The sequence below is a fragment of the Quercus lobata genome, chromosome 9, assembly GCF_001633185.2.
Source record: "Quercus lobata isolate SW786 chromosome 9, ValleyOak3.0 Primary Assembly, whole genome shotgun sequence".
Taxonomy (NCBI): Eukaryota; Viridiplantae; Streptophyta; class Magnoliopsida; order Fagales; family Fagaceae; genus Quercus; species Quercus lobata.
This window is the reverse complement of record NC_044912.1, coordinates 40,185,454-40,256,504: the sequence shown is the minus strand read 5'-3', so window position 1 is coordinate 40,256,504 and position 71,051 is coordinate 40,185,454. Positions and strand designations below refer to the sequence as shown.

Here is a 71,051-nt window from a genome sequence, read left to right as displayed (position 1 = left end):
CAAAAGTTGAATTAAAAAAAAAATTATGCAAATTCACAATTTTAGCCCAATTTCGGCCCAAACCCGCCTAACCGACCAAACCGACCCGTTCAACTGTTGACCCGAATTGTCGGGTCTAACCCATTATTGGGTCGGTTTCGGGTCAAATTTTTTATAACCCGATCCAGTCGGGTCGAGTTCGAGTCAAGCCCAAACCCGAGCCGACCCGACCCGTGGACAGCCCTAATCACGATCAAGTTACACAAATTTAGCAACGTTCTAAGTTACATGAAAATGAAATCTAAAATGTGATAGAACTGTCGTTGCTAAGCCTAAACAGCGGGCTATATTATATAGATAGCGTACCTAGTCCAATGGGGACAAATGATTTGTAACAATGGGGAATACACCTTAACACAAGGGAAATTATTTGACTGTTTCAATATCATACAGCTACAGAACTATGTTATTGAATTAATTTGCATAAACTGACATCTACAATTCTATTTTGAGACTCCTCCTTTTGCAGGGTATAGAGGAACAATGGAAAATTTTAAACGGCTTGTGTTGAGCATAATCCATCTATAATTAAAAACAATGGGAATATAAAATGATAATTACATTCCTACACGACTACACCCACCTTCCTTCAGATTATAATTGGGAGAGGGTTGGGGGGATTTTCTAGAGTAAAAAGAGCATGGGGAAGGCATGTAGGTTGTGGGCTAAGGCTCATCAATATTCGCTAGCAGTTTCTTGAGATGTCTTCCTAACATCTATTAATATCCATTAGTTAATTTCTGAGATTTTTTCTTGAAATTTGCGATGCTGCAATGCGGACAAATGTACTCCAGCCCATCCTTTTTAGCACAGTCCTGCCAATCATCATAAAGACGTCAAGACATCAAATATACATTTTCAAATCTACTTATGCTGTGCATCTTCATGTAGATGGATCAAATAGGGAAAGCCAAATGGAAGGAAACCAAAAGCTAAGGTAAATTTGCAATTTATGACACCACTGAATTAAAAGAAATCTTACTAAGGGTTCATGTAAATTACCACAACATTCGCCCACATTTTGTATAAGAACTCAAATAAGGCAACTATTAGAAATTGAAAGAATATGGACAGACACCCAATGTGAGCATGTCCCTTTATTTGCCTCAGATTGTAATATCTAGGAGTTATGGAATAATGGCATTGGACCGTTACACTACCCCACTAAATCCACTATCCCACTCAATATTAATGGAGTGGTGTGTATATAAACACCAAGAATGGTACCGATTGAAGAGTGAATGAATTCTGCATTTTTCAAAGTGTTTACATAGTGTTGTGAGGCTCTTAGGTTGTGGGTTATGTTCACTCTAGTTGTGTGCAACACCGTTGAAGAAACGTTCTTGGTTTAAGGGTTACACAAACTGGAATTCAAAACGTGTTTGGATTGCTGGTCTACGTGGAGGCTTGTTCTAGACAACGTAGAACAATCTCAAAACTCCTGTGTAATCATCGGTTTAGGCCAAGAGATGTATGCCGAAAAACTGATTACTTATATTCTAGCCAAAGTGAGCCCACTCGCCACATATTCTGCAATTCACCCATCACCAGTTACACTACTGTTATATCATACAGAATCAAATTATTTAGTAAGGCATTCAGTTTTGTGTGCATGCATACAATAAACAGCAACATGAAGAGAGAGAGAGAGAGAGAGAGAGAGAGAGAGAGAGACCTATGACACAACAAGCAGCATTCTCCATCTACATCATCATGAGCCAGTTCATATTCTAGAAGATAAGTTTCATAATGCCTTTTTAGTGTATTAATTATCAGCAGAAATACAACTTGAGTCCTCCAAAAGTTTTCCAAAATCCTTGTAAGTTACAACAAGTTAATGAAATTTGAAGTATGAAAGAATAACATGATATGAAACCAATCCCAAGAAAAAATCGCAATTAAAAAAAAAAAAACTGCTAAAATTACTTTTAGCCTATCTAGCCCCCTCAAGTTAAGTCATAAAGCTCAATAGAAAATATTGAAAATAAATTTGTTTCAAGAATATTTTGAAAACAAATAGTAAAAAATCATCATTAGCAAACACCATCTCCTAGATACTTCAAATTTTCCCAATTAGATAAGTTTGAAATCACAAAAGGCATTTACTACGCAATGTGACTAATATTAATCTTGTAATTAAGGTCATGCAACATAAAAGCATCTCAAGAATAAAAGAGGAAAACAATGAAAGTTGAAAAACCATACAGTCATTCTATTGGTCAATGTGTGATTACGCATCTTTGAGAAAACTTATCCTTTCCAATTGATGCCATTCCCAACATGAAAGCCTCCTCGTGAAACCATCTGAGGGACCAACTTTTTAAAAGCTAATTCTTGGCATATTTTCAATAACCTTTAATAAGGTAAAGACCTTACTTCTCTATACAAGTTGAAAAGGTTAAGGTGCTTAGCATTGAGAATGGCATTAGGGAACTCAGCTAACCCACCTTGAGGAATGAGACGAGTATGTCCACGGAGGAGGGTCAGAAACTGCATTACATCCCTAAAAAATTCCTCCTTCCAGGATAAGAAAGTTGACATATAAGTATTTCAACTCCTTGCACATAAATTGCATCAAGTATATTGAGAGATCCAACAAGGTAGAACATTCATTTGCATAAACAGCTAATTCATCTACAAGATCTTACTACCAAAATCTATTTAAACTAGTAGGTTTTGGCTCTCAAAAACATTGTGCAAAAATATAAAACCGAAGCTGATTGGAATTACACAAGGAACTGGCAGTGAAACTATTGATTAAATCATCAGCTAAGAATCATATGGCTTTGTTTTTGCAATTACGAGCACAATCTGATCATATAGCATATAGCATGCTTGTTATAAATTTAATTGCTAATACTATGATGGCAGTCCCAAGAACTCAGACATGTTTGCCAGCCAATTAGTTTTACAAGTCACAATAGAGATAACACACACACACTCTTTGTCTATGTCCAAACATAAATTCACAAGAACCCAGATAAGAATTCACAAAATTCAATCCCAAAAAAAAAAAAAAAAAAAAAACTATCAGAGGGTAGCACTAACAATACCCAACAATAGTATTAGCAAAAGAACTGAAAAGAAAAAGAAAAATATTACTTACGCAACAAAGGTTTGGGTTTAGGGGTTTAGGGGTATTGATTTGTGAGAAAGAGAATCTGAGATCTTGGAATGGGCCCTTAAAGTGTAGCCCAGGAACCGTTATAGTGGGCCCAGACCTAGGACCAAGAACCAAGGACTTAGGCTTAACATGTGTGGAACCAAAATAGTACTTTAGAAAGTGTAGAAAGAAAGAAATTGTAACGTTTTCTAACTTGGATGGACTTTTAATAGTGTTTGGCTGGCCATTATCTTTTCTAAAAGTAGAGGAAGGAAAAAAAAAAAAAAAAAAAAGGATTTGTAACAATGTGGCCAATATAATCGAAATCTTAAAATCCTTCTCCTTCCTCCTTGTTTGTTCATTCTTCGTTTTGGGGGTTTCTTTCAACCTTGAACATCGAAGTTCGAGGAGGCCAATCCACAACCTAAACATAATCGAATTCGAAGTCTAATAATAAGGTATCGTATTTTTTTTTTAATTTTTAATTTTTAAGAATATGAACCTAATGCTATATTTGAACAAGAATGTTATATTTCACATCAATTATTTTTCATATAAATCTTAGAAGCATAATGTTGAAATTTCATTTTACATAAATAATGGTTTTATATATATGTGTGTGAAAATGTGACTTTTTGTTGATATCATAATATTTTTTCATATAAGCTTTTAAGGCCTCATAATTTTATATATTATTATTCTATTATATATTTACTAGCCTCTGAGAGCGTGTGATGAGTATTATGCATTTACAAGTGAAATAATTTTTCATCACAATCTTAAATTTTTTTGTGATTGAAAAATATAGTAATTTCAAATTATAATTGATGCAAATTATTAATTATGGAACAATTATAACCGATAACAAAACAATTATTACGTTAAGGGAATACATATAACAAAGTCAACAGCAGTATAGATAATCACGTAACACGTTAGTTTTCAAACATAATAATTTGTAATTTTCGTTTCTTCCTCACCTCTCAGTTTTATTTATGTTATTTTTCTCCCTTTCCCCCAACTGCGAGAAAACCCTCACATCCTCACAGGGTCTGGGCAAAGGTGTAAGGCTATAATCTTTATATATATATATATATATATATATATAAAATCGAAGCCTCTACTGGCACCACAATTTTCCATGTCAGCACAACACAATATTTTTTTTAAAAAAATTAAATTAAAAACACTATTTTACTCTCCAAAACCCGATACTTATCTTCTTTTTTTCTTTTTCTTTTTTTTTTGGATAAAATCTGATATTTTAAGCTGAGTTTAATCTAAAGATTATTATTATTTTTTTTAAAATCTGCAATAAAAGTATAAGTATCTGCTTTATTGCAATAAACCCAAAAACAAAGTTAACTAATTTTTTAAAAACCCTACAACCAAACTTCTTGAACCCTACGTTATAGAATATAATTTTTTTATTTTAAAATCTTTTGATTATGTGTTAATTTATTTTTTGCTATTATATATTAGATAACAACAAAAAATTAAATATATATTACCATATCCACAAAGATGATTATTAAAAAAAAAAAAAAAACTGCAATAAAAGGATAAGTATCGGCTTTATTGCAATAAACCCAAAAAAAAAAGTTAATTAATTTTTTAAAAACCTTACAACCAAACTTCTTGAACTCTACGTTATAGAATATAATTTTTTTATTTCAAAATCTTTTGATTATGCGTCAATTTATTTTTTGCTATTATATATTAGATAAAAACAAAAAAATTATATATATATATATAGATATATCACCATATATATATATATATATATATATATCACCATATGCCACACTCATACATACCATTATGTCCTGGTGCTATTCAAACTCATAAATTTATTTGGGACTCTAATTCTATCATTTAATTTTTTTAAATAATATAATTTTCTATCAGATATATAAATATATATACACGTATTTGTATTGTTTCAATAATTTATATGCTCTGAATCATTTGATTCTTTAATTTTATTTGTTGGCATTTTGAAAGTTTTAATATCTACATTTTTGCCTATTTTTCTCTCCAAAACCCGATACTTATCTTCTTTTTTTCTTTTTCTTTTTTTGGATAAAATCTGATATTTTAAGCTGAGTTTAATCTAAAGATTATTATTTTTTTTTTTTAAATCTGCAATAAAAGGATAAGTATCTGCTTTATTGCAATAAACCCAAAAACAAAGTTAACTAATTTTTTTAAAACCCTACAACCAAACTTCTTGAACCCTACGTTATAGGATATAATTTTTTTATTTCAAAATCTTTTGATTATGCGTTAATTTATTTTTTGCTATTATATATTAGATAACAACAAAAAATTAAATATATATCAAAATATCTTTTTCTTTTTTTGGATAAAATCTGATATTTTAAGCTGAGTTTAATCTAAAGATTTTTTTTTTTTTTAAAATCTGCAATAAAAGGATAAGTATCTGCTTTATTGCAATAAACCCAAAAACAAAGTTAACTAATTTTTTAAAAACCCTACAACCAAACTTCTTGAACCCTACGTTATAGAATATAATTTTTTTATTTCAAAATCTTTTGATTATGTGTTAATTTATTTTTTGCTATTATATATTAGATAACAACAAAAAATTAAATATATATCACCATATGCCACAAAGATGATTATTAAAAAAAAAAAAAAAATCTGCAATAAAAGGATAAATATCGACTTATTGCAATAAACGCCAAAAAAAAAAAAGTTCATTAATTTTTTAAAAACCCTACAACCAAACTTATTGAACTCTACGTTATAGAATATAATTTTTTTTTTATTTCAAAATCTTTTGATTATGCGTCAATTTATTTTTTGCTATTATATATTAGATAACAACAAAAAATTATATATATATTTATATATATATATATATATATATCACCATATGCCACACTCATACATATCGTTAGGTCCTGGTGCTATTCAAACTCATAAATTTATTTGGGACTCTAATTCTATCATTTAATTTTTTTTAAATAATATAATTTTCTATCAGATATATATATATATATAAACGTATTTGTATTGTTTCAATAATTTATATGCTCTGAATCATTTGATTCTTTAATTTTATTTGTTGGCATTTTGAAAGTTTTGATATCTACATTTTTGCGTTAGTTATTGCAATATCTGAACATGTTTAGCAGATTTCAACGGTTATACCATAAATTATATATTCTTTTAAAGATAACCTATTTTTCTCTTGTATTTCTTTATTGTGTAGTCATAAACATATATATATATATATATATATTATTTCAAAATTTTCTAGGCAGTGAATCTTCTTATTCTTTAATATTTTTTGGCATTTCGAAAATTTTAATATCTGAAACCAATTGGTAGATTTCTCACAAAATATTGCACGTTCAAACAATGACTTCTTTATCAAATTGTAATAAAAATTGAAGTGAAACATGAGAAATTCATGAAATAGTATAGTTTCATAATTAATTTTAAATTTTATATAATTATTTTAGTCTATCACACAAACAAGTAGGTTCCCGTGCATAACACGGGTTTGCGACTAGTATAATATTAAATCTGCCGTAGCTGGCCTTAACCAAATCATTCAGGTACTTCCTCTTTCTTTATTAAACTATCTGTTTGATTTCGATTTTTCTGTCTCCATTCGTTCCTTCGTATTTTCTAATTTCTCATTCTTATTCGGATCTTCTATTCTTTCTATATATGTTCGTTCAGCATTAGATCTTAGATCTGAATTTATTTGATCCTTCTTGATTATATATATTTCTATTTGTGTTTTGCTTTTGCAGTGAGAATTAGAAAACGGATATTCATCGAATTCCAAGTCTAATAATAAGGTTTCGTATTTTTAATTTCCTTGAAATTAAGGAAATTATGAAAAGGCAATATATGTATATTTGTCATATATTTATTCAATAATTATGAGAGGAAATTATGATGTAGGAATCTAATAACATAGATTTGCCATAAGATATAAAGAAGCTCAAAAGAAGAAAAATATATATCTTCCAATTACATTTGAGTAGATATAATATCAAGGATGAGCTTGAAAATTTGTGACAAAGATTTATGTATGAACTCGAAGGAAGAATTTCAAGTGTCAAGAAAAAAATACAAAACCCACTTAACTGCACAATTAAAACCTTTCATCTAAAATTAAGAATAATTATTAACATATCAGCTAAATAATGCAGGGGTACAAACATGACTATATGGGGCACTGCACTGTGCAATTTTCCCAAAACCCTCAACGCACTGCACTGCACTGCACTGCGCTGCACTTTCTTAGAACAGACTGCTCAATCAGTAAGTCAGACACAACATAAGACAACAGTGTAAATTGGTCACTAAAGAGAAGCTGGAAGCTGATGCGTTGTGGTGAAAGAAACCAATGAAAGAAGAAAAAACAAAACATAGAAATGCCTCCTCACCTTCAGCCCCCAATTCCCAAACCCCAAAACCAAAACCAAAACCAAAAAAACAAGTTCTACTTCTTCTACGGCCACCGTAAACCCTCCCAACACCGCCCCACCGTCCGCGGCGGCCTCTTCTCCAACCGCCAATCCATCTCCCTCCACAAACCCTCTCCTCCCCACAATCCTCAACCCTTCAATCTCCACCACTGGGACCCACAACATTCCCCCACCACCACCACCACTGAAACCCGCAACACCAACACTGGGTCTGGGTCTGGGACCACCCACACCTCTCTCATCCGCCTCTCCCCTATCGCCCGATACATCACCGACTCATTCCGCAAGAACCAAAACCACTGGGGCCCTTCCATCGTCTCCGACCTCAACAAACTCCGCCGCGTCACTCCGGACCTCGTCTCCGAAGTCCTCAAATCCCAACCCGACCCGAATCTCGCCTCCAAGTTCTTCCACTGGGCCTCCAAGCAAAAAGGCTTCCACCACACTTTCGCTTCCTACAATGCCTTCGCCTATTGCCTTAACCGCTCTAACCGTTTCCGCTCTGCCGATCAACTGCCCGAACTCATGATCTCCCAAAACAAACCCCCCACTGAAAAGCAGTTCGAAATCCTTATCCGATTCCACTCCGACGCCAATCGGCCCCTTCGGGTTTTCTACGTGTATCAGAAGATGAAGAAATTCAATGTCAAGCCTAGGGTTTTTTTGTACAATAGGATTATTGATGCTTTGATGAAGAATGGGTATGTGGATTTGGCGCTTTCAGTTTATGATGATTTTAGGAATGATGGTTTGGTTGAAGAGAGTGTTACTTTTATGGTTTTGATTAAAGGGTTGTGTAAAGTTGGGAGAATTGATGAAATGTTGAAGGTTTTGAGTAAAATGAGGGAGAATTTGTGTGCGCCGGACGTGTTTGCGTACACGGCAATGGTGAGGGTGTTGGTTGAAGCAGGGAATTTGGATGGATGTTTGAGGGTTTGGGAGGAAATGAGGAGGGATAAGGTGGAGCCGGACGCAATGGCGTATACGACTTTGGTTACCGCGTTGTGTAAAGGTGGGAGGGTGGAGAAAGGGTATGAGTTGTTTAGGGAGATGAAGGAGAAAAGGTGTTTGATTGATAGGGCGATATATGGATCGTTGGTTGAGGCATTTGTGGCAGATGGGAAAGTGGGGTTTGCTTGTGGTTTGTTGAAGGATTTGGTGGATTCTGGGTATAGAGCTGATTTGGGGATTTATAATTCGATTATTGAAGGATTGTGCGGTGTGAAGAGAGTCGATAAGGCTTATAAGGTTTTTCAGGTCACGGTTCAGGAGGGTCTTGAGCCGGAGTTTGTGACTGTGAATCCAATTTTGGTTTTGTATGCAGAGATGAGAAGGATGGATGAGTTTTGTAAATTGTTAACCCAAATGGAGAAATTGGGATTTTGTGTCATTGATAATCTTTCGAAGTTCTTTGCTTTTGTGGTTGGGAAGGAGGAGAGGACAATGATGGCTGTGGAAGTGTTTGAGAACTTAAAAAAGAGAGGTTATTGTAGTGTTTCCATATACAATATTCTTATGGGGGCACTTCACAAGAAGGGGGAGTTCGAAAAGGTGATATCACTCTTTGATGAAGTGAAGGAATCAAATTTTGAACCTGACTCATTGACTTATAGTATTGCAATTGAATGTTTTGTAGAGATTGGTGATATTGAAAAAGCATGTCTGTGTAACAATAAAATCATGGAGATGTCTTTGGTTCCTTCTGTTGCTGCTTATTGTGCTCTTGCTAAAGGGCTCTGCAAGACCGGAGACATTGATGCTGCTATGATGCTTGTTCGCGATTGCTTAGCCAATGTTACGAGTGGCCCTATGGAGTTTAAGTATACACTTTCTGTTGTTCATGCCTGTAAATCTGGTGGTGCTGAGAAGGTGATTGAGGTACTTAATGAAATGATGCAACAGGGTTGTCCTCCTGATGAGATTATATACTCTGCTATCATCTCTGGCATGTGTAAGTATGGGACAATTGAGGAGGCAAGGAAGGTTTTTTCGAATTTGAGAGACCGCAAACTTTTAACAGAAGCTAATATGATTGTCTACGATGAAATGCTAATTGAGCATATGAAGAAGAAGACCGCAGACTTGGTGGTGTCTGGATTGAAGTTTTTTGGTCTAGAGTCCAAGTTGAAAGCAAAGGGTACTTCAAGTTTTTTGGTCTAGAGTCCAAGTTGAAAGCAAAGGGTACTTCTCACCCACCCTTCTTCTCTGTAAGTTCCAATACTTTTTCTCTTTAATTTCCTGTAATCTTTACCATTCTGCTATGTTTAAAAAAAAAAAAAAAAAAAATGATTTCTGTGAAAAATAATGAATATTGCTCAAGAAGTTCATCTGTATTTTTTATTCACTCAGCTATTCTATTTTCCAAACCAAAGAGAAGCCAAAGGGTGCATTTGTATTTGCTTCAATAATAGAAGCGTGGGCATTTTCTGGCTTTTGAAGGAGAATTATAACACTTTTAGTTAAGGGATTTTTTTTTTTTTTTTTTTTTTTTTTGGTTTTGGGGGGGGGGGGGGTGTGGAGATGAGAGATGAGAAGGAAAGAGAATGATGTGTTGGTTCAAGTTTGGAAATGGGTACCGGAATTTATAAAGTACTACTTCACATTTGATGAAATAATTGCTATAATCATATATTTGCTTGTTGCTTCTTTAAAGTCTATTTCAGTTATAAGTGGAGGCCCTTTATCTTTCATCATGTCGAATTATTTTGTATACAGCTCTACAGAGAAGAATTTATTGAGTTGCATTTTAGATTGGTCTAGATTATATTAAATGTTGAGCAGAGGAAAAAAAATGTCAAAAAGGAATTGTACCAAATCGTTGAATTGAAAGCAATTAAGAACTCCATTCACAATCTTATGCGAACATATCTGAGGAATATATTGATAACTCTTAGTTCTCAAAAATAATGATTGGAGATTTTATTATAGTGTACAAATGAAATGTACATTCTGCAGAAGCTTCTTTGAATAAAATTTCATCAAAATTCATATATGCCTATCCATTTGAGTCTACAAGAAAAGTAGTCTGTACTGTTTGATATGTAATTTTGGCATCATTTCTCCATGAATCTGTTCAGTTGTGGATTGAATTTTTTTAATACTGAATTATTCACTTTGGATAAGCAGACCTCTAGAAGTGCAAGTGAAGTGCTGGGGAGTATTATGACAGGCAAGTATGTGTTATATTTACTAAAATATAATTACCTTTGCAACCTTTGAACCAATACGCCTTTTTTTTTTCTTTTTTTGCCTCCTTTTCATTTCCACGAAGAATGGCACACTCAAATTTTTCCATAAACCCAGGAAACTCCAATTTTTAGTGCCACAAGGAGCACATACATAACTCAAGACAACCACAGAAAGAAGAATATTATTACCATTTATTGTCACCCAGCAGGTCAGGACAACAGAAATTGACAAAGGCCCACAACTCCTAATTCAAGGAAAAAAAAATTCAGACACAAGCACAGAGAAAAATAAACAAAGATTACATACTAAAATTCAAATCCAATCTACAAACATAATATTGAATTAGTGAAGTATAACTTTAGAAAGAACAAATGATCACATAACGAATTCCATGCAAGATACCTTCAGATTGTTTTGTAATGGTTTGCCACTGATGATAATACCATGAGCACTTGGTATCTCATGAAAAATTTAGGCTGTGTACTAGGATTCTTTACAAAATGCCCCTGGTAGTAAATAGGGTGAACAAATAATAATGAAGTAGTCATAAAATACAAGAATTTTGTTCGGCCACGTAAAACAAATTATTATGTGCAAAGGAAATATGAGAACAGTTTCATGGAGAATTATAGGATTGGCAATGGAACTGGGCCAAGACATGTCCCTTCGCCATTCCTGCACGGTGAGAGAAATATTCTTCCAGAACCAGTATGTAACATAGACACATAGTAAACATTGCCATAAGAGAAGCACTAACGTTCTAGGCTATGGGCTCATTGTTGGGTTATACTTTCTTTGGGCTAGTAATTTAGGTGATGGTATTGTTAAAATAAATGGTCCACATTTTAGTTAATAGGTCCACAAATTAGGCTCACCCATGTGTTAAATCACATGCTCTTGCTTCATAATAAGTAATTAAAGTTATGTAAAATCTCACAAAAGGCGAAGGAACTTAAGGTCTTATTTACTACTTTTTTTCTTTCTTTCTTTCTTTTTTCTATAATTATGGTTGTTTTATATACAAATTTAACATTTTGCAATTTCCTTATTATAGGTAACTGGAGGCAATGAGGAGAAGCATAATATGTGGGATAAACTTAAGTTGTTTTTGTTCATATTGCTATATTTGCTTTGGCTAAAAGCACATGCAAATTGTGTAAATTCGTGGCAATCTGTCCAAGATATTTTTTCTTTTGTAAATTATATTATAGTAGTAAAAGTTGGAAATTGGTCATTATTATTGTTTATCTCCTTTATATATTAAGAAGATTTAGAAAGTTAGTTATGACTTCATAAAATGTCAAATATGCCCCTAGTCTAATTAGATAATCTTTATTCCTAAAAAAAAAGGGGTTAAAATTGTAATTCAATAAAATTTAAAGTTAAAAATACTTAATATTCTCAAAAGAAAAAACAGTGGGTTAATCTCACATTGAAAAATGAGTGTGAGTTAAAGAGGTTTAAAGCCTGTATTGTGTATCCAAGAGTTAGACCCTTTTGAATATACACCACTGTAAGTTTCTTTAAAAAACCTTCTCTCCCTCTCTCCGCGTGTGTGTTAAAAATACTTACTATTCTAAAAAAATAAATAAATAAAATTTAAAAACAAACAACTATCAAATAAACTTTTTTCCTAAAAATTAGTACACACTCTCTATTTAAATATATCTCACACATGTTTGGTACATTTTTCCTTAAATATGTAGCACACACTAAAACCTAGCAGTTTGCTCATTTTCAAAATCCTAAATTTTAGCTTCTTAAAAATCTTTTCCTGTGTAATCTCACTAATAATAGACAAATTCAAATTTAAAAATTATGACATTAAACTCAAAACAAATAAAAGGAGCATCATCACACGCACTCTGCTGCGTGTGATGAGGCTAGTATTTTGAATGAGGATATTAAATTTGGACAAATTACAACTTATCTACTTATAGTTTGATCAAAATTTAAGTTGCCCACTTATGATTTGAAATTTAACACTTTACTCATTTGGGGTTAGCTTAGAGTTTTGTAACTTACATCTGTTAAAAATAGGGCTAAATATGTAATTTTACTCCACTTTTTATATATCTCTTTTCCAAAAACATAAACATACAAGATGAAATAAGATAAAAAATAGTCTCAAAACACTTGCATCATGAGTTTCTATAGGTAGGTAATTTAAATTTCGGTCAAATCTCAAGTGGGTAAAGTGTCAAATTTCAAACTATAGAATCATAGATAGACAACTTAAATTTCGATCAAACCACAAGTGGGTAAGTTCTAATTTGCCCATTAAATTTTGATAAATGTGAAAGAGCACATCCAATTTTTTTTTTAAATGAAGAATACTTATTTCAATGGTTACAAACCATTGAAACTTACCTCAAGATACCTTCTCTCAAAGAAAAAAAAAAAACCTCAAGATACCTTTTATCAATGGTTGAGTGCCTGTGGATAAAAATAATAAACATATTTAAAAGTGTAACACTTTTTTCAACAATTGTATAGGCTATAAAAAAATATTCTCGACATAATTTTTGATAACAGTTCTCTACTGTCATTTCAATCATTGAAAATATATTTTTCAATGGTTTTAATACTTTTTTTTTTTTTTTTTATGGTTTCAACCATTTAAAAATAGCCCTGTAGTTTGATTATGTATAAAAGTTTAAAACCTCGATATTTAACCTATAATTGTACTATTTACTCACTTTAAGCATAATAAAGAAAAGTAATGCACACTAAAAAAGGGAAAAGCTTTTAGGGAAAAAAAAAGGCAAACTGTCAAATGTTTTAGTGCACTAGACACGATTAAGTATAACACATAAGAGTATTGAACTAAGTCAAACACTACTAAAAATGCACACATAAGAGCATTCACATAAAATGTGTTAAAACAAAAAAGCTTTTAGCAATTTAAAAAACTATTTCATCTATTTTAATACATCACTTTACAATATACTCAATATCAAATATTTTATTCTTTTGTAGAAAAAGTTTTTTGAGAAAAACTCTTCAAACTCTTCTTATATCTTTTTATTAGATATGAATTTTTAAAAATCTAACCGTTGGATTACATTTTCTTATTAGATCCTCTATACTTGCAAAATTTCAAAAATATCAAAAATTAATAGCTATGTTATCAATTAAATGTTTAAATTTCAAGTTTTTGTGGTAATTATGCATAGAAAACAAGTTTAATAATTAAAAGTAAATAACATATGATATGAATAAAAATTGACATGTGTATTAAGAATATAAAGAACATACAACCCAATAGCTAGATTTCAAAATTAACGATCAATAAAAAAATATATAAGAAGTTTGAAGGGTTTCTTATTATTTTTTTATCACTTTATTTAAATGTTATTTCTTTATTTATTTTTTATTATTTCTTTTACCACTCAAGTCTCTTTCTACCTAACTTTTGTTCAAATAATGTTTTCTATATTTACAAGTTTACTATAGCTAGGTGTTGACAAACATAACTTTCTAACACATTTGATGTAACAGAGTTTTTAGTGTTTTGGATGCTAAAATAGCATTTTACTTATTTTAGCACATTTGATGTAAAGTTAATAAATAACAAAAAGATGAAAGTATAATTTTAACTCTTAAAAGTTTTAAGTTATTTTTATTTTAACTATTTACGTTTTAAAATTTCTATTTTGATTTTTTTACGTTTGATTTAGTTTTCCTTCTATTTAGTTTTTTACATTTTAAAATTTTCATTTTAACAATTGGGTAAACTTCAAGGAACATGAAGCTCAAAATGAAAAATTCGGAACTTTTATTTTTATTTTTTGAGATACAAAAATTTTGAAGCATAAATGACCAAAATAAAAATAAACTCAAATTCAAAATAATGAATGAGGTGAAAATTAAAATGAAAATTCACTCAAAAAGGAAAAAGAAGTAAAAAGAAGAATATTATTCCAAGGCAAACTAGGGTCCCTTTCTCTCCCACATTTGAGTAATTGATTCTTGACCCGATCTCCTCCGCCTCTCTCTCTCTCTCTCTCTCTCTCTTGGATCTTCAGAAACCTTTGGAAAAATGGTGAGAGGATTGGTGAACAAGCTCGTCTCTCGTTCTCTCTCCATCGCTGGTAAATGGCAGCAACAACAGCTCCGCCGCCTCAACATCCATGAGTACCAGGTCCACTTCTCTCTCGCTCTCTCTGTGATATGTATTATGTGTGTATAAATATGGAACAATATTGAGTTTTTTCTATTTCTCTGTTTGGTTTGCGAGAAAAAAAAAAAGCTCGGGAAAATAAAACACTGACTTGGGTTTTAAGGCTTATAAGTTGTTATGGTTTTGTAGAACTATTCAGACTGATTTAGGTACTGTATTAGGGCCAACTGAGTGAATAATGTAATTTTTATTTTATTTCCTGCATTTTCTCGGCGACCTAACACGGTATAATTCTTAGCACGGATAAAAGCTATGGTTTTTGTCTCTCTCTCTCTATATGTGTGTGTGTATGTGGAAAGTATGTGTTTTTTTATGGGAAATATGTGATCTTTGTGCTAATTCAAGCATGTGAATTTGTGAAATTGTAAATTGGTTTGGAAATTTTGATTGAATGTGGCGGTTAACTGGGTTTAAAAAAATAAAATAAAATAATTGGGTGCATTTGTTGAAATCAGGGGGCTGAGTTGATGGGCAAATATGGGGTCAATGTTCCGAAAGGTGTTGCGGTTTCTTCTCTTGATGAAGTCAGAAAGGCGATTCAGGGTGTATTTCCCAATGAAAGCGAGGTAATTGTTTGTAATTCTGGGCATTGGGGTCTTTCTCTATTATACTTTCAACAAGAGAATAACATGTTTTTGGTGTCTGACAGAACTGAGGAAATGAGTGGAAGATATAACCTTTTTATTTCCCTCCTATGTGTTAGAAGAGCAAAGCAACTTATGCAATGTAGTTGTATTAGGTGGCCTAAATATGTTTTTTGTTTGATTGGGTTCTTATGGAAGTTTAAGATATTGTTTGCTTTTCATATTTTATATCTTCTAAGCAATTACTCTTAAGTGAAGAAAGGAGGATGTTAACTTTGATTCTTTGATACAGTTGGTGGTCAAAAGCCAAATTTTGGCTGGTGGAAGAGGCTTGGGAACCTTTAAAAGTGGTCTTAAGGGTGGAGTTCATATTGTTAAGGCTGATCAGGTTGAAGACTTAGCTGGTACTAAATATTATTTAGCTTATTGTGATCTATTGTTCTTGCTTTTGTTTATTTCATTTGTCTGGGATCTCATTTTATTGTCCCTCTAGTGGGTATTCAGTACGTTATTAGTTAGCTTCTAGTTCTGTTGCATGTCATTGCTTTGGCTTTATCTAGAACCAGACGAGGTCTTTTCTGTAATACATTCACCAAACCATACCTAATGAAATCATATTAATGAAAAATCCACACTGAAGTTATATTGATTTGAATGGTTTGGTTTCATCTTTCAAATATTGATACTATGCGTTTACTATGATTATGACCTTTTTGGGACTAAGACTTGGTTGTTGTTACGTTCTTGACCTTTTTTTTTTTCTCTGGACAAATACTATGCCCTTGAGATCAAATAATCAAATCCCTAGTAGGAAAATCAGCCCCATTGCATATGCTTTATTCCCACTACATGTAAATATCATAAGCTATTTAAGGATAAACTTTCACATTGAATGAACTCTCGTTGAGGCTGTTAGATATGATAAAGCCAAATTGTTCGCCCATTTTATTTGTCATGTAGAAAGGGGAGGGAGTTTTTTATTATTATTGTGCAGGTATCCTTCTCTGTCTAAAGGATGTGTGATTACATCCTGTCATGTGGGTACAATCATCCCCTGGTTGTGTTGGAACCCTCCTAGTATATGGTCCTACGTATTACTTGTTTTAGAGAGAGGATTGTGATAGATTGAGCTGCAAGTTGAAAGGGAGTGGCGTCTTTAATGTTTGTCCTTACTACAATGCATAATAAAGTAATTGTGCAGTGCTTTTTCGTTGGAAGAGTATTTGGAGTGTTAAGGCCCTAGGAGGGTCTCCTTCTTTGTATGGCCAACAGCATGAGGAAAGATACCTACCTGTGAGTCTCTGACAATCTCATTAAGAGAGGTTATATGTTGGTAGGATGGTGTTGTTTATGTCGACGTAACGGGGAGACAGTGGATCACTTATGCTTACATTGTTTTGTTGCATGGGAGTTGTGGTGTTGTTAGCAGTTAGCTCTTATAGGATTAACTGGGTACTACTGGAGCAAGTGGTATTGATCTATAAAAGAGCAAATGTTTGTTCTATATGTTTAAGAAATTTATGTCGTAATAAATCTTATGCCTTTTTCTTGGAATTCCCTTTATTCTGTAATTTTATTCCATGCAGGGAAAATGCTTGGGCAGATTCTTGTTACCAAACAAACTGGTCCACAAGGCAAAGTTGTCAGCAAGGTTAGGCATTTTTTTATTAGTCATCTGGAACTTATAAGTTGACACATGGTCAAGCTCATTGAATAAACAAATCAGTATGCAGTTGCAAGATTGATCTCCTTGGACTCAATGGTGTTGCCATTTTCTTTTGTGTGAATGCTTGTTGTTCTGTTCTTCTGTTGCCAATGTGTTTATGTTTCTATTGTATTTGAATCATCAAAAATTTTCGAAGGCATAGAACATCCTCGACATTTTTCAGATTATTGTATGATTGGATGACTGCTTTAGACAGTGTCTACTCCTTGATTTTATTTTTTCTTTTAAATTTTTTAGACGTTATTGTATTGTAATTGCAAGAAAAGCTTCAATACAACCCCTATATATTTGATTTTTCTCATTTATTGGATTAAGTTAGTTTGCTTATGAAAAGAGACTGGATTTAAATAACATTTTGTTTGACAAAGAAAGTGTTTACTCATGAAACCGTTGAAAGTTGAGTTTGTTTGGGAACAACTAATTTAGCTTAAACTGAAAACTTTTTGCTGAAAGTATTGTAGATGAAACTAAAAGTTAGCTGAGATAGTACAATTGGGATCCATGAATAGTAAATAAGCTTAATAATAGTAAAAATAAGCTAAATAGTAACTTATCAAAAAAGAAGAAGCTAAATAGTAAAAAAAGCTGCCTTTTTCAGCCAATGTCAAACGCAACCTTAATCAATTAGAAAAGTGATCCATGAATGTCAGCTTCAATGTTTTTCTCCCATGCTATGTCAACATAAAATGTCTTAATGCTTGTCCAGAAGTGTTATTGAGTATTGATTTTCTGTTGTGGATTAGAACATAGGAACTGCCATAGTTTTCTAAGAACTTCCGTAGGTTGAACTCCACTGTATGGAGGAACCATGATGCCTGAACAATGATTTTTATCTTGAACTTTTGTATTAAATTCTGGTTTCAGTGTCTAAGCATCTCAAACTTGTATAAGGGTGAAACTTTATATGTAGGAGCTGCCATAGTTTTCTTTGAACTGACAAAAGTTGGAACTCCACTTTGTGGAGGAACCATGACGCTTAAACAATGATGTTTGTCTTAAACTTTTATATTAAATGCTGGCTTCAGTGTGTAAGCATCTTAAACTTGTATGAGGGTGATATTAAACATGTCTAAAGGAGTTGTATAAACGGTCTAACCTGTGGAATTCCTACCAAAATTTGGCCTTGCGGCCTTTTCTTGTACTACATTAAAAAAAGACTTTTGTTTTGTTTTTTTAATGTTTAATCTGCCTTACATATTAAAGATAACCTTATTGAATATTTAAATAATCTAGTGTTTCTCAAAGCCCATTGAATTGTATTTGACTCCAATAAGCATTTTTGTAATTATTATTTACTCAGTATTGATATGAAACATAGGCACATAGCTGGCTGTAAAAGTGATGGGTGTTTGTCTTATATTCCTATTTGTTAATTGTTCACAAGAAAAATTATAATTAATTACGATATCTGGATTAATATGAAATTATGAATAATTTGTTGTTGCTTCTCCCTTCTGTGTTGAGAATAAAAAGTAGGATCCAGCTTTTTTTCAATAAGTAAAAAGAAGGATCAAACTTAAAGAGTATGTCTTGGGTTTAGATCTTTTTTTTTTCTTTATTCGTTTGTTTTCGTATATCTTTTTCCTTGTTTTGGTTCTCAGCATTGCAAATGTCAATATGCTGTATTATAAACATACAGGACCATCTAGTGCTTATTTGTTTGAGAATCAGTTTATTTCTTTTTTCCTATACAGGTATACTTGTGTGAAAAGTTGTCACTCGTCAATGAGATGTACTTTGCTATTACTCTGGATCGTAACACTGCTGGTCCGGTATGATCTCAAACTTAGTGTCTAACTTTTTATTTGATGCGATCATGTGAATGATTAGTTTTATTTCTGTCCATCATTATGTAGGACCTTCTGCCCTTATTTCTCATTAGGCATGATAGTCCTAAATGCAATAGGCTTTTACATATATTTTTTTTTTTGTTTTTTTTCCCAGCTTATAATTGCCTGTAGAAAGGGGGGAACCAGCATTGAAGACCTTGCAGAAAAATTCCCTGATATGATTGTAAAGGTGGTCATCCTTCTGTTTTATTTTTGATGGCTTATGATTATTATTGACAGACTCTCCATCTGTATTGAAATGCAGCTGATGCAATGTTTGTTTTGATAGGTTCCCATTGATGTTTTTACTGGAATTACTGATGAAGATGCTGCAAAGGTTGTTGATGGCTTGGCTCCCACGGTGGCTGATAGAAAAGATTCAATTGAACAAGTGAAAAAATTATACGAACTATTTTGCAAGTGTGACTGCACACTATTGGAAGTGAGCATAACCTTTTACATTTTGGAATTGCTATCAATATTACCATGATGGCATGTTTTTATTATTTATTTTTTCTGTTGGATATTTTAGTTGAAAATTGATGGTTGTTTTTGGATAGATCAATCCCATTGCAGAGACTGCTGATAAGCAGTTGGTAGCTGCTGATGCTAAGTTGAACTTTGATGACAATGCTGCCTTTCGTCAGAAAGAGATATTTGCTCTCCGTGATCCATCACAGGAGGATCCTCGGGAGGTGTGTGTGTGTGTGTTTTTATAATATTTATATATTTGAAATAATTGTTCATTTGTTTTTAAGGGAAGATAGTTTTCTCTGCAATTGTGAAATTTTAACCTGAGGAAGCTGGATTTTGTATCTTATGCATGTAAAAATAGACATCTCTCTCAGAGCAAAGACACAGGCTTCCAGGCGCATTAAGTTGGACTAAGCTCATGATGTAATTATTTCATTAATGGATCTTTTGTTGTGCTTTTATATTCTACAGGTAGCTGCTGCTAAAGCAGATTTAAATTACATTGGCTTAGATGGAGAGATTGGTTGCATGGTGAATGGTGCAGGATTGGCAATGGCCACCATGGACATTATAAAATTGCATGGGGGAACTCCTGCCAATTTTCTAGACGTAGGTGGGAATGCTTCTGAAGGCCAGGTACTGCATTAACATCTAGGTTTTTTTCTTATAAATTTCCTTCAGCTTATATGTCATCAACCCTTTGTGCACATTGTGCTACTCAAGTCTTTTATTTACGTAATCAGAAGCACTACATACTTTGCTCTTTAATAGCATGATAAATAGTGCTCAATATGCTGTTTGTGTTGTATTATGATGTTTTGTTTATTGGCATTTTTTTTATGGAAAAAAAAGGAAGAAACTGATAATCTATCAATGTATTTTATTGTTTGTATTGTTTAATGGACATTTTCTGAGTCTGCCATTGGACATATCTAAATTACCATGAATATGACTTGTTATTTTCTGCGGGAAAACAGCTTTTTAGTATCTCTCTTTCCTTTATATTTATATTTATATTTTTAAAATTCTTAATTTCTGTGGTGCAGGTGGTTGAGGCATTTAAAATATTGACTTCTGACGATAAAGTGAAAGCAATTTTAGTGAACATTTTTGGAGGAATAATGAAATGTGATATAATAGCAAGTGGAATTGTCAATGCTGCAAAACAGGTTAGTTTGTGTCTGATTTTCTCAGGTTTATTCTCAATGGTTTCTACTTTATTGGACATGGTTAACCTTCTCATTAGTACTATGTCCTCTGGGCCATAAGGCTGTTTCATTTTGTGTTTTTAATGCTTACATTTTCTTCCTCTTATATCTGGATGATATATCATGTTATTTTGATAGGTAAGAATAATTTATTGAAAAAAATAAAAAACTATTTCATGCCAAAAAGGTATTAATTAGCCAAAAGAATAACAAAATGACTAGAAATTATGTACAAGACAAAAGAGTCCATGAACATTGGAATTGAATCACTAGATGTGAGTCACCAAGCTCAAGACCAATCAAACAAAGTGCGAACAAAAGAGGCTAGAAAATTAATTCTGAATAAATTTTGTAAAACATTTACTAAAAGTATTTCATGGGAATTAATTTCAAAGAGATGAACGTGTTTGACACCTTTAATGAAAAATTAAATGGAAAAAGGAATGATGGCAAATACTCTTTGTGATAATTGAACTATCATAATATTTTAAATTGTTACTTTTCTTTCACCTTTAGTTTAATTTGATGACTTTATTGCCTCCAAGCCATTTGCTGAAGAGTTAACATCTGTTGGGTCTTTTTTTGAAGGTTACGCTGAAAGTACCAGTGGTGGTTCGTCTTGAAGGCACAAACGTTGACCAGGGAAAGAGAACACTAAAGGTAAACGTGAAGCCTGATATGAAATCAAACTTGGACAGAAATTCATGTCTTGAGAATCACCTTTGATAAAATTGGGAAGAAATGTATTTGGTTATTTACATTCATTACTAATTGGTCTGCAGGAAAGTGGGTTGGCATTGATTACAGCAGATGACCTTGATGATGCTGCTGAGAAAGCAGTTAAAGCATACAAGTGAGGGATCCCCCTGGTTCTCTATATAACTTTCTGTTTCAGCATTATTCTTTTTGTGGTGAAACTGATACCATCTGATTGTCCTGTTGCGGGAATACATATAGACATAATCAGTAAAATGGGAATTGATGTGAGATTCTGATCAAATCTGTAACAGTTGATAAAGCTTTCCCAATAAGGATGGCTTCCCTCAAATTATGAGAGAATTTTCTGCGTTGACCTCTCTTCTATATATATTTTTTTTGAGAATACTAATTATTTTTAATACACACACACACGGGGAGATGGGAGAAGGCTTTTTTAAAGAAACTTACAGTGGTGTATATCCAAAAGGGCCTAAACTCTTAGATACACAACACAGATTTTAAATCTCTTTAACTCACATTCATTTTTCAATGTGGGATTAACCTACTATTTTCTTTCTTCTATATATTTATTATCTGGTCCTCTTGCTAGTTTGAAACTCTTAGTTTTGGTTTCTGAATCTCTTAGTTTTTGATTTCATAATCTCCCTCATGTTCTGCCCTGGTTCAATTATTTGTTTATTTATTTATTTACTGGGAATCTAAGAGATCTGGTACAGGCTCAATCTTTAATATATATATTTATGATTGTAAAAAATCAGCGTGCCATAACATAATAGGAATTGTTGTGATGCCAATATGCCATCTGTAGCAGTTATGTTTGTTGCTTCCAAGCCACCGCCTCCCTGAAGCAGGGTAAACTGTCCCACTGGTCTTTAACCCCATTTTATGTCTAAAGCTAAGAAATTTAGGTGTACTGTAACCTTTCTGGATATGTTAGTTTATGATTGGATGCGACCCATCACCTTGTAATTGCTCTTCATGTACAAAGAATAAGAATCATCTGATATTATTAGAGGAATATATTTCATTCAAAAAAATTGAGGGGACTTCTTGCTCTATAATTGCATATCTGCATACAATATATAGTTTTGCTGATTTAAATTACACCCTTGGGTGCAATGGTTACTTTATAAGTATAAGAGTTTGTGGGGTGTGGTAGGCAAGGGTCGAGGTTCAAGTCTTTCGGAGGGATTTTTACATACATGTATATTTAGATTAATTTAGAGTAAAATTTCTATTTTGTATTAAAAAAAAAAAACATTGGGAAACAATACATAACCCATGTTTTACTTCTTGTGGTTTGGCCCCTAAATTTGGATTAAGATGAAACCGTTGGGGATACCTTGGTAAGTTTGGTCATAACTCCCAACTGTTTCATTTTACTCCAAAACTTAGGGGTCAAATGCTCTCACGAGTTCTACATCAATTAATTTGCAAGTGAGCTATTCACAGATTACTTGAACAACCAATTCTGGAGGCATGCCATTAATTTCCTCCACTACTTTCAATTTCTAACCATATATCATTTAATGCTAGAAACATAACATTTACATAAGCCAACCACTTACCCTACTTTACTACTTTATTATTCATTGATCACAATGCACCACCTTAGTTTATTTGAACATTTTTGTGTCACTAGACATATTGGTATAATAGTATAGGGACCAACAAAAATAACATTTTAAAGTTTAGAGACAAAAAAATTGAAACTCATGCAAACAATATTTTTATTTATAACTAAAAACTGATCCTTCACTTTTCTCATTACAGAAAAATTTATTTAAAATCATTCTGAGACTAATAAAAATACAGGATGAGAAACATTAGTTATCCTCCACAATATTTCCACTTTTCAAGGACTCTGCAATCCTCTTTGAAATACAATAAGCAGTGGACTCGATGGTAATCATGGGATTGATCCCAATTGCAGTAGGTAGAACACTTGCATCGCATACAAATAAACCTTTTGCTTCCCAACTTTCACCATTCTCATTAACTGCACCTTCTTCCTTTGTGGCACCCATTCTACAAGATCCCATTTGATGTGCAGAACAATACATGGCCCAGTGTTCTCCCATTGACTTTGGCCCTCCAACTGCTGTTACTGTATCCAAAAACTCCTCTAACTCCTTCTCCTTAATTCCTTTACATTTAATTTTCTGGCCATCACTCCTAAATGTGCCCACTTCAACAGCTCCAGCAGCAACCAAAATTCGCAAAGCTTGCCTCATCCCAACTTGAAGATTTTCTTTATCAATCTGACTTAATCGATAATTAACGACACCCTCTGTCTTCACCTCTCCAGAACCCTGATCTCTAACCAATGCAAAAAGGACAGCAGTTCTTGCATACTTTGCCATCCTCTCCTTCATGTCAAGCCCTGAAACCCATGGAAGTAAAACGCTATATGAGGCAGGTCCTAAAGCAGGACATTCTATAATGGCCCTGAGATTGGAATCCTCAGAAACCACCTTATGGAGTGAAGTAATGATCCCTCCCTCATACATTTTGCCTCTGAGGTCCGATATATGTTCTGGAAAGTATCCCCAAACCATTTGAACAGGGTGGATGTGGAGGTTCTTGCCAATATTTGGATTTTTCAAGCCACTAGAGATCATTAGAGGGGGTGTCATTATAGACCCGCATGCAGAAATTGTTACTTTAGCCTCAATTTGCAGCTTCTTTGTGACATTCTTACTCAAAGAAGTTGCAATCACCCCTAAGCATTTCTTTCTCGTCCTTCCATTCTCCAATATGAATCTCTCAACTTTGCATCCTGTTAAGATTACTGCACCACAGTCCACAGCATCTACTAGCCAAGTTGAATCAGTGCCTTTCTTGTCTCCTGTTCTACAACCAAAATTACAAGAACCACAGTAATGAGCTGCTGAAGAGTTCCTTGAGACTGCCTCGACTTTCAAACCAAGATTCTCACACCCTTTTTTGATTACTTGATTCTGAAAGCCTTCTTCCACACACTTATCTATGACACCAATCCTCTTACAAACGGCATCCATGGCAAATCGATAGTTAGGGCTAGCATAAAGTGGGATCTTATGATCCACAGACCATTCTCGGAGAATTGAATCTGGTGTTTTGATACATGCAGACCAGTTTATAGCAGAGCCTCCACCCACTGTGGAGCCGGCAAAGATCATATGTTTCCCATCAATAGTTGATAAAATTCCACCTGACTCATATAGCTCATTCATGGCAGGACCTTCTAGGGAAGAAAAATCTTCAGGTACAAAATAATTCCCTTTCTCAAGGACGACTACTTTTTGGCCGGAGCTTGCAAGAACCGCAGCTGCAACCCCTCCACCACAACCAGAACCAACAACAATGACATCACATTTGATCTTACACGCATTGTGCTCTGTATCTTCAGTGACTTCAAGGCCTTTCTGAGTGAGAGATTGAACAAATGTGGAGTCTGTTTCATAAATAGTTTCTATGACTCCCTTCTGAAGAGGCCTTTCCTTTCGGTGTCTGGTCAACTTTTCCCTATTGTCAACATGGTATCCAACTGCTTCCCACGATGCATTTTCTGAATTTTCGTCAGCCTGCGGTAAGTAGAAAAATGGGGGAAAAAACTCAATAACTTGTAGAGAGAGAAAAGAGAAAAGTGGAAGCAAGAGTTTTACTGGCCTAAATCCATGGTGAAAAGCCCTTGACGGCTACATCTTTTATGTATATTTGTTTATCACAATGGACCCAATAAAGGGCTTATATAATAGAGAACCCTAGACCAACCCTCAGGTTAGTTTGCTTGTGCTACAAGTGTATCAATCTACAATAGGTTTGAGTCTCTTGAACCATAAAATCTCAAGCACATAAGTAAAAATTAATAACTTTCCATTGCTTGATCAAGAATTCGAGATATACCTAAAATTATCCAATTTCTTAGTATGAAATATTTAAAATCTGACATAAATAAAAGAACATATGAATCTCCTCTCAGCCCTTAGATAACTAGGGAAACTTGCTAGATCATGCTTAGTTTCTTTGAAAATATCATATTTTTGTCTCCTGTTTATTTTATAGAGGTCATTTAGGAAACGAATATAACATTCCAAAAAAAAAAAAAAGACTCATAAGATGGTTCTTAAAAAAATTAGAGTTCAGAATGAAGTCTTCGCTAAGCTGATTTTTTGAAAATAAAAAGAAATTGAAAAGAGAGAAATTAAAAAAGAAAAACGAAAAGGCATTCAAACCTTTTTTATAAGTCAAAATAGAGGTCAAAGTTGACTCTGAAGTTTTCCAATATCTCATTTCAAAACAGTTATAAGACTATGACACAAATAAATTTGGTGGTTAAGAAATGTAGTAGGTTTGAGGCAATAATGCAGAAACTGCAAATTGCAACGCCCAACCATACATCAGTAATAAGGTAGGTATGCCACACCCAGGAAGTTAATTCTGTCTTCTGCTTACTCCATTATCCTCATAACCACGACCAATAATAACATGACAACAGTAATGAGACATGTTCACAAAAATGAATAAACACAGTTGTCTTGTCACAGTAATGGGTCCGGGTGCTGTAAGAAAGAATTAAATAATAAGTAAATTACAGGTGGATTCACATTTATTGAAGAAAAAGAAACATTTTTGAAAAGTTAAATTTGTTACAAAAATACCCTTCTCTCTCTTCTTCCCTTCTCACTCCTCCTTCTCTCTTGGTCTCTCACTCTTTCTGCCTTTGGTTCTACTTTTCCTTCCTTTGTTTTTGGTTGTATCTGGGTTGCTTTGGTGAATGGGTTCAATTTGGAACGTGAAAAGCTTGACAATTTGGCTTGGGTTTGAAATTTGGGTATTTGGATGGTGGTTTTTGTAGATCTGAAAAAAAAAAGAAAAAAACTCAAAAAGTACCGGCTGAGAAAAGTACCAGCTGAGGAAAGGAAGATGAAAGAACTTAAAAGAGTATTTTGGTTCTGTTGTAAAATGCCCTTTTTTTTTTCTTTGCTGACTCTTTAGTGTCACGTTACTGTGCTTTTTTCTACTCTCAAAAAGCAACTATATTTTATTAATAAAAAATTCAACCTTAACGGGTGCTGAACAACATCAAACACTTGCCAACACGTTTGCAAAAAACCTTTTGTAGAAATTAATGTTCAAAACATGATATTTGACATATCCTTTAAAACTCAAAGATTAATTATGCGTTTTCAGATTTTTTTTCTTCTTTTTTTCCCCCTATGTGTTGTTTTAAAAGCCCAACAACAAGAAAAAGAAGCCACTAAAACAATAATTTTCAAAACTTTCTTGCTCTATTTTTCTTTTTAAATGTTTATAACATCCAGAAAAAAAGAATTGGACATAAATACAGAGAAATAGAGTAAGGGTGAGATCATGGCATAGTGAGTGAAAAGAATTACCCTTGAAAAGAAGGTATACAAGCAGAAGATTTTAATCATGACAAACACCAATCTACAGGGTAGCAGAAGCCTTTTCCTTGTCCAACTCTTGAAATTCTCTTCTCTCTTCTCCAGAGACATATCAGAGAACTTAAGAATAAATGGCCATCTCCAATCAAGGCAACTATATCCACAAAGCAATAGTGTCCCTAATCTGAACGAGAGTATCTTCAGAAATATTCTCAATAAAACCACAGCCCATGGTAGACACCTCTTCACAATCAACTCTGCCACCTGTTTTTCCATTCATAGAGTGAAAACATATTATACATGTTCATTACTTGAAGACCAATATTGTCAAAGACTAAAAATCTCAGATATAACACTTCACTCATAAAATCATGAGGCCACAACAAATTTTAGCACTACTTGTAATCTGTGTATAATAAAAGTGAGGTCAGTGAAGTTGTATCACATGTCACAATTTCGATCTCAATTGTTACAAAAATTTGTTGTGCATGTAAGATTGTTACAGTATGTTGTGATTCATATACAATTAAAGTGATATGGTTGTGGTGGCACGTAAAAATAATGTTGTACTGATCACAATTTTTCTGCCGTGAAATTTATTGTTTAAATATGGAATATAAAAAAATAAAAAAGAATACGAGAGAGAGAAGGATTTGAATTCAAATCAAACCCAGTTTTTTTGTTGATGTGAGGTGGTTTGGAATGTCCAGTGGCACTGGCAAGCTCCACCCTTGGAATAGAAGTATTAGTTTTGAAGAAAAGATAGATAGAAAGAAAAAGATGTATTATTGAATATGAAAACAAAGACAGGATAATATAGAGAATAAGACAAACTTGCCTCATCAGGGAGTGGAGGTTGAGACCCAGAAGCTCTGTAAAAGGATTGAAGAGACTTCTGGTCAACTGGGTTCTCCTTGTCCTTGTCGATGCTATCACATGGCATTGAAAGAGGAGGGATGCAAGCCTCACACATGGCAGCCAATGTTTGGATCTGACCTGCAGAGAAACCATGGCTGTACGTACAACCCTGTTTCCTCTTCCCACTCAAAAGTGGATGACTAGTACTGCTCTCTTTTCCCTCCATCTCTCTCTCTCTCTCAAAATATATATCTTTCTTTCCAATCTTTTTTTTCTTAGTCTTCTGAGTTATCTCTCTCTTTTTATAACTTTTTTATAGAGTATTCTACTCTATCAATATACGTGTTGATGCTAAATTGGTGTATTTTTTTTAAGCTGATGGTTTTGCAGATACCAGATAGATAGAGACAGATGGCCATGGGTCCATACAACCGTTATGTTTTAATTATTTTTTTGGTTTCTCCTCTCTCTCAAGTTTTTAAAACTTTTTGTTTTAAGGAAAATTATTAAGTACTTCTGGAGTATCGTAAATGTGTATTTCCTTCTCTCACGTAAATTATGGGTCTCACCATGAATTTAATTAGTGAAACCCATCATTCATGTGAGAGGATAGAGTATTTATGATACTCCGAAAATATATAATAATTTCCCTTGTTTTAAATGAGGAAAAGAGACTTTTCCTAATTAAATGTTAATGTTAACACAAAAAAGCCTATTGTTTTGTTTTTTCACACCTGGAAAATATGTTACTTTACAATGCCGAAACAGTTCACACTTATGACTTTTTTTTAAGATAGTTTCAACTATGCCGTTCGTTCCTGATGATAGCTCTGATAACTTATGCTTTACTTTCATGCAAATAATTCTACTCTCACACACAATGGTTATTATATGTGCTAGATTGCAGAGTTGTGAAAAAAAAAATCCATAATAGAATAATAATAGATGCCCAATCACAATATGCTAATAACGGTGACAGAGTGTGTTTTACTAAAATTATTCCTTTAAAAATTCTAGACCATAAATTTTTTTTATCACAACTTTGCCACAATTGTGATGTGGCAAATTGTGAATGGTAGAGAAAAAAATCGGAAGTTCATACGTGTGTCTCTCTGTTTCCATGTGTGTGTGTGGGGAAAGTATGTGTTTTTTTATGGGAAATATGTGATCTTTGTGCTAATTCAAGCATGTGAATTTGTGAGATTGTAAATTTGTTTGGAAATTTTGATTGGATGTGGCGGTTAAATGGGTTTTAAAAAAAAAAAAAAATTAATTGGGTGCATTTGTTGAAATCAGGGGGCTGAGTTGATGGGCAAATATGGGGTCAATGTAAAGGTGTTGCGGTTTCTTCTCTTGATGAAGTCAGAAAGGCGATTCAGGGTGTATTTCCCAATGAAAGCGAGGTAATTGTTTGTAATTCAGGCATTGGGGTCTTTCTCTATTATACTTTCAACAAGAGAATAACATGTTTTTGGTGTCTGACAGAACTGAGGAAATGAGTGGAAGATATAACCTTTTTATTTCCCTCCTATGTTTTAGAAGAGAAAAGCAACTTATGCAATGGAGTTGTATTTAAAAAAAAAAAAAATTGTATTAGGCGGCCTAAATATGTTTTTTGTTTGATTGGGTTCTGATGGAAGTTTAAGATATTGTTTGCTTTCATATTCTATATCTTCTAAGCAATTACTCTTAAGTGAAGAAAGGAGGATGCTAACTTTGATTCTTTGATACAGTTGGTGGTCAAAAGCCAAATTTTGGCTGGTGGAAGAGGCTTGGGAACCTTTAAAAGTGGTCTTAAGGGTGGAGTTCATATTGTTAAGGCTGATCAGGTTGAAGACATAGCTGGTACTAAATATTATTTAGCTTATTGTGATCTATTGTTCTTGCTTTTGTTTATTTCATTTGTCTGGGATCTCATTTTATTGTCCCTCTAGTGGGTATTTAGTACGTTATTAGTAAGCTTCCAGTTCTGTTGCATGTCATTGCTTTGGCTTTATCTTTTTTTTTTTTATAAGTAACGGAAAATATATATTAAAGAAGAACACAGCCCCGTACATAGGAAATGTACTAGACAGGCAAAAACATCAAGAAACTAAATTACAATGATCAAACAAAACAGGAAGAGAAAAACAAGAAAAAGAAGGTAAAACTAAACACCATTCAAGAAGAATAAAAAGGAAAAAAGGCTTAAACTCAAGAATGGACCGTTCGCGACCCTCAAAACTTCTAGCATTCCGTTCCCACCAGATACACCACATCAAACAGTATAGCATCATCCTCCATATAACTATATTACGATGACGCTTGAAGTTGCATGACCAACATTCCAACAAATCCATTACCCTTTGCGGCATCACCCAACAAATACCAAACAAGCAAAAGACCATACTCCACATCTCAAAAGCTAAAGGACAATGAAGGAGGAGATGATCAACAGATTCCCCACACCTTTTGCACATAAAACACCACTCAAGAACAACAAAATGCCTCTTCTGAAGGTTATCAATAGTTAGAATCTTGCCTAAAGCAGCAGTCCAAGAGAAAAAAGCTACCCAGGGGGAACTTTTGATTGCCACATCATTTTCCACGGGAAAGAAGTGGCAGTAGAGGGGGATAGGGAGTGATAATACCCACTCACCACAAAACCCCGACTGCTAGCTGGCTTTCAACGAAGTTTATCAAAACCAACACCTCGCTCCTTAGTGGAATAGATCAAAACCATACACGAATCCAAAGATTGTGACTCTTGATCATTCACTAAGAGGCGAAATTGTAAGTCCCAAAAAATTCTCCCATTTGCATAGCACATAACCTCAGAGACCAAAGCATCCCTTGTCCTACTAATATTATATAAATCTGGAAACGCCTCCTTAAGATGATGATCCCTACACCACACATCAACCCAAAATTTCACACGAGTACCATCACCCACATCATACCGAAGGAACTTAGAAAAATTCAGCCAGCCTCTTCTAATGGACTTCCACATACAAACACCATATGCCCCAGACACGGATTTTGTACACTAACCACCCCACTCATTCCCATACTTCGCCCATAAGACCCTTCTCCAAAGGGCATCATTCTCCACACCTTAACGCCACAATCATTTGGCTAATAAGGCAGAATTAAACCTTCTCAAGCACCGAATGCCTAGCCCTCCATTCTTCATTGGCCTACATACCTTCAACCAATTAACTAAATGAAGTTTACGTACAACCTCATCCAAAAGAGGTTTGTGGACCTCGTTCTCCGAGTATAACTGCCTATAAAAATGAGAAATGCACCCCTCAATGATCCCCTGATCCGTGGATAACTCTTCATCCACCATAAGCCTATCGATGGTATTGCATCTTCTATGAGAATTTGCAATACAATGAAAAAATTTTGTGTTTCTGTCTCCCTCTTTAAGAAAAAAAGCCCTAGATTTCTGCCTCCAGCAGATTTCTTCCAACAAGGTTGTTTTTTCTAACTCTCCACGAATTCGATCCTTTTCCATACTCTCCTCCGTTGTTCTAACTAGATGAGGTCTATTTCTGTAATACATTCACCAAACCCTACCTAACGAAATCATATTAATGAAAAATCCACACTGAAGTTATATTGATTGGAATGGTTTGGTTTCATCTTTCAAATATTGATACTATGTGTTTACTATGATTATGACCTTTTTGGGACTAAGACTTGGTTGTTGTCATGTTCTTGACCTTTTTTTTTCTTTGGACAAATACTATGCCCTTGAGATCAAATAATCAAATCCCTAGTAGGAAAATTAGCCCCATTGCATATGCTTTATTCCTACTACATGTAAATATCATAAGCTATTTAAGGATAAACTTTCACATTGAATGAACTCTCGTTGAGGCTATTAGATATGATAAAGCCAAATTGCTCGCCCATTTTATTTGCCATGTAGAAAGGGGAGGGAGTTTTTTATTATTATTGTGCAGGTATCCTTCTCTGTCTAAAGGATGTGTGATTGCATCCTTTCATGTGGGTACAATCATCCCCTGGTTGTGTTGGAAACCTCCTAGTTTATGGTCCTATGTATTACTTGTTTTAGAGAGAGGATTGTGATAGATTGAGCTGCAAGTTGAACGGGAGTGGCGTCTTTAATGTTTGTCCTTACTACAATGCATAATAAAGTAATTGTGCAGTGCTTTTTCGTTGGAAGAGTATTTGGAGTGTTAAGGCCCTAGGAGGGTCTCCTTCTTTGTATGGCCAACAGCATGAGGAAAGATACCTACCTGTGAGTCTGTGACAATCTCATTAAGAGAGGTTACATGTTGGTAGGATGGTGTTGTTTATGTCGACGTAACGGGGAGACAGTGGATCACTTATGCTTACATTGTTTTGTTGCATGGGAGTTGTGGTGTCATTAGCAGTTTGCTCTTATAGGATTAACTGGGTACTACTGGAGCAAGTGGTATTGATCTATAAAAGAACAAATGTTTGTTCTATATGTTTAAGAAATTTATGTTGTAATAAATCTTATGCCTTTTTCATGGAATTCCCTTTATTTTGTAATTTTATTCCATGCAGGGAAAATGCTTGGGCAGATTCTTGTTACCAAACAAACTGGTCCCCAAGGCAAAGTTGTCAGCAAGGTTAGGCATTTTTTTATTAGTCATCTGGAACTTATAAGTTGACACATGGTCAAGCTCATTGAATAAACAAATCAGTATGCAGTTGCAAGATTGATCTCCTTGGACTCAATGGTGTTGCCATTTTCTTTTGTGTGCATGCTTGTTGTTCTGTTCTTCTGTTGCCAATGTGTTTGTGTTTATATTGTATTTGAATCATCAAAAATTTTCGAAGGCATAGAACATCCTCAACATTTTTCAGATTATTGTATGATTGGATGACTGCTTTAGACAGTGTCTACTCCTTGATTTTATTTTTTCTTTCAAATTTCTTAGACATTATTGTATTGTAATTGCAGGAAAAGCTTCAATACACCCCCTATATATTTGATTTTTCTCATTTATTGGATTAAGTTAGTTTGCTTATGAAAAGAGACTGGATTTAAATAACATTTTGTTTGACAAAGAAAGTGTTTACTCATGAAACCGTTGAAAGTTTTTATAGGCATACTTAGAGTTCGTTTGGGAACAACATATTTAGCTTAAACTGAAAACTTTTTGTTAAAAGTATTGTAGATAAAGCTAAAAGCTAGCTGAAATAGTATAATGGGATCCATGAATAGTAAATAAACTGAATAGTAGCAAAAATAAGCTAAATAGTAAAAAAAGCTGCCTTTTTCAGCCAATGTCAAACGCAACCTTAATCAATTAGAAAAGTGATCCATGAGTGTCAGCTTCAATGTTTTTCTCCCATGCTATGTCAACATAAAATGTCTTAATGCTTGTCCAGAAGTGTTATTGAGTATTCATTTTCTGTTGTGGATTAGAATGGAGAAAATTTATACATAGGAACTGCCATAGTTTTCTAAGAACTTCCGTAGGTTGAACTCCACTGTATGGAGGAACCATGATGCCTTAACAATGATTTTTATCTTGAACTTTTGTATTAAATTCTGGTTTCAGTGTCTAAGCATCTCAAACTTGTATAAGGGTGAAATATATGTAGGAGCTGCCATAGTTTTCTTTGAACTGACAAAAGTTGGAACTCCACTTTGTGGAGGAACCATGACGCTTAAACAATGATGTTTGTCATAAACTTTTATATTAAATTCTGGTTTCAGTGTGTAAGCATCTTAAACTTGTATGAGGGTGATATTAAACATGTCTAAAGGAGTTGTATAAACGGTCTAACCTGTGGAATTCCTACCAAAATTTGGCCTTGCGGCCTTTTCTTGTACTACATTAAAAAAAGACTTTTTTTTGTTTTGTTTTTTTAATGTTTAATCTGCCTTACATATTAAAGATAACCTAATCGAATATTTAAATAATCTAGTGTTTCTGAAAGCCCATTGAATTGTATTCGACTCCAATAAGCATTTTTGTAATTATTATTTACTCAGTATTGATGTGAAACATAGGCACATAGCAGGCTGTAAAAGTGATGGGTGTTTGTCTTATATTCCCATTTGTTAATTGTTCACAAGAAAAATTATAATTAATTACAATATCTGGATTAATATGAAATTATGAATAATTTGTTGTTGCTTCTCCCTTCTGTGTTGAGAATAAAAAGTAGGATCCAACTTTTTTTCGATAAGTAAAAAGAAGGATCGAACTTAAAGAGTATGTCTTGGGTTTAGATCTTTTTTTTTTTCTTTATTCGTTTGTTTTCGTATATCTTTTTCCTTGTCTTGGTTCTCAGCATTGCAAATGTCAATATGCTGTATAAGCATACAGGACTATCTAGTGCTTATTTGTTTGAGAATCAGTTTATTTCTTTTTTCCTATACAGGTATACTTGTGTGAAAAGTTGTCACTCGTCAATGAGACGTACTTTGCTATTACTCTGGATCGTAACACTGCTGGTCCGGTATGGTTTCAAACTTAGTGTCTAACTTATTATTTGATGCGATCATGTGAATGATTAGTTTTATTTCTGTCCATCATTATGTAGGACTTTTTGCCCTTATTTCTCATTAGGCATGATGGTCCTAAATGCAATATGCTTTTAAATATATTTATATATATATATATATATATATATATTTTCCCAGCTTATAATTGCCTGTAGAAAGGGGGGAACCAGCATTGAAGACCTTGCAGAAAATTTCCCTGATATGATTGTAAAGGTGGTCATCCTTCTGTTTTATTTTTGATGGCTTATGATTATTATTGACAGACTCTCCATCTGTATTGAAATGCAGCTGATGCAATGTTTGTTTTGATAGGTTCCCATTGATGTTTTTACTGGAATTACAGATGAAGATGCTGCAAAGGTTGTTGATGGCTTGGCTCCCACGGTGGCTGATAGAAAAGATTCAATTGAACAAGTGAAGAAATTATACGAACTATTTTGCAAGTGTGACTGCACACTATTGGAAGTGAGCATAACCTTTTACATTTTGGAAGTGCTATCAATATTTCCATGATGGCATGTTTTTATAATTTATTTTTTCTGTTGGATATTTTAGTTGAAAATTGATGGTTGTTTTTGGATAGATCAATCCCATTGCGGAGACTGCTGATAAGCAGTTGGTAGCTGCTGATGCTAAGTTGAACTTTGATGACAATGCTGCCTTTTGTCAGAAAGAGATATTTGCTCTCCATGATCCATCACAGGAGGATCCTCAGGAGGTGTGTGTGTGTGTGTTTTTTTTAATATTTATATATTTGAAATGATTGTTCATTTGTTTTTAAGGTAAGATAGTTGTCTCTGCAATTGTGAAATTTTAACCAGAGGAAGCTGGATTTTGTATCTTATGCATGTAAAAATAGACACCTCTCTCACAGCAAAGACACAAGCTTCCAGGCGCATAAAGTTAGACTAAGCTCATGATGTAATTATTTCATTAATGGATCTTTTGTTGTGCTTTTATATTCTACAGGTAGCTGCTGCTAAAGCAGATTTAAATTACATTGGCTTAGATGGAGAGATTGGTTGCATGGTGAATGGTGCAGGATTGGCAATGGCCACAATGGACATTATTAAATTGCATCGGGAACTCCTGCCAATTTTCTAGACGTAGGTGGGAATGCTTCTGAAGGCCAGGTACCGCATTAAAATCTAGGTTTTTTTCTTATAAATTTCCTTCAGCTTATTTGTCATTAACCCTTTGTGCACATTGTGCTACTCAAGTCTTTTATTTACGTAATCAGAAGCACTACATACTTTGCTCTTTAACAGCATGATAAATACTGCTCAATATGCTGTTTGTGTTGTATTATGATGTTTTGTTTATTGGCATTTTCTTTATGGAAAAAAAAGGAAGAAACTGATAATCTATCAATGTATTTTATTGTTTGTATTGTTTAATGGACATTTTCTGAGTCTGTCCTTGGACATATCTAAATTACCATGAATATGTCTTGTTATTTTCTGTGGGAAAACAGCTTTTTAGTATCTCTCTTTCTTTTATATTTATATTTATATTTTTAAAATTCTTAATTTTTGTGGTGCAGGTGGTTGAGGCATTTAAAATATTGACTTCTGATGATAAGGTGAAAGCAATTTTAGTGAACATTTTTGGAGGAATAATGAAATGTAATGTAATAGCAAGTGGAATTGTCAATGCTGCAAAACAGGTTAGGTTGTGTTCGATTTTCTCAGGTTCATTCTCAACGGTTTCTACTTTCTTGGACATGGTTAACCTTCTCATTAGTACTATGTCCTCTGGGCCATAAAGCTGTTTCATTTTGTGTTTTTAATGCTTACATTTTCTTCCTCTTATATTTTGATGATATATCATGTTTTTTTGATAGGTAAGAATAATTTATTGAAAAAAATAGAAAACTATTTTGTGCAAAAAAGGCATGAATTAGCCAAAAGAAAAACAAAATGACTAGAAATTATGTACAAGACAAAAGAGTCCATGAACATTGGAATTGAATCACTAGATGTGAGTCACCAAGTTCAAGACCAATCAAACAAAGTGCGTACAAAAGAGGCTAGAAAATAAATTCTGAATAAATTTTGTAAAACATTTACTAAAAGTATTTCATGGGAATTAATTTCAGAGAGATGAACGTTTTTGACACCTTTAATGAAAAATTAAATGGAAAAAGGAATGATGGCAAAGAGTCTTTGTGATAATTGAACCATCATAACATTTTAAATTATTACTTTTCTTTCACCTTTAGTTTAATTTAATGACTTTATTGCCTCCAAGCCATTTGCTGAAGAGTTAACTTCTGTTGGGTCTTTTTTTGAAGGTTACGCTGAAAGTACCAGTGGTGGTTTGTCTTGAAGGCACAAATGTTGACCAGGGGAAGAGAACACTGAAGGTAAACGTGAAGCCTGATATGAAATCAAACTTGGACAGAAATTCATGTCTTGAGAATCACCTTTGATAAAATTGGGAATAAATGTATTTGGTTATTTACATCCATTACTAATTGGTCTGCAGGAAAGTGGGTTGGCGTTGATTACAGCAGATGACCTTGATGATGCTGCTGAGAAAGCAGTTAAGGCATACAAGTGAGGGATCCCCCTGGTTCTCTATATAACTTTCTGTTTCAGCATTATTCTTTTTGTGGTGAAACTGATACCATCTGATTGTCTTGTTGCGGGAATACATATAGACATAGTCAGTAAAATGGGAAATGATGTGAGATTCTGATCGAATCTGTAACAGTTGATAAAGCTTTCCCAATAAGATGGTTCCCTCAAATTATGAGAGAATTTTCTGCGTTGACCTCTCTTCTATGTATTTATTATCTGGTCCTCTTTCTAGTTTGAAGCTCTTAGTTTTGGTTTCTGAATCTCTTAGTTTTTGATTTCATAATCTCCCTCATGTTCTGCCCTGGTTCAATTATTTGTTTATTTATTTACTGGGAATCTAAGAGATCTGGTACTGGCTCAATCTTTAATATATATATATGATTGTAAAAAATCAGCGTGCCATAACATAATAGGAATTGTTGTGATGCCAATATGCCATCTGTAGCAGTTATGTTTGTTGCTTCCAAGCCACCAGCTCCCCGAAGCAGGGTAAACTGCCCCCCTGGGCTTTGACCCCATTTTATGTCTAAAGCTAAGAAATTTAGGTGTACTGTAACCTTTCTGGATATGCTAGTTTATGATTGGATCCAACCCATCACCTTGTAATTGCTCTTCATGTACAAAGAATCATCTGTTATTATTAGAGGAATATATTTCATTCAAAAAAGTTGAGGGGACTTCTTGCTCTATAATTGCATATTTGCATACAATTTATAGTTTTGCTGATTTAAAGAACACTCTTGGTGCGATGGTCATTCCACAAGTATAAGTGCTTGTGAGGTGTGGGAGGCAAGGACCGGGGTTCAAGTTTCTAAGAGGGAGCTTCACACACATATATATTTAGATTAGGTTAGAGTAGAATTTCTATATTGTTAAGAAAAAAAAAAAAAAAAAAAACATTGGGAAACGATACATAACCCACGTTTTACTTCTTGTGGTTTGGCCCCTAAATTTGGATTAAGATGAAGCCGCTGGGGATACCTCGGTAAGTTTGGTCATAACTCCCAACTGTTACATTTTACTCTAAAACTTAGGGGTCAACTGCTCTCACATGAGTTCTACATCAATTAATTTGCAAGTGAGCTATTCTTTATAGATTACTTGAACAACCAATTCTGGAGGCATGACATTAATTTCTTCCACTCCTTTCAATTTCTAACCATATAACATTTAATGCTAGAAACATAACATTTACATAAGTCATGCAAACAACAAAAATAATATTTTAAAGTTTAGAGACACAAAAATTGAAACTAATGCAAACAATATTTTTATTTATAACTAAAAACTAATCCTTTAGTTTTCTCATTACACAAATTTATTTAAAATCATTCTAAGACTAATCAAAATATAGGATGAGAAACGTTAGTTATCCTCCACAATCTTTTCACTTTTCAAGGACTCAGCAATCCTCTTTGAAATACAATAAGCAGTGGACTCGATTGTAATCATGGGATTGATCCCAATTGCAGTAGGTAGAACACTTGCATCACATACAAATAAACCTTTTGCTTCCCAACTTTCACCACTCTCATTAACTGCACCTTCTTCCTTTGTGGCACCCATTCTACAAGTTCCCATTTGATGTGCAGAACAATACATGGTCCAGTGTTCTCCCCTAGACCCTGGCCCTCCAACTGTTGTTACCGTATCCAAAAACTCCTCTAACTCCTTCTCCTTAATTCCTTTACATTTAATTTTCTGGCCATCACTCCTAAATGTGCCCACTTCAACAGCTCCAGCGGCAACCAAAATTCGCAAAGCCTGCCTCATCCCAACTTGAAGATTTTCTTTATCAATCTGACTTAATCGATAATTAATGACACCCTCTGTCTTCACCTCTCCTGAACCCTGATCTCTGACCAATGCAAAAAGGATAGCAGTTCTAGCATACTTTGCCATCCTCTCCTTCATGTCAAGCCCTGAAACCCATGGAAGTAATACGCTATATGAGGCAGGTCCTAATGCAGGACATTCTATAATGGCCTTGACATTGGAATCCTCCGAAACCACCTTATGGAGCGAAGTAATGATCCCTCCCTCATACATTTTGCCTCTGAGGTCCGATATATGTTCTGGAAAGTATCCCCATACCATTTGAACAGGATGGATGTGGAGGTTCTTGCCAATATTTGGATTTTTCAAGCCACTAGAGATCATTAGAGGGGGCGTCATTATAGACCCACATGCAGAAATTGTTACTTTAGCCTCAATTTGCAGCTTCTTTGTGACATTCTTACTCAAAGAAGTTGCAATCACCCCCAAGCATTTCTTTCTCGTCCTTCCATTCTCCAATATGAATCTCTCAGCTTTGCATCCTGTCAAGATTACTGCACCACAGTCCACAGCATCTACCAGCCAAGTTGAATCAGTGCCTTTCTTGTCTCCTGTTCTACAACCATAATTACAAGAACCACAGTAATGATCTGCTGAAGAGTTCCTTGAGACTGCCTCAACTTTCAAACCAAGATTCTCACACCCTTTTTTGATTACTTGATTCTGAAAGCCTTCTTCCACACACTTATCTGTGACACCAATCCTCTTACAAACGGCATCCATGGCAAATCGATAGTTAGAGCTAGCATAAAGTGGGATCTTATGATCCATAGACCATTCTCGAAGAACTGAATCTGGTGTTTTAATACATGCAGACCAGTTTACAGCAGAGCCCCCACCCACTGTGGAGCCGGCAAAGATCAAATGTTTACCATCAATAGTTGATAAAATTCCACCTGACTCATATAGCTCATTCATGGCAGGACCTTCTAGGGAAGAAAAATCTTCAGGTACAAAATAATTCCCTTTCTCAAGGATGACTACTTTTTGGCCAGAGCTTGCAAGAACCGCAGCTGCAACCCCTCCACCACAACCAGAACCAACAACAATGACATCACATTTGATCTTGCACACATTGTGCTCTGTATCTTCAATGACTTCAAGGCCTTTTTGTGTGAGAGACTGAACAAATGTAGAGTCTTTTTCATACATAGTTTCTATGACTCCCTTCTGAAGAGGCCTCTCCTTTTGGTGTTTGGTCAACTTTTCCCTATTGTCAATATGGTATCCAACTGCTTCCCATGATGCATTTTCTGAATTTTCATCAGCCTACAGTAAGTAGAAAAATGGGGGAAAAAACTCAATAACTTGTAGAGAGAGAAAAGAGAAAAGTGGAAGCAAAAGTTTTAACAGCCTACATCCATGGTGAAAAGCTCTTGATGGCTACATCTTTTATGTATATTTGTTTATCACAATGAACCCAATAAAGGGCTTATATAATAGAGAACACTAGACCAACCCTCATGTTAGTTTGCTTGTGCTACAAGCGTATCAGTCTACAATAGGATTGAATCTATTGAACCATAAAAACCCAAGCACATAAGTAAAAATTAATAACTTTCCATTGCTTGATCAAGAATTCAAGATATACCTAAAATTATCCAATGTCTTAGAATGAAATATTTAAAATCTGACATAAATAAAAGAACATATGAATCTCCTCTCAGCCCTTAGATAAGGGGGGAAACTTGCTAGATCATGCTTAGTTTCTTTGAAAATATCATATTTTTGTCTCCTGTTTATTTTTTAGAGGTCATTTAGGAAACGCATATAACATTCCCAAAAATAAAAGACTCATAAGATGGTTCTTAATAAAAATTAGAGTTCAGATTGAAGTCTTCGCTAAGCTGATTTTTTAAAAATAAAAAGAAATTGAAAAGAGAGAAATTAAAAAAGAAAAACGAAAAGGCATTCAAACCTTTTTTATAAGTCAAAATAGAGATCAAAGTTGACAAGTTTTCCAATATCTCATTTCAAAACAGTTATATGACTATGACACAAGTAAATTTGGTGGTTAAGAAATGTTTGCTTTCTTTATCAAAGTAGGTTTGAGGCAATAATGCAGAAATTGCAAATCGCAACGCCCAACCATACATCAGTAATAAGGTAGGTAGGCCACACCCAGGAAGTTAATTCTGTCCTCGGCTTCCTCCATTATCCTCAAAACCATGACCAGTAATAACATGACACCGACATGTTCACAAAAATGAATAAACACAGTTGTCTTGTCACAGTGATACAGAAAACAACATCAAACACTTGCCAACACGTTTGCAAAAAACCCTTTTGTAGAAAGTATTGTTCAAAACATGATATATGACATATCCTTCAAAACTCAAAGATTTATTATTATGCGTTTTCATATATATTTTTTTTCTTCTTTTTTCCCCCTATGTGTTGTTTTAAAAGCCCAACAACAACAACAAGAAGCCACTAAAACAATACTTTTCAAAACTTTCTTGCTCTATTTTTCTTTTTAAATGTTTAAAGATCCAGAAAAAAAGAATTGGACATAAATACAGAGAAATAGAGTAAGGGTGAGATCATGGCATAGTGAGTGAAAAGAATTACCATTGAAAAGAAGGTATACAAGCAGAAGATTTTAATCACAACAAACGCCAATCTAAAGGGTAGCAGACCCCTTTTCCTTGTCCAACTCTTGAGAATCTCTTCTCTCTTCTCCAGAGACATATCAGAGAACTTAAGAATAAATGGCCATCTCCAATCAAGGCAACTAAATCCACAAAGCAATAGTGTCCCTAATCTGAACGAGAGTATATTCAGAACTATTCTCAATAAAACCACAGCCCGTGGTAGACACCTCTTCGCAATCACCTCGGCCACCTGTTTTTAAATTCATAGAGAGAAAACATATTATACATGTTCATTACTTGAAGACCAATATTGTCAAAGACTAAAAATCTCAGATATAGCACTTCCTTCACTCATAAAATCATATGGCCACAACAAATTTTAGCACTACTTGTTGTCATCAGTGTATAATAAAAATAAAAGTGATGTCAGTGAAGTCGTATGACATGTCACAATTTCGATCTCAATTGTTACAAAAATTCGTTGTGCATGTAAGATTGTTACAGTATGTTGTGACATTCATGTACAGTTAAAGTGATATGGTTGTGGTGGCACGTAAAAAATAATGTTGTACTAATCACAATTTTCCTGCTGTGACATTTCTTGTTTAAATATGATAATGTACTATTGAACGAAAACAAAGATAGGATAATATAGAGAATAAGACAAACTTGCCTCATCAGGGAGTGGAGGTTGAGACCCAGAAGCTCTGTAAAAGGATTGAAGAGGCTTCTGGTCAACTGGGTTCTCCTTGTCCTTGTCGATGCTATCACATGGCATCGAAAGAGGAGGGATACAAGCCTCACACATGGCAGCCAATGTTTGTATCTGACCTGAAGAGAAACCATGGCTGTAAGTACAACCCTGTTTCCTCTTCCCACTCAACAATGGATGACTAGTACTGCTCTCTTTTCCCTCCATCTCTCACTCTCTCTCAAAATATATATCTTTCTTTCCAATCTTTTTTTTTTTTCTTAGTCTTTCTGAGTTATCTCTCTCTATTTATAACTTTTTTATAGAGTATTCTACTCTATCAATATACGTGTTGATGCTAAATTGGTGTATTTTATTTTAAGCTGATGGTTTTGCAGATACCAGATAGAGACAGATGGGTCCATACAACCCTTTTTTTAATTATTTTTTTAAATGAGGAAAAGAGACTTCCTAATTTTTTTGAGGAAAAGTCTCTTTTCCTAGTTAAATGTTAATGTTAACACGAAAAAGCCTATTGTTTTGTTTTTTCACACCCCGAAAATATGTTACTTTACAATGCCGAAACAGTCCACACTTATGACGAGGCTATTGTCTAGTCAATTTTTTTATTATTATCATTCTTATCCCTTTTTGACGTGAGCGAGTTCTAATAAAATTGTGAGTTTCGTAGTGGGCCTAACATTATTCCTAAGGAAAGGAGGAAACCACGTCTACGCCAATCGGAAAATACAAATTCTTACCTCACTCAGTGTGAAAGTCACATTGAGAGACTCGAAGAGAGTGGATTTGTATTCCTGATAGAACCAAAAGTTCATTGGGATTATATACACCTTTATTATTACTATTGATGTTAGCTTGAGTTATTAAACATATTGAGCATTAGTTCAATCAAGATATTTGAAGGTACTAAAATTATTTTTCCTTTTAATTTTCATGATATTGGTTACGTTAAGTTTCTTACTACAATGCACAGTTACATTTATGAATAATCACAATTAAATATATAAATTTTTTATCAAATATACACATTAATTTCAAATTTTCATTAGAGAATAAACTCTTAACTATCATCAGAAAGAGCCAAATTATGTGTCTTTTTGTTTTTGATAATACATAAAGAGGATAAAGTAGGTTTTTGATGTATTAAAATGACATTTTTACAACACCTGATGCTGATCTAAGAGGAATCCCTTAATGGCAATGCCCCATTAATAATATTTAAACCCATATTGTTAAGACTATAAAAGAAATATGCAATAAAAACAAATATATATATATATATATTTAAGGTTGCTCTTAAAAAAAAAAAAAAATCATTTTTCCCAATTGCCAAGGGGCCTCGATAAGTCAAAATAGCATTGGGGCTGAAGCCTTAAGAGATTAAATTTTATAAGAATGCGGTGTAAAAATGAAGTTTTACCTCTCCAATCCCAACATGCCACTTCATCATATTACATGTATTAAAGAATAGGCACAACTACACTCGATCAATTCTAATACCCATTTGAAAATCCAACTTAACTGTGAGTTTAATAAGATATTATTATGTGTGGTTGGATCTATTGAGCTTTAAGTAAAAAACTGATGTGGCAATTTCTTTTTGGATGGCCCCATCCTTACCGAATTCAAACTCAACCCTTAAATCAGCTAAGGATCACAAATATCTTTTCTACAACATACTTCACTAAAACGGAGGATACAAAATTATAAACAAAAATAACCAAATATAAACAAAAGCAAAAACTAAATTTTAAAGTTTAGTTTATTTGGATCTAATAGATGAGAAATACCACCTAATAAGAATCATAGATGAGATATTGCAAATTGCATCCAATAACAATAAAAACGGCTTGATTATTTGAATAATTGATCATAGATGTATTGAGTAAGATGCTTCATTACATTTCTTGAAATCTCCCACGTCACAACTCCTTAATAAGTATGGAAACTGCTTGGAAAAGGCTGTAGCAATACATTAAACATATATTATCAACACATGGGAGTAGAAAATGATAAATCCAAATAATTGATTTATCATAGAATTTAGTGCATTGATAGTAGGAGTACTCAACAATCATAAATCAACAATTGTGAGCTAAAAACTTGTCGTTGTAAAAGTAAAAAAGAAAAAGAAATGTAAACACATTAAAAGTAATAGGTCTTACAAAATTAACCCCAAAAAAAGAAACAATATCTTCTACCAATTACTCAAATGAAAATCATATATAATGCCCAAATTTAAAAAGTAAAAATTAAAAATTTACCAAAAGCTGTTTCAACAATTTGACAGAGGCGAAAGGGTGATAAGTGGTAACCCTCAAATCTCTCTCTCTCCCCTTTTTTTTTTTTTTGGGAGTGAAAATAGCAATAACTTTCATTACACAGGAATATGGTTAAAGCTTAATCAAGCAATATGGTTGAAGCTATTCCATCCACACTTGAAAAGAGTCCACATGGCGAGCATATTAATTGAGCTAGTAAGTGATCCATGGACTTACATGGGTCAAAGCAAAACTACATGTCTACAACCATCAAAATTCTTGGTGTAACGTCCGGCATCGTGTAAAATTACTAAAATATGACCAACATAAATTTTCATCATGTATGAACGTTGGAGTAGTTCTAGACGTATATGGAATGGACGAAACCCCCTTTGAACATGAAGAGTATCTTGTGGAACTTCATTACAATTATTACAGAAATGATCCTATAAAATACCTTGTCACAATAGTGCTATCTTCGTGGGGAGTGAATTAGTATTTGCTCGCCGTAAAAATGTCTTTAGCCTTGGTGGAATCTTGAGAGACCATAATTGATCTCACAGTTTAGACTGTTGTACAGAATCTTTAGTACTTGGCCGCCCTCTATTTTGTTCGTCCATGGCAGATTATAAGCAATATGTAATTATATAAAGAGAACTGATCTTTCTGTTTGCCACTTCTTTCTTGGTTTTCAAGTTTTAACGAATTAGGCCCCTCGGTTTTCTAAGTAGTATAAATTCCTGTACAAAAATTAAAACAATCAGCTCCTCGTTTTTTGTACTAAAAAACTTAATTGACACTCTTAAGAAGGTTTTATTCGGCCAAAAAAAGCAAAAAAAGCACAGCCTTTAAACGTAAAATGTAGAATTCAAGATAGGGGAGGTTAACCTAACGTGTTATTCTGCAGAAAAAGAAAAAGAAAAAAAGAAAAGAAAAAGGGACACACAAAATCAAGTAATTCACTTGACCCAATACATAGAAGTGGTTTTAATGAGAATGGTCCCACATACATTTAGCCACATGGAGCAAAATTCAACTTCAATTTCAGATTTTAATTGAACAATTGGAAGGATAATTATGAACTGATGGCCACATAGATGTAAACACATGACACAAAATTAGAGTTCTAATTTGGAATTGCAACTTGAGTTTCTCTCTGCTTCACCTATTATTATATATATAGATTATTATTTTGATAAAATATGTACACCTTTATTTTATATATTAGAATTAGCACCCTATTATGTAAATTTTCAATTGAGGAATAAGCATTCAAATTTTCTTTTTCTGAATCATAAGTATCTAATTATTATATTTTTATAGGAATAAGTATTTAATTATTAATAATTTGGGTCAGAAATTGACGTAAAAAGTGTGTTTTACGTTAGTCAACCCTGATCTACCACGTCAAATTTTTACCCGCTAAACCAATAAACTTTAACACACACTGTTACCCCCAAATGTTCATAAATCACGTCTGAATCTATCTCTTTTACCCATAAAAATAATAAACGATAACACACACTACCACTCCCTCTCAAATACCAAATTTAATAGAAAAAAAATTAAACCCAAAATCTGCAGAAAATCAAAACCCAATTTTACTGTTCAAAAGAACAGTTACAGCAAGAGCTTTTGTAAATGAGTGCGGCGAGATAGTCTGAGAAGTTGTTGGAGATTTGTAAACAGTAGGATTTTTTTCTGAGTTATTGCTTTTCTTTTCTTTTTTCTACTCTCACCGTAAGATTGAAGAGAAACTTGGTCTAGAACTCCAAGTCACTGAGATTTAAAAAATGGCCTACATCATCGGCACAACCACCTAGTGCTGGTGGTTTTGTCTGGTGTCACCTTCAGACTATAAGCATCATCGTCACTGTCTCCAACGGTCACTTCTGTGATTTTCATGGTGAAATTGGGTTTTGATTTATGAAAATTTGGGGGTAATTGTGTGTTAAAGTTTATTGTTTAGCGGGTAAAAATTTGATGTGACGGGTCAGCATTGGTTGGCATTAAACATGCCTTTTATGCTAACTCCTACCTAATTTATTCTCATTATTAAATTATACCTACTAGACTAGTATTAATAGGATAATAAATAGCATTCATTACAAAAAGTACTAGTAGGATACTACAGTTTTCATCCAAAGAGTTTTGTTTTTATAACATCCGACATTTTAGGTGGATGATACGGTACCACATCGACTATATAGAAAATTGCCAGATGATCAATTTAGTACTAGCAATAAAATGTCATATCGGTAACTTCCTATGTTTTCTATAATTATTTTTCTTGTGCTAATAAAAAATCCACAAACAACCATTTCTCTTTGATGCTAGAAAGTGCTCTGATGATTCTCAAAAAAAAAAAAAAAGTGCTCTGATCCTTCTCAAAAAAAAAAAAAAAAAAAAAAGTGCTCTGCTATGGTAGCTTCAGCCCATTTAAGGCTAGTACCAAATAAAATGGGCAAAATTAGATCTAGAACTGATTATTTGTCTGAATTAAAAAAAAGAAAAAGAAAAAGGATATGGGTCGGAATTTTTTGAACCTGTTAAAATACAGGTTAACCTGAATCCAACTTGTTGAAATGCCAAGCTAGGTTAGTTCAATCATTTTTTTTTTTTTTTTTTTCATATGGAATTTATTTCTTCTTATTTTAACTTTCTAATTCTTTGTAAACATGTTTCAAACTCACACTTCTTCCTCTTTGCTTTATTAGCCTAAAATAATAATAATAATAAGAACGTGTTTGTTTCAATGTAAAATATATTCCAAAAACATTTTTAGTGTTTTCAGGTACTTGGCTTGACATAAAGTCCTAGACAAACCAAAAATGTTTTCCATTGATCAGGAAAATGTAGTAATGATTTATGATGGTTGTAAAATGTTTTACAAAAAAAAAAAAAAAAAAAAAAAAGAGAGATTTCTTTTCTTCTTCTGCCTTTAGCACCTTCACAGAGTCCTCTAGAAAACCAAAAGATCCCCTAAAACTACTATAATTACCAAAATGACAAAATACCCCCAAAATGCCCAAATTGCCTCTAAAATGATCAAAATACTCATAGTTTTTCCAAAATTACCAAAATACATCTAAAACTCCAAAATGACTAAAATACCCTCAAAACCTCCAAAATAACCAAAGTTTCCTTAAAATGCCCAACATGACCAAATACCACTAAAAATTGAAAACTACAAAATACCCAACCCTCAAATGACCAAAATACCCCTTGAAACCTCTAAAATGATCAAAATGCCCTTGGATTCTTGGAACATCGTAAACGATCAAAATATCCCCAAATCATATAAATGACCAAAATACCCTCAAATGCTTAAAGTTGTAATTATACCTATAAAATCCCTAAAATGACATACAATTAAAATCTCCAAAATAACTAAAATACCCACAAAACTCCAAAATGACCAAATTACACCTGGAATATCTCATATGACCAAAATATCAGTGGAATCTCCATATTTTTGGCAATTTTAGACGTTTTAGATTATTTTGCTCTTTTTGGAGTTTCTGAGGGTATTTTGGTGGTTTTGGTGGGGGTATTTAGATCATTTTGGAAGTTTAGAGAGAGGGGGGGGGGGTGTATTTTGGTGATTTACATTTTATGTAAAAAAAAAGGATTTTTTTTTAAAAATAATTTATGTCGTGCCAAAAAATGGAAAGTATTTTTCTAAGCATTTTCAAAAATGTAAGAAAAATTTGAAAAATTAAATTTTTCCTTGAAAATGATTTTAGTTGGAAAGATTTTTTATTGAAAAATATTTTACGCCAAAGCAAACACAACCTAAGTTCTTTCCTCCCTACAAACACTCTAGATTCTTTCTTAATGACTTATAGGCTTGAAGGCTTCCATTTGGTGGACCTTGGATTATTTAAAATATAGAATTTATGTATCATTTAAGTTTTATTTTTTAGTATTTTTTTTCATTTGTTCTCTTATTTTTATTGAAAAGAAAAAAAAATGACAATATTTTGAATTTTTTTTTTGTTTTTTTATTAATATTTTTGCATGTGAAAAAATACAGATAATACTAGATTGACTTGACTCTAAAAAAGACTTGGTAAGGATCATAGATTTTACAAATTGTTCAGGATGACCTTAATCTGATGACCAATATTTGGGTCAAATCTAACTTGACCTGTGTCCAATTAGTTTGAACCTAAACCTAATTGACTTGATTTGGTAGCCAAGTCTAGTATTGGTGGTGGGTTGTGAGTTTTGACAGTATGAAATTCAGCACCGCATGGTTAATATTGAACCATGTGGTGCTGGTTCACCAGCACATAATGAAATTGAGCACCGCATCGAAACTATGAATATTTTTAAAATACTTTTTTAAGACAAATATTAACCACCACCGCATGGTATTTGTTAAGATTGCACTAATGTGAGTTTTATTTAATAAAAAAATTGAATAAATAGAAGAAAAAGACATAAATTTGACCCCACAATTTATTTTATTTTATTTTTCTCTCTATGAAATTGGCCCCACAACTTAAAAGTTGCAAAAAAATGACATAAAACCACAATAAAAATAAATAAATAAATAAAAGGACAAAATCTGTAGTTCACGGGCACCTTATGGTACCGTTAACAAAATCCTTTTTTTTAATAGTATATAATATTATATATTATTTGGATTATTTGGTTGAAAAAGAAAATCACACTTGGTCCCCAAAACTGAAAAACAAGCTCTCTATGCCCACCTAACTCATACATGTGATCTACGGCCCCCTTCCAAAAAAGGGAAAAAACAAAAATCCTCTTGTTTAACAAAAAGAAAAACAAATCTCTTATAAAAATAATTCACCCCAAAAAAAATGTAAATGACTTATATATTATAATTATGTGTTTCATATTTTCGTTGTTGACTTATAAGTGACCCAAAATTCAAAGTTTGCGACATTTGGATTTGGGTACTATCATGCTATTGACATCCATCTAAAAGGTTTTTTGTTTTATTTTTTAATTTATTTTTTTGTGCCATAAGCAAAATGACTTTACAAATGAGCATTATTACTTTTGTTTATTTATTTTTTGCTTGAAAAATGAGCATCATTATTGATTAGATATCTGTTGTGTTCTAATAAACAATTAAAATTAAAGCATTAGTTTAGGAAACATATAAAGGAGTTGCATATTCTTAACTTGGCTATGGAACTTAAGATACGTGAATCTTTTTAGATTTTATTATATTTGTTTGTTAGTAAATAATTTTTATTTGTAAGAATTCGCGATCCAAGAGAATTTACTATTAAAAACGGAACTTCACCATAAGAGAACAATATAGTTTGACATTTGGATTTCAAAAAATTGTTAAATTTTTTTATTTGTGCCAGTTGCTAGTAAAAGGACTAAAAAATCAATAACCTACCAATTTGTTTATAGAGTGATTGTTCTTGTACTTACTTTTCCAATTTCTATTACAATTATAGAACAAACATTTTCAATCATGAATATTATTTGATGATGCACAGGATCGCCAGTAACAGTGAGCGGATGGAATCCTTCGTGGCGCGAGAGAATGTGCTCAACGATGATCACCGGTGTGGTGCCTGCCACAACGTCTCCGATGCCAAAGTCAGAAAAATAATCGTCAATCAAGATGTATCTCTGTGTGTGTATATTTCGTACCTTTTTACTGACTGTGTGGGAGCTTTATATTTGCCACCTTGGGGGCTAGCCGTTGGGGTGATAAATGCTTTCTCAAGTAACGCCCCTGGTCCAATAATGAGACTTTTAAGAGGTTCCCAACGGTCTGCTGGGCTGATTTCGTAACCGCTCAAGTCATTGATTGACTGCATTGAGTGACTCTCTGTCTTCGTCAGTGACGATGGTTTTCCTCGTTGTTCTTGATGACTTCGTCATAGATGCTTCCTCCGTCACTAAATGTTATCTTCGTCTAGGGATGCAGCATCGTCATTCCCATCAATTGCCCCCCAGGTTCTGGGGTCGTCAGTGACGTGTCATGACGATCACAGAAGATGAAAAGCTTCTCTTGTGACTCTTGGGGTTCTGTTCCGCATTTAATGCTTAGTGGCGGCGCTACAGGAAATCATGGCCACGTGGCGCGTGATGATCCGTGGAGTTAATGGTGTGACCCTTGGGTTTCCCGCTGGTTTTCTGATAGCTTTTTGGTCTAAGTTTAAAACTACTCTTTTTCAATTTTTTCTTTCACCTTTCGAAGAGCGAAGACAGAAAGTTTTTCAGTGATATTCCGAGCATTCTTTTGAGACTGTCTTTCTTCTCCGACTCGCCTTGCGCCGTGCTTTTGCCGTTCCGCCATTGGAGGTATGTGTCTCTTTCTTTTCACTTCCTTCCTCTTTTTGTTTTTGCATAATCTTTGATTCTATGTTTCCTTTTATTCTTCTTTTGTTGTTGGTTTCTGCTTTTCTTCTTTTTGGGGATTTAGTTTGAGTTGTATCTTTCTGCCCCTTAGATTTCTGCATTTCCATGGTTGATAGTTTGGAGGTTAGGATAGCTTGTCCGTCGGTCTCCTTCCTTTTCGCGCGTCTGGGGGGGTCTTTGGGCACCTATCCGTTTCTGGAAAATTTTGTGTTTGAGGGTAATTGTCTGAGCGTGGTTTTGGGCGACTTGTTGCCCTTGCTTCGTCAATCTCTAAATTGGTTCGAGGGTTTAGCTAGGAGAGGGTCAATGTCTGAGGTTAGATCTAGCGATCTCGAGACTGGGTTGTCTTCTAGTGACGACCCGGTTGAAGGAGATACAGCCGTCTCTGGCCAACGGGTGGTTAGGGCTTTTCATGCCCTTAAGGAGATTTGTGGCCTTGACGCTGAGACCATGAATAGATTCAAGGATCGGTTTCAGTTCCCCTCTAGGGTTCGTGTCCGTCTACCCAGGGAAGAAGATAGGGCCTGCCACTTTTCCCCAGGTGAAGTGTGTTTTTATGAGTCATCTTTCACCTGCGGGCTTAGATTCCCCGTCCATCCGTTCCTGATGGAACTTCTAGATCATTTCGGTATTGCCCCCGGGCAGCTCATGCCTAATTCGTGGAGGATCGTGATCAACTGTATGCAAATATGGTTGGCCTCCAATGGGGATATGATCCGGCTGGCTGAGCTCACCTACTTGTACCGCTTGAAAGAATCCAAAGAGTGGGGGTATTATGAGTTAGTCCCCTGGGAGAGAAAGACTAGGATCGTCAAGGGCTTGCCCTCGTCCTTCAGGTATTGGAAATCGCGCTTTTTCTTTGTGTCTGGGGACGACTTCGAGACTCAATCCAGCAGTGATTGGGGTGATATCCCAAGGTTGCTCCGTCGGTGGGGAACCCCGACCTTAGGTGCGTCAGTATTTCTCCCCGTTGTTTCAATTTTGCCAATTTTGAGGCTTTGGCCTTTGCTAACTTTTTTGTTTCTTTGTTTGGTGTAGCTAAGAGACGGCCTGGATTGAAGAGCAGATACAAGGAACGCATAGAGACTGCGATCGGGTACGCGGAGACGATTGAGAGCTGGGACGAGCTGGTCGACCCCCGGTCTCTTGCATTTTACAATCTCGGTCCTGACCCTTCTCCTTTTGTTCTTCGTCAGCTTGGTATTGAAGGAAAAAAGAGTAAGTTCTGACTTCGTCAATGTTTGATTCTCCTTGCGTACTTAGGCATTTTTGATAAATGTTTTCTTCTTGCAGAGATGACGACCAAGTTTAACAAGGACATGTACGCGAAGATGAGGTCGAAGAAGGACGAGCCCTTGTCCAATCTAGGGAAGAAGATCGTGCGTGTGACCGGGCAGGGCTCTACTCCTACTCCCCTGAGCACCCTTCCTCTCGTAGCCCTTGAGACGACGAGAACTTCCTCTCCAACTGCATCAATAGAGGAGATCGTCACTCCCGGCTCAAAAAGGCAGCGTGTAGCTGGTAAAGGGAAGGAGAAGAAGAAAGCTGATGTTTCCTCGTCAACAATATGGGATGATGAGAGGTTAGCTTTGGACAAGGCTCATGAGGTCATCACTCCAGCGGACCTAAAGGCTCTCTCAGACATGTCTTTAAATGACGTTGCCTCCCGCCATGTTCATAAGCTCGTCCAGGTACGGAGTTCGTCAATTTTTTTTTTTTTTTTTTACTGACGACTTACAACCTCTTTTCAGGTGTTGGGAGAGAGCCTCCACATTACTGCTGAGTATATCACTCAAGAGGCCAAGGTGGCGTCTCTGACGACCCGAATGGAGGCCCTGGAGAAAGAGAACTCCGACCTGAAGAAGAACCTGATTACCTCCATGGACGAGGCGACCTCTTTGAAGCAGAAGGTCAAAGTGTTAGATGACGACCTCAGGGTTGAACGCCAGTTGACCCAAGAAAAGGATGAGCAGCTTCTTTCAGCCAGGGAGAAGCTTGCAACTGTTGCCGCCAGGTCGGTGGAGGCTTTCCAGACCACTGACGAGTACAATACTGTACTCTTCAGTTGGTATTTCAAAGGCTTTGAGCTGCTCAGGAGGTACCTCGTCAAGCACCCTTCTGGGGTCAACATGGAGAGTTTGGATTTGGAGGAGGTAGATAAGGAGATGGCTTTGGACGAGGCTGCTCAGTCCTCTGCCCCAGATGGTGATGCTCCAGGTCCTGCCACCGATGCCCCTGCCACCGTGGACGCTTCTGCTGATGCCTGACCCTGTTACTTAGAGAAAAATTTTTGTTGTATTTGGTAGATGCCCTTCTTGTTTTGGGGCCCTTTTTTTTTTAAGTCTAATTTCAGAACAGTTAATTTTATTTTGAAAACAATGATAGTAGCCCAGTGGTTATGGGCTGGAATGAAGTTTACTTACTTTTCTTCTAGATGCTTTGGCTGATTTACATCTGTTTATAATTTTGTGCTTTGTTGCATCCTATTTTGATTTGACGCATTGCACTCTTTTCTCCGTCCACTGACCCCTGCCACTTGTGACTTTAAGGGGGTGCCGTCTGGCGGCTTAGGTCCGTCCAGGCGAGCTCTTGTTACTTAGTCCTTTAGCTGTTCGATTATGGTTGTTAGTAACTTACATCCGTCAAGGCGGAATCTTGTTACTTAGTCTTTTAACCATACTTATATGGTCGTCAGTAACTTACATCCGTCAAGGCGGAATCTTGTTACTTCAATTTTTTATTGGCCTTATGGTTGACCAATGCTGCCTGCGTAAAAACATCAGAAGAAAAATACTTTTATTAACTTTAATACCGAATGCATTCGTGTATTACATTTACTCATGGTATTTCTTTAAGTGTTCAATGTTCCATGGACGAGGGAGCTTTTGTCCGTCCATAGTTTCCAGGTGGTAACTTCCTTGCCTCGAATAATGGATGACGTGATAAGGCCCTTCCCATGTAGGGCCCAGCTTCCCTTGAGTGGGGTCTTTAGTCGCTATAGTGACTTTGCGAAGGACGAGGTCCCCTATGTCCAGACGCCTGAGTTTAACCCTCTTGTTGTAGTACTCGGCCATCTTTTTTTGATACTTCGTCATTCTACCGGACGCATTATCTCTTACTTCATCCAGGCAATCCAAGTTTAACCGCAGTCCCTCGTCATTGGGTCCATCTCTGAAAGTTCCTCGTCTGATGCTTGTTACTCCAACTTCTACTGGGATTACTGCCTCTGTGCCATAGGTAAGCCTGAAGGGTGTCTCTCCTGTTGGGGTTCTGGCTGTAGTCCTGTACGCCCACAGGACACTAGGTAGTTCTTCTGGCCAGACATCTTTTGCTTCGTCCAGCTTGGTTTTGATTATCTTGAGCAGCGTCCAGTTCGTTACTTCCGTCTGTCCGTTTGCCTGAGGATGTCCAGGGGATGAGAACTGATTCTTGATCCCGAGGTCCGAGCAGAAGTCTCTGAAGCCTTGGCTGTCGAACTGCCTCCCATTATCAGATATGATCGTCAAGGGAATCCCGAACCTGTAGATTATGTTTTTCCACACGAAGCTCCGGATCCGAGCCTCAGTGATGGTTGCTAGGGCCTCTGCTTCAACCCATTTTGTGAAATAATCAATAGCAACCAGAAGGAATTTTACCTGACCTTTACCTTGGGGCAGAGGACCGACGATATCGATTCCCCATTGTGCGAACGGCCATGGGGAGGCTATGGTCGTCATTTTCTCCGCTGGGAGCCGCTGCACGTTCCCATACCGCTGGCATCTGTCTCACCTTCTGACGATATCAGCAGCATCTCCCTGCATGGTTGGCCAAAAATACCCCGCTCTTATCACCTTGTGGACTAGGGATCTGGAGCCGGCATGGTCGCCACAGATTCCTCCATGTACCTCTTCTAGGATGTATTTGGCCTCGTCCTCGTCAACGCACTTTAGATAAGGCATAGAGAAGCCTCTCTTGTACAAGACGTCATTCAGGATCGTAAACCTGGCTGTTCTCTTCTTCACCTTTCTGGCTTCGTCAGTATTCTGAGGTAGGTGCCCATCTTGGAGGAAGGATATTATGGGCGTCATCCAGGTGCCTGTGCTCTGGATGGAGAACGCCGCCACCTCTTCAATACTCGGGTGTTTCTGGATCTCTATTGTCATGTCTGTGCTCGCCTTTCCTTCTTCTGACGACGCTAGTTTCGATACTTCGTCGGCCCCAACATTCTGGCTTCTTGGTATCAGGACGAACTCCACTGTGTCGAACTCTTGGGTTAGTTGCCTTGTCAGTTTAAGGTATTTCTGCATCCTCTCTTCCTTTGCCTCGTATTCTCCACTGATCTGTCCGATTATCAGCTTTGAATCACTCTGGATTAGCAAATTTTTGGCCCCAAGAGCTTTCCCAAGCCTCAAGCCCGTCAATATTCCTTCATACTCGGCTTCGTTATTGGTGGCTGGGAACTTCAGGTGAACCCCATACTTTATCACTTCTCCGTCGGGGGTGGTTATGACGACCCCTACTCCCCCTCTCTTTTGGGCTGACGAACCATCTGTCTGTATTGTCCATTTATCGACTTCGTCAGTAGTTCCATCTTCGTCTGGCAGAGTGAATTCGGCGATGAAGTCAGCCAGAGCTTGTGCCTTGATAGCTGCTCTTGGATGGTACTCGATGTCAAATTGGCTGAGTTCGACTGCCCATTGGACCATTCTCCCTGCGGCTTCTGGTTTGTTCATTGATTTCTTAATTGGTTGATCCGTCATCACGAGGATAGGATTTGACTGGAAATACGGCCTGAGCTTGCGCGAGGCTACTATAAGTGCAAACACAATCTTTTCGATCCTTGGGTACCTGAATTCAGCTCCTTGAAAGGCTTGGCTGACGTAGTACACCGGGAGTTGCTTCTTACATTCTTCTCTGATCAAGGCTGCGCTTACTGCCGAGGCTGATACTGCCAAGTATAAGTATAAGTTCTCCCCTCCTTTGGACGGGCTCAGGAGAGGTGGACTGCTCAGGTATTGCTTCAGCTCCTGGAATGCTGCTTCGCATTCGTCGGTCCAAGCAAAAGCCTGCTTGAGGGTTTTGAAGAAGGGCAGGCATTTGTCTGTGGCCCTAGAGACGAACCTGTTCAGGGCTGCTATCCTTCCTGTAAGTTTTTGCACGTCCTTGACGGTCTTGGGTGAAGCCATGTCGATGATAGCTCGTACCTTCTCTGGATTTGCTTCTATTCCTCTCTGGGATACCATGAATCCCAAGAACTTACCCGAGGCTACCCCAAAAACACACTTGCTTGGATTCAACTTCATCTGGTGCTTTCTCAGGGTTGCAAAAGTCTCCTCCAGGTCGTCCAGGTGAGCGAGCTCCTCCTTGCTCTTGACGAGCATATCGTCCACGTATACTTCCATGTTCCTGCCAATCTGTTGGCTGAACATTTTGTTCACCAATCTTTGGTACGTAGCTCCAGCATTTTTCAACCCAAAAGGCATCACCTTATAACAGTAGAGTCCTTGGCTTGTGATGAAGGCAGTCTTCTCCTGATCTTCTTCAGCCATCTTTATCTGGTTGTACCCTGAAAAGGCGTCCATGAATGTCAGCAGCTTGTGTTCGGCGGTGGAGTCCACGAGCTGGTCTATCCTTGGTAGAGGGAAGCTGTCCTTTGGGCATGCTTTGTTCAGGTCGGTGAAGTCTACACACATTCTCCACTTTTCGTTCGCTTTCTTCACCAGGACGACGTTGGCGAGCCATTCTGGATAATATACTTCCCGTATGAATCCAGCCGTCAAGAGTTTGGTTACTTCCTCTGCAACTGCCTGATCTCGTTCTGGAGCGAAGGTTCTTCGTCGTTGCTGAATGGGCTTCCTGCTGGGGTCCACATTCAGCCTATGCTGGATGACTTCTGGAGATATGCCTGGCATGTCCTCGTGACTCCATGCAAAGACATCTAGGTTCCCCTTAAGGAATTTTATGAGCTTCGTCCTCATCTCGGGGCTTAACATCGTCCCTATCCTGGTCGTCTTGTCCGTATTTCCTTCCGCCAACTCTACTGTTTCCAGGGTCTCCATCGCGTCCTCCTCTTTTTCTTCGATCGTCCACGTGTGGTTTTCCTTTTTTGCCAGTACGGCTTGATAGCACTCCCTTGCCAGGACTTGGTCACCCTTCACTTCACCCACGCCGTTGTCTGTTGGGAATTTCACCTTCAAACAATAGGTCGACGTTGCCGCCTTCCATTTGTTTAGGGTGGGCCTCCCAATGATGACATTGTAGGACGAAGGGCAATCTACCACCAGGAAGTCTACTTGTTTGGTCAACTGCAATGGGTAGGTCCCTGCCGTCACCGTCAGAGTCACTATTCCCCTGGGGTAGACCCTGTCCCCACTGAAGCTGACGAGCGGAGAGTCAAAAGGACGGAGCCTTTTTGGATCCAATCTCAGCTGCTGGAAGGCGGGGAGATAGATGATATCCGCTGAGCTCCCGTTGTCAATAAGGATCCTTCTGGTATTGAACCCTTCTATATTCAGTACTATGACCAGGGGATCGTTGTGAGGCTGCTTTACCCCCCTGGCGTCTTCTTCATTAAAGGACATGTCTTGGTACGTTCGTCGGTGCTTGGACGGAGGCATGGTGTGGATGCTGTTCACCTGTCTATGGCATGCTTTTTTGAGTGATCTAAATGACCCTCCTGAGGATGGTCCTCCCGCGATCGTATTTATCTCCCCGATCACTTTGCGTGGAGGCTGGGACGGATGGTCATCATCCCGAGTAAAGGATTCATGTTGGGCCCTGTTGTCGTCTCTGACCTTGCCATATTCTCCTTTCTTTACATATTTCTGTAACTTTCCTTTTCATATTAATTCCTCTATTTGTTCCTTCAGGTCTCTGCATTCTTCTATGTTGTGACCATGGTCTCTATGGAACCGGCAATACTTGTTCTTGTCACGTACGTTGGGGGCCGAATGTAATGGCCTGGGCCATTTGAGATAATGCTCGTCCTTGATCTGCGTGAAAATCTTGTCAACAGGCATAACCAAAGGAGTGAATTTTACCTGACGAGGATTTTTGTCATCCCTCCGTCTATTCCCATCGTTGTTCCGACGTTCTGGTCTGTCTCTCTTTTGCCCTCTGCGGTCGTCTTCTCCTTTGGACTTGTCCCCTAGTCTCTCAGCACCTTTTATGGCAGCTAGAGCATCCTCCGCATTCATGTACTTTTGTGCCTTCAAGAGCATCTCAGCCATTGTCTTCGGGGGGTTTTTTGCAAGAGAGGCCACAAGGTCTCTGGATCTCAACCCTGCTTTGAAGGTCGTCAGCTGCACCTTGTCATCAGCTTCGTCCACTTCCAGAGTTTCCCGGGTGAATCGCTTGACATATGACCTCAGAGTCTCCTTCTTTCCCTGTCTTATGGTGAGTAAATAATCTACTGGTCTCCTTGGGCGTTGTCCCCCTATGAAGTGGCGCAAAAAAGCACTACTCAGCTGACTGAAGTTATCTATGGACGAGTTTGGTAACTTAGTAAACCACTCTCTTGCGGCTCCTTTGAGAGTCGTAGGGAAGGAACGACACGATATCTCGTCGGGTGGCTGCTGGAGACCCAAAGTCGTCTTAAAGGTATTAAGATGATCCTGAGGGTCCTTGAGTCCGTCGAATGGCTCTAATTGAGGCAGGCGAAACTTGGACGGCACAGGGCAATCAAGTACTGCTGCAGTGAAGGGCGAATCTGTAGCCTTTACCATTTTGTCTACACTCCGGTCCGTCTTTTCCTTGATAGCGCTCCTTAATTCGTCCATCTCTTTCCTCATTTCCCGAAGAAGATCTGAGTTCTGTTCGTCCGGAGTAGTTGGTCTCCGGGGGATTTCCCTCTGCTGGCTATCCCCCTCTCCCTCTCCCTCCGTGTTACCCTTGGACCGGATTTCTTCTTGTTGAGCATGTTGAACCTGCTGGAGCCGCAGCTTCATTTCCTGGTTCTGTCTGGTGAGTTCCTCAATGGTGGCTGCAAGGGCTTGAACTTGCTGGGCCAAGGTTGCTGAGTTTGGGTTGGATTCCATCTGGATATGGAGAATTGATGGAAGCTACGTTTTCGAATGTGAATCCGAAAAGATGTTCCCACAGACGGCGCCAAACTGATGATGCACAGGATCGTCAGTAACAGTGAGCGGATGGAATCCTTCGTGGCGCGAGAGAATGTGCTCAACGATGATCACCGGTGTGGTGCCTGCCACAACGTCTCCGATGCCAAAGTCAGAAAAATAATCGTCAATCAAGATGTATCTCTGTGTGTGTATATTTCGTACCTTTTTATTGACTGTGTGGGAGCTTTATATTTGCCACCTTGGGGGCTAGCCGTTGGGGTGATAAATGCTTTCTCAAGTAACGCCCCTGGTCCAATAATGAGACTTTTAAGAGGTTCCCAACGGTCTGCTGGGCTGATTTCGTAACCGCTCAAGTCATTGATTGACTGCATTGAGTGACTCTCTGTCTTCGTCAGTGACGATGGTTTTCCTCGTTGTTCCTGATGACTTCGTCAAGGATGCTTCCTCCGTCACTAAATGTTATCTTCGTCTAGGGATGCAGCATCGTCATTCCCATCATTATTAAAACTTGAAATAAAAACTTGTTAGCCCCCCACACTCCCAGGCAGATTCTTGATTTGATTAGTCACCAAGCGCCATAAGGAGGCATGAGTTGAACCATGCTCAACTCCTGGCTCTACATATGTGAGAACTATGACCCGAAGTGATAATGATGAGAAGAAAGGGAGGAGAGAACCCTCTCTTCTTCTATCACCATGATTGTGAATTTCAAGGTGAAGATTTTACCATCACCATGGTTGATTTTCTTTAAATTAAAGGACTTACAATGGAGTCACTATTTAATTAATGGTTGCAAAATAAAGTGTCTACAACATCATAAACTGTGTAGCCTACGCTTTATGATATTCAATTGTGTTGGCATACTATTGTCAAAGCAGGACACAATTTAGAAGAAATGCGTTCTTGGTCAAAGAGAATTAAACCAAATTTGATAGAATTGATTAATTTTAAGTCAAGAAAGCGATTAGGTTTTCAATGGGAATTTAGTGTGCGTTTGGATTCAACTGAATCCTGCGTCCACATTTTCCAGTTTTACGTTTTCCTCTTTTTTTTTTTTTCTTTTTTTGCCCGCATTTGTTGACTCTGGGAGACAACATTTACTGTTATGAACAGTGTATGCACTGTTTACGCACTATGCATACACTGTTCACGTATTAAAAAATATTAAAAATGAATCTCACGGTACTATTGACACATTTAAAAATTATTTTGCTACAATGTTTTCAGTTTTTAGTTTTTAGTTTCAGCAACAATAAATTCAATCCAAATAGACCCTTAATTTCCATACACTAGTACAATCCTTCGTTATCATGGAACATGCCCTCTCTATGAGGATAAAAGTGCAGTACCTAAATAAAAGACAAATGTAGGAGATTTTTCAATGCTAAATTGCTCAAAGAAATTGACTGGTTGAGGTGGGGAAGAGTATTGAAGACTTGAAGTAAGACAAGAGAGACTTCCACGGCTTGGAAGGGCACCTAATTCAGATTATGTATTTGGAGGGTAGTCTCATGAGCACTTCCACCGTAATAAGTATCCTATCCAATCTCAACTTTACTTTGCACGCTATCCCATACATGATAAACCCCAAGTCTCAATAGTCAATTAATTAATACGACAGAAATCAGAAACGTTCTTTCATTATCGTGGTTCTCAAGGATGTGATGACGAACGGCTTCAATTGATAATTTAGCGATTGTTGTGATGATTAACGTCTGTTCTAAATCCCTCCTATTGTATCCCCTATTATCTATCAATACAGTCTAAGCCCATATGTTGGAGAAATTATAGAGTTTTTTAGTAGACCACATTATTTGTTTATTATTCTACTAAAAAATTTTCATTTGTTTAAAATTGATGAGTCAGTAATTAATTTATGTTTAAAAAAAATTTCTAATTAACAATTTTAAACAAGTGGAAGTTTTTTAGTGGAATGGTAGATCACATTACTTGTCCATCATGTGAATATTATAATTTCTCCATATGTTGAGTTGAGTTGATTTTTTTTTTTTAAATAATGGAAAATGCATTAAGTAGCTGGTTTGCATATAGATATGACTAGGGTGGCGCGATGTATAATTGAAGGTGGTCACAAATCCTGACCACCCTCAACATGGAAAAATATAAATTTTATATCTTAAAAAAAATGAAATTCTAAATTAATATAGGTTGTTGATCATCCTAAAAAAAGGGGTTTATCTTATCTCTAGTACTTTTTTTAACTGAATATGTATTTTTTTTTTTAAATATACAATGGTAAGTGGTAATGAGTTTTAATTTTCACATTTTATTTAATTAGTGGGTGATGTAACAGTCTCTCATTAAAATAAAATGAGATTCATTTTTAAAAAGTACTAGAGGTAAGCCAAACCTTAGGAAAAAAAAACTTGACCACCCTAAAAAAAAAAAACTTAAAAATCCTAAACAAAAAGTTTTCTATTAAAAATAAATTATGACCTCTCCAAAATTTTGGTCCATTGAAGATTGAACCAAAAAATTGCGAGAAATGCTATATTCACAATATGTTCTCAACACTTTCACAACAGATTCTAAGTGACAAGTTGTTACCGGTGGAAAAAAAAAATTTTAATTATATATAAATTAAAACTAGTAACAATTGCTAACTAGGATTTATTGTGAAAATATTAAGGACTTAGCATTTCTCAAAAATTGTCCAAATAAACAAATTAACCTAAAAGCCCAAATCAAATGTTTAATTGTGATATTTTAAATTGTGTTTTCAGAAGACATATTTTAAAATTTCTATTTTTTTTAAGGGTACGGCTTCTGTCCAGGATTCACTATGATCATGACACGTGTTCGAAAATGGATATGTGTCATAATTACAACGAGTCTAATACACTGGAGGCACTGGACAGAAGCACCCTTTTTTATTAATGCATAGGGCTATAATGCGTAGAGCTTGTTAGGCATACCTTGTTTTGCCAAGTACAGAGTATTTATATAAAGTATGAGGAGAGGTTTTTAGCAAGAACTCAACTTAAGATCTGGCAATGGACTTGCCAGCTAGAAGTCTTGTTAGGTAAACTAAGGGATGTGTGTCAAGGTAGTACCCTTATCCACCCTTAAACTAGGCAATAGGTTTACAAACTAGTACTTATCCCCTTAGGTCGATTGAAGGGAGAGTGTCAAGGCAATCGCCCAATAGGTTGGCCTACAATTTTATGATAAAAATTACCATTCCACCATAACAAAAGCATATACTAAGAAACAAAATCCTATAAACCAAAATTAAAAACCAATAATGAAAAGAAGCAAAACATTATCCTTTAGTTAGTATATATACATAATTATTAATTTGTTTATGTTATGTTTGGTTTGATATTATTATTATTATTATTTAGTGTTTCTAAATCGGCATGTGTTTTGTATTTCATTCTTCCTTTGATGCATTGCTACTTTTCATGAGGACACATTATGAGGACAATTTTATTTATTTGCATTAAAGAAAAATATTGTATGTTTAATTTTTTTTTTTAAATAAAAAATGAGAGCGAGTTCCAGTTAGCTCAATTAGTAAAATTTCTGATAGTTGAACAAAAGATATGGGATAAAAAAAATTAAGGATAAATTACATATTTGGTTCCTAACCTTTACACCATATTTCAATTTAGTCCCTAACCTTTCAATTGTGTGAATTTAGTCCATAACTTTTCAATGTCGTGTCAATTTAGTCTCTGCTATTATATCTTAGATAAAAATTGTTGACATGACAAACAACCAAAATAAAATTTAAGTTTATTGTCACATCAATGGAAGCTAATTTTTTATTTTGGCCATTAGACATGTCATCAATTTTCTTCCAAAAGATAATCACATGGACTAAATTGACACAGTACTGAAAGGTTATAGACTAAATTGACACAATTGAAAGGTTAGGGATCATATTAAAATATAGTGTATAGGATAGGGGCCAAATACATAGTTTACCCAAAAAAAAAAAATGAGAGTGAGTTCTAGTTAATTCAACTAGTAAAGTTTCTAATGGTTGAACAAGAGATCTGAGGTTAAAAAAAAAAAAAAAAGAGAAAAAAAATATTATAAAAGATGTAGCGAATTATATATGTGTGTGTGTGTGTGTGTACGTACACACACACACACACAAACCTCCCTACACGTGCTTTATGTGTGTGTGTTTGTACGTATACACACACACACAAACCTCCCTACACGTGCTTCACACGTGTGATGAGTTTTTTTTTTTTTTTTTTTTTTTTTTTTTTTTTTTTTTTTTTTTTTTTTTTTTTTGCAGGGGGGGCACTATGTATAATTGAGGGTGGTCACAGGACCAACCTCAACTTGGAAAAAATTTTATTTTTATGCCTTAAAAAAATGAAATTCTAAATTAATATAGGTTGTTGACCATCCTAGAAAAAAAACTTGACCACCCTAAAAATAACTTAAGCATCCTAAATAAAAAATTTTCCATTAAAAATAAAATTTTATCTCTCCAAAATTTTGGTCCATTGAAGATTGAACCAAAAAATTATGAGAAATGCTATGTTTACAACATGTCCTCAACACTTTCACAATAAATCCTAAGTGGCATGTTGTTACTGGTGGAGAATTTTTTTTTTTTTTTTTTAATGATATGTAAATTAGAATCAGTAACAATTACCAACTAGGATTTGTTGTGAAAATATTGAGAACGTAGCATTTCTCAAAAATTGTCCAAACAAACAAAGTAGCCTAAAGCCAAAATCAAATATTTAATTGTGATATTTTAAATTATGTTTTCAAAAGGCATATTTTAAAATTTCTATTTTTTTTAAGTACATATTTTTCAATAGCTAGTCAGTTAGTAAGCGCTTTAGTCTTTAGTTGAATTTATTGGATTTTTTTTTTTGAAAGAGTTTCGACCTATGACGTCCGCTCCTAATGATAACTCTTTATCATCAAACCAAGACACCACTCGGTTTCTGATGTAGGCGGGGATTGAACTCCAGATCTCTTATTCAACCATTAGAGACTTTACCAATTGAGCCAACTGGAACTCATTTTATTTTGGATTTATGTGATACATCTTCTGCATACACATATGCACTAAAGTAATATCTCAACACTTTATTGAACATGATTAATGTAACGGTTTAATGCCTAAGTTGAATATGTTGAATGAATTTGTAGTTTATCCTTTATTTTTTTTGTTAGCACTATGTACAAAATGCTTATAAGGAAATCACTTTCATTGCAAAATTTATCTACTAAGCAAATTTTTATTCACTTGACTAATCTTCTTTTAGATCCTAGGTTATGAGAAAAGGTCTATCTTTTCATCCTAATGATTGAGAGAAAATAAAAGGAGCATATTTACAAAGATGTTCTTGTTAACCTCTTAGCCATGGTTTCCCTAAAAAAGAAATTAGTGGAGCATTGCATTGATTTAATCCTGATTAGTTTAAAGAATACAAAATATTGGTTGGAACATATCATAAAAAAGGATGATGCATTTTGTTTTTGTTGTTACTTATTTAGGCAAGATGTTGGTAATTGAAAGGAAGATCCATAGTTTAATATTACTTGGTTGTGAATATTGAAAAAGATGTAGTTGATAACATTAATAATAAATTTATCATACAACAATTTCAAAATATGAAAAACCTGTAGAAAGAAATTTTAAAATTTTATGTATTTGCGACTTTTTTTTTGTCAATATATTTAAGTTTTATTTTTATTAAATTTTTTTAATTTAAATTTCTTATTGATCACCCTGAACAAAATTTCTAGAGCCGTCACTGTTTTTTAGTGTCAAAATTTTCCAGAAAAATAAAAGAGAAAGAAGCAACTAAAAATCAAATAGAACAATCAAAATCATGTGAGCAATTAAATGATAAAAAAAAAAAAAAGCACTAAAAGAATTACCTTGTAGGAAAGAACTACTCCTTCTTTTGAGAAAAAAAAAAGAAAGAGGTTTATTTTTTATTTAAAAAAAAAGGCAAAAATGCAAAACTAACCCTCTAACTTTCACCTTTTTTTATTCTAGTCCTCTAACTTTCAGTTTTGTCAATTCAGTCCTCTAATTTTTAATTTTTTTTCAATTTAAGGCTATGTTAAAGGTCTACTACTGTTGGCGTTAAACACACCAAAACAACGCCCCTTTTTTTTTTTTTTTTTTTTTTTTTTCCTTTTATAATTCGGAAAAGCCCAGCTATTTGGGCAAAAAATGTTTGATGAGATTCTAGAAATGGAGTCATAGACAATACCTGAAAATCTGAAGTCAATTGGAGCTTCCGATTCTCGAAGTAGTACTGCTTGAACCGGTCCTCGAGTCCTAGGGTTTGGTTTATATGATAAGCTCTGTACAGAGGAGTCAAATCGAAGCCACCACTATGACTGTTGTTTCCAAGTCCGTTACTAAGCCCAACGGCGTCGTGTTGATCGTCTTCGTCTTCATCTTTGTCTTGAAGAGCGTAAACACAGCCACGAAGACTAAGCTGACTCTGCTCCTCTGCTTGGCGCTGCTTGATTCGAAGATCCTCTTCGCGCTGACGAGCCGAGGAGGCTTGGCATATGGCTAACTGACCTAAGTTCCGGCTCACGACTCGGATCTCGACGAGCCAATCACCGAACTCTTTGCTCACCAGCCTCTTGATATGCGCGCAAATCTCTAGGATCTTCTTCTCCAACATTCGCCTGAGCGTAGACGATGGCGTTTTGTCCAGCAACTCGGTCTTGATCGAGTCCAAACACTTCATCGCCATGTAGAAGTTGTTCCGAGACAAGTGGTAGTTCGATCGGGAACAAATCTCAATCAAGCGGACACAGGTGGAGATTGAGCCAAGGGCGAGATTGACGTTCTGCAACATAGTTCGTGACTCGAGGAACGAGTCAAGCGAGTCGAGAAGCGGTCCGGCGATGGACTGGAGTTTGGAGTTCGAAGTGGAGAGATAGGGTTTGAGTGACTCGACGTCGGAGAGGAGAGACTTGAGGATTTAGGTTTTTCACCTTATTGTTTTCTTCTTCTTCTTTTTTTTCTTTTAATTCCGAATTAAAAAAAAAAAAAACCACATGAAAACGGTGTCATTTTGGTGTGTTTAACGCCAATAGTAACAGACCTTTAACAGAACCTTGAATTGAAAAAAAATTGAAAGTTAAAGGACTGAATTGACAAAACTGAAAGTTAGAAGACTGAAATGAAAAAAAGTGAAAGTTAGAGGGTCAATTTTGCATTTTTGCCAAAAAAAAATTAAACAGAGGAAGATAGGCATTTATTTATATTTGATTTAAGTAATTGACTTGTCATTAAAAAAAAAAAAAAAGGAGAGATGGAAGTGCCTAATTTTCAAGGATATAGATAAGTATTTAAAATTTAGGAGTGTTTAAATTAGTACTTTTACATGTTTAACCCTATTAACAACTTTATAAATATATGAATTTGAAAATATTTTGGTACATTTTGATACGCATTAGTAGCATAGAAGATATATACATTATCATTCCTTGAAAAATGATAATATGGGTATTATAATTTATAAGGGGTTTTAGAAATTGAATATGTTGTTTTGTTTGGAGAATGCTGACGGGTGACTGAGTCGACAATCACTACCTATAAATGAGTAATTCTTATGTACTCTTAGAATACAAAGAATGATGTTCATTTTTTTCACATTCATAATAAGGTTCACTATAAATATAAAAAAAAAAAAAAAAAACACAATTTCTCTATGCTTTATGAGTGCAGAATTTTGCCCCATAAATAAGCAGAAGAGGATGTGGACAGCGCAGCTCTGTCACAATCAGTAGCCGTCAACCTCGTGGACCTCTCAATACCTCATATTGGATTGGAATATAGACCACTCCCTTGTTTTTTAGGTCCCAATGCCCCATTTGCCCTTTCAAAACCAATTAATGATAATAATGTCTATAAGTTTCTTTTAAAACAACACGCAACTTATTATTTTGATTTATTATTAATCTTATATTTATTTTTTATTCCTTCTAAAAAAATATATTATTTAGTTGAGGGATAAGCTTCTGATGATGTCACGCCATTCCCTTTTTTTTTTTTTAATAAATTTATTTCATTTTATGTGTACTTGCAATGCACCAAGTATTTATTACATATTAAATGGTAAGCAACTTATCTCACCTTTGCTTTCAACGCCTATTTCACCTCCCACACTCTTTTTCTTTCTCCTAAAAATCAACATCTTAAAACTTAAAAAAAAAAAAAAAAAATTAATATTAAGATTTTAAAGTTCTTTTATTATTATTATTTTGTATAGCTTAAAATTATAAAATAGTGTATTATTACAAAATCCCATTACCAATCTGCGAATTTTATTTGTTGTGTTTTTATTTTTTAGTATTTTTTAGTCTTTTACAATGTTATATATATATATATTGCCTCCGTTACTGGGCTCACCATATAAAGTTACCAAATTTAAACTGAATTGAAACAATTCTGATATCAAGGTGCAGAAGACTTAAATCTAAAAGATAGTTGTTTCAAACAACATTGCAACATTGAGTTTGGTCATTTTAAATTTACATGACTGACCCACCGGATTGAATTAGTGGTTCAACGACAAAGGTGGACTTGAAACCCAGATTCAAGATCAGTACTATTAAAGAGAAGGTCGAAGGAGCCGAATTTGTAGGAACAAAAGTTTAGAGGTTCAAGTACTGTACAATAAAAGTTTGAAAGGGAGACCATTGCATCCCAATTAAAAATTAGCCATTTGAGGATTGTTTTTATCCATTAATATAATACACTATATTGAAATACCACTAAATCTAAAAGTTTAATCCAATAAATTTATTAATTCCAGCGAATCCAGCTCTTGACACTTTTTTTTTTTAATTTTTTTTTATGGGACAGCTCTAACACTTATTAAGGAATATTCAACACTCTACTTTGGATATGACTATATGAAACCACAAACATGGAGGGAAGAGGACCCATCGAATAATTTTTTTTTTTCTTTTACCAATTATTTTAGCAAAGGAGTTTAAAGACGCAAAGGTGAGAATTAAGCATAAACGAGCACTATCTTTTGCCGCTAGCTACCAGATATATGTATAAAATTTTTTGGGCACTTCTTAAAAATTCAATAGGAGACTAGTAGAAGAACCTCTTTCATTTTTCTTTTTTCTTTTTAAATTTTTTTTTTATGGGACAGCTCTAACACTTATTAAGGAATATTCAACACTCTACTTTAGATATGATTATATGAAACCACAAACATGGAGGGAAGAGGACCCATCGAATAAATTTTTTTTTTTTTCTTTTACCAATTATTTTAGCAAAGGAGTTTAAAGACGCAGAGGTGAGAATTAAGCATAAACGAGCACTATCTTTTGCCTCTAGCTACCAGATATATGTATAAAATTTTTTGGGCACTTCTTAAAAATTCAATAGGAGACTAGTAGAAGAACCCCTTTCTTTTTTCTTTTCTTTTTTTTTTTAAATTTTTTTTATGGGACAGCTCTAACACTTATTAAGGAATATTCAGCACTCTACTTTAGGTATGATTATATGAAACCACAAATACGGAGGGAAGAGGACCCATCGAATAATTTTTTTTCTTTTACCAATTATTTTGGCAGAGGAGTTTAAAGTCGCAAAGGTGAGAATTAAGCATAAACGAGCACTATCTTTTGCTGCTAGCTACCAAATATATATATTTATATATATATATATAAAATTTTTTGGGCACTTCTTAAAAATTCAATAGGAGACTAGTAGAAGAACCTTTTTTTTTTTTTTGGTTGCTCTTAGGGCATTTGTTAATTGGTCATTTTAGGAAAGTTTTGATAACACTTTCATGTAAACGGATGCCTTTATAGTAATTATTAATAAATCTTTATAGGAAAATTTTGACACCACTTTTATAATAAATATAGAAAGTTGTCAACAATATTTATTTTTTTATCATTGTTCCAATAAAATGTTTCTAAAAATAGCTCATAAATTAGTGTTTTATTTTATTTTTTTCCAAGAATGGCACTTTCAAAGTACACATTACTTTTCTAAATACAACTTTTCGAAGAAATCTCATTCTCAATAAAATTTAAAAAATTAAAAAAAAAAAAAAAAGGAGAAGAAGAAGATGATGTATCAAACGGACTCTATGGTACATTTATTAAATGCAGATTTTGAATAATTAAACACTGGACATTGGAGGCTGGAGTATTGTTTAGGACATGTTTGGTAGATTGTAATAGGCGTTATAATGTAATAGTTATTCCTATAATTTTGTTATTCTTTAGTTTGGTTATGTTTTTATTACAAGGAATAATCATTCCTAATGAATAGCTATTCTTCAAAATGAGGAATAATTATTCATCTTTAAAAGGTTATATTAGCTATTCCTTAGTAAGTGTGTAATAATTTCAAAACTTAATATATTTCCAAATAAACAAACTTCTCATATACATCTAACAATTATAAAAATAAAAAAATCATAAAAAATAACACATATCTCTCTTAAATTTAAAAATAACAATTTTTAAGAAGATATAATTGTATGAGTAAGAAATTTCCTAAAATAAATGTTAAGTTTCATTCTAATGTTATAACTCACAACCAAACTAATGAATATGTTTAGTTATTACATTACAACACATTTTATTCTTAATAATAAAAATTACAATTCCTGTCATAATCCCATTTACTGTACCAAACGTATCCTTAATGTATAATACTATAATGTGATCGTGTGAACCTTCCCAATACAATTCATGAGACTTCTATAAATACTCGCAATTTTCCCGTGTCTCAGTCTTTTGGTTATTTCTTGTCAAAGTAAATTAGTAAATTACTCTCTCTTCTGACTATCAGAGATTCAGAATACTCTACTGCAATTTGCTTCGTAGATTAAAAGTTTTTTTTTTTTTTGGATTTCCATTCAGTTTCTACAAAGTTTTTTCCTCGGTTTTCTATTTCAATATACTCAATCTTCTAACCAAACGCGTTACGCATTTAATTAAGAGCATACATTTTAATTTTTTTCTTTCTTCTAATTTTATTTTTTCATTACCTGCAGATGAAAAGCAACATAGGCATATTGAAAGTTGTCTTTTTTAGTGCCTCGACTGATGGAGATATTTGTCGAAATGGAGGATGGATCACCAAAATTGTTGGAAGTTGATACCGTATACAGAGTGAAGACCAAGATTTACCAAGCCCAAGCCTATGGAATTGACCCTAGATTCCACATGCTTAGTTTTGAAGGACTGGTGCTCAAAGATAGTAAAACACTGATGCAATATGGGATTCCTAAGGGCTCGATCCTTAAGCTTTTGAACCATTGAGTTCCTGGAATATTCAGTTATTCTAATTTGGTCTGTTGTAGTCAATAAAATTTTTGCAAAATCAGGAATTTTTTAAGAATGATTTTAATAGCTAAAAGCATACTTGAATATATTGTCATTTGTTCACCATATGAGAGGAATTAACATTGTCTCAATCTGAAAGTCTGGAATGTTTGTTCATATATTGCTGAAGAACTATCATGGTCAGAACAATGAAATGCATTTTTTCAAAAACTCAGGAAAAAAATATTTAATACAATACAAAAATCATCAACCAAGCTAATAGTCAAGCAAATTATGGAGGAAGATATGTATTTATGAAGCATATGTTGGCAAGGGAATGCAACAAAGAAAAGGCATCATCAACGAGGAACAATAAGCTTTGTATATATTTTATTTCTTACAACAATGTACTTTAAATCATGCAAAATGGTGCAACCCATTATAGTCCATGATTCACAGAGCCTTCCAAACTTTATGGTGTACGAGTTTCTGTCTTTTTTTTTTTTTTTTCCTTATCACTTCTAGTTTACAAGTAATTAAGAGAAAACAAGGATATCACGGAGGGGTAGGAGTGCCAAGATCTGTGATGAGAAAATGGAGCTGTTGTCTCAAATACGTAACCTGTAATGGGCATTAAGAAATCAGTGTCCCCATTGTTGTGGACGCTATAGTTTGATTGAAGCACCCCATGAAACAATATGACAGAAGACTTCAATTTCTAAATTGACAACTCTATATCTTGACATCTGTGTGATTTCCAGACTTCATTCAAATAGCTGCTTAAACCCATAACTTAACTAAAACAAATAAATGGAAGAGGTCCGAATTTCAATTAAAAAAAAAAAAAATTTAATATAAGTAAATGTAATTTGATGTATAATCAGATAAACTCAATGTTCACGATAATGAACACAAAGTGTCAAATAAGTACAGAAGTATCAAAAGGAAAATCTAAGAGAAGCTTGAAACTCTAAAATTGAAGAACAATGTGTGAAACCCCAAATCTGGGATCCATCAAAAAGATATATCAATATAAAAAATAATAGAAAATCTTGAAGGATATGTGTAGTACCTCATCTTTAAGCAAAGGAG

General features: G+C 35.0%; 6 protein-coding genes and 1 pseudogene across 10 annotated transcripts in view; 4 read left to right on the top strand and 3 right to left on the bottom strand.

Moving 5' to 3' along the window:
- Positions 1-7,346: 7,346 nt before the first annotated feature.
- On the top strand, positions 7,347-12,043 carry LOC115960125 (pentatricopeptide repeat-containing protein At4g20740-like). Of its 4 annotated transcripts, none has more exons than XM_031078841.1 (4): positions 7,347-9,724; positions 9,769-9,821; positions 10,741-10,783; positions 11,858-12,043. In XM_031078841.1, the coding sequence occupies exons 1-4, from the start codon at positions 7,561-7,563 to the stop codon at positions 11,872-11,874; spliced, it is 2,277 nt and encodes a 758-aa protein (XP_030934701.1). In that variant the 5' UTR covers positions 7,347-7,560; the 3' UTR covers positions 11,875-12,043. The 4 variants fall into 4 exon arrangements, with proteins under 4 accessions (XP_030934701.1, XP_030934702.1, XP_030934700.1 ...); XM_031078842.1 differs by having other exon boundaries at positions 10,741-10,787; XM_031078840.1 differs by lacking the exons at positions 10,741-10,783; positions 11,858-12,043 and adding an exon at positions 9,964-10,087.
- A 2,678-nt stretch (positions 12,044-14,721) lies between these two features.
- Positions 14,722-21,909, top strand: LOC115959712 (succinate--CoA ligase [ADP-forming] subunit beta, mitochondrial). Its single transcript, XM_031078229.1, has 12 exons — positions 14,722-14,947; positions 15,442-15,552; positions 15,863-15,974; positions 17,157-17,221; positions 18,991-19,068; positions 19,241-19,315; positions 19,415-19,567; positions 19,686-19,820; positions 20,071-20,235; positions 20,646-20,768; positions 21,396-21,467; positions 21,590-21,909. The coding sequence occupies exons 1-12, from the start codon at positions 14,846-14,848 to the stop codon at positions 21,662-21,664; spliced, it is 1,266 nt and encodes a 421-aa protein (XP_030934089.1). The 5' UTR covers positions 14,722-14,845; the 3' UTR covers positions 21,665-21,909.
- A 1,324-nt stretch (positions 21,910-23,233) lies between these two features.
- On the bottom strand, positions 23,234-42,229 carry LOC115959710 (long-chain-alcohol oxidase FAO2-like). 2 transcript variants are annotated; one of them, XM_031078227.1, is made up of 4 exons: positions 42,212-42,229; positions 27,756-28,011; positions 26,909-27,181; positions 23,234-25,093 (listed from the first exon to the last, which is right to left on the bottom strand). In XM_031078227.1, the coding sequence occupies exons 2-4, from the start codon at positions 27,999-28,001 to the stop codon at positions 23,354-23,356; spliced, it is 2,259 nt and encodes a 752-aa protein (XP_030934087.1). In that variant the 5' UTR covers positions 28,002-28,011; positions 42,212-42,229; the 3' UTR covers positions 23,234-23,353. The 2 variants fall into 2 exon arrangements, with proteins under 2 accessions (XP_030934087.1, XP_030934086.1); XM_031078226.1 differs by lacking the exon at positions 42,212-42,229 and having other exon boundaries at positions 27,756-28,084.
- LOC115959713 lies at positions 29,069-37,243 on the top strand (annotated as a pseudogene).
- Positions 38,101-42,290, bottom strand: LOC115959711 (long-chain-alcohol oxidase FAO2-like). Its single transcript, XM_031078228.1, has 3 exons — positions 41,960-42,290; positions 41,264-41,536; positions 38,101-39,961 (listed from the first exon to the last, which is right to left on the bottom strand). Exons 1-3 carry the CDS (start codon positions 42,203-42,205, stop codon positions 38,222-38,224), a joined length of 2,259 nt encoding a protein of 752 aa, XP_030934088.1. The 5' UTR covers positions 42,206-42,290; the 3' UTR covers positions 38,101-38,221.
- Positions 42,291-50,925: 8,635 nt separating this feature from the next.
- LOC115961732 lies at positions 50,926-52,886 on the top strand. Its single transcript, XM_031080660.1, has 4 exons — positions 50,926-51,568; positions 51,658-51,837; positions 51,913-52,310; positions 52,371-52,886. Exons 1-4 carry the CDS (start codon positions 50,926-50,928, stop codon positions 52,884-52,886), a joined length of 1,737 nt encoding a protein of 578 aa, XP_030936520.1.
- A 17,432-nt stretch (positions 52,887-70,318) lies between these two features.
- The window catches only part of LOC115961054 (glutathione gamma-glutamylcysteinyltransferase 3-like), a 7,137-nt gene continuing 6,404 nt past the window's right edge, over positions 70,319-71,051 (bottom strand). Inside the window, exons 7-8 of the mRNA XM_031080101.1 lie at positions 71,032-71,051; positions 70,319-70,580 (exon numbers count right to left, since the gene is read on the bottom strand). The exon at positions 71,032-71,051 is cut by the window's right edge and continues 484 nt beyond it. Of these exons, the coding sequence (XP_030935961.1) occupies positions 70,515-70,580; positions 71,032-71,051 (86 nt within the window). The 3' untranslated portion in view covers positions 70,319-70,514. The remainder of the gene's footprint in view (positions 70,581-71,031) is intronic.

Bases quoted from the DNA above. Each gene is read 5' to 3' on its own strand.
- LOC115960125 (XM_031078840.1), top strand. From the start codon at position 7,561: ATGCCTCCTCACCTTCAGCCCCCAATTCCCAAACCCCAAAACCAAAAC. The intron at 9,725-9,768 runs GTCTAGAGTCCA...TCAAGTTTTTTG, and splicing joins GTCTGGATTGAAGTTTTTTG to GTCTAGAGTCCAAGTTGAAA. The intron at 9,822-9,963 runs GTAAGTTCCAAT...TTATTCACTCAG, and splicing joins CTCACCCACCCTTCTTCTCT to CTATTCTATTTTCCAAACCA.
- LOC115959710 (XM_031078227.1), bottom strand. From the start codon at position 28,001: ATGGAGGGAAAAGAGAGCAGTACTAGTCATCCACTTTTGAGTGGGAAG. The intron at 27,182-27,755 runs GCAAGTTTGTCT...ATGGAAAAACAG, and splicing joins AACCTCCACTCCCTGATGAG to GTGGCAGAGTTGATTGTGAA. The intron at 25,094-26,908 runs GTAATTCTTTTC...TACTTACCGCAG, and splicing joins TGTATACCTTCTTTTCAAGG to GCTGACGAAAATTCAGAAAA.
- LOC115961732 (XM_031080660.1), top strand. From the start codon at position 50,926: ATGTCTGAGGTTAGATCTAGCGATCTCGAGACTGGGTTGTCTTCTAGT. The intron at 51,569-51,657 runs GTGCGTCAGTAT...TGTTTGGTGTAG, and splicing joins GTGGGGAACCCCGACCTTAG to CTAAGAGACGGCCTGGATTG. The intron at 52,311-52,370 runs GTACGGAGTTCG...ACCTCTTTTCAG, and splicing joins ATGTTCATAAGCTCGTCCAG to GTGTTGGGAGAGAGCCTCCA.
- LOC115959712 (XM_031078229.1), top strand. From the start codon at position 14,846: ATGGTGAGAGGATTGGTGAACAAGCTCGTCTCTCGTTCTCTCTCCATC. The intron at 20,236-20,645 runs GTACTGCATTAA...TCTGTGGTGCAG, and splicing joins GGAATGCTTCTGAAGGCCAG to GTGGTTGAGGCATTTAAAAT. The intron at 21,468-21,589 runs GTAAACGTGAAG...ATTGGTCTGCAG, and splicing joins AGGGAAAGAGAACACTAAAG to GAAAGTGGGTTGGCATTGAT.
- LOC115959711 (XM_031078228.1), bottom strand. From the start codon at position 42,205: ATGGAGGGAAAAGAGAGCAGTACTAGTCATCCATTGTTGAGTGGGAAG. The intron at 41,537-41,959 runs GCAAGTTTGTCT...ATTTAAAAACAG, and splicing joins AACCTCCACTCCCTGATGAG to GTGGCCGAGGTGATTGCGAA. The intron at 39,962-41,263 runs GTAATTCTTTTC...TACTTACTGTAG, and splicing joins TGTATACCTTCTTTTCAATG to GCTGATGAAAATTCAGAAAA.